Below are 60,948 nucleotides of genomic sequence, written 5' to 3' on the forward strand. Positions count from 1 at the left end.
TCTAGGTCTAGCGCTCCCCAGTATTGGCATTGGTTCCATTGCGAAACTCTGGCTGCACTTTTGGCTGAAAAAAGCTTGTGATATGTAAAGAAATGGCTTCTGCCATAAGAGAGTAATAGTTCAGCGATAATGGAAAGGTAGTCATTAAGCTCGCGCTGTCTATGAGGAAACATGGAGCAAATGACATCAGTAAAATGCCCGAAGGCAATGCAAAACTCTGCGAAAGTGAGTGTAACAAGATCTCTAAGTTCTGGGCAAAGGAGGAGTCAGGAGACAGCAAACAGTCAAGCTGAGTGTTTTATTACTCTTTCTCAGTCTTTAATAAAACTCAAACAAAAAGGGCTCTTGATGGCCAAACACACACACAGCTTCAGGTGGTGGCTCGGGTCTCTCTCCCCACTCTGACGCCTTGGCGTGCCTTTTCAGGTCTCCCTCCGTCATCACTATAATGAGAGACAGGTGTTAGAGTTAATTACGGCCCAGGTAACGAGCCTTACTGCTCTCCCGCAGACCGACACATGACTACGCCCCCCATGCCACAGTGAGCGTGTGAGAACAGCTAGGAGAGGGATTTTTTAGATTGACTGAGAATTTGTGGCAGTCTATGGTTCTAACAGTGGTGCTGTTTGGGATTGCTGTCAGTAAAGAGGAGAGATCTATGTCTGCACCTGCAAGGATGTGAGAGCAGAGGTGATTGGAGACTGCCGGGGGTTCTGAGGCTGCAGCGTTTGAGGGAATAGAGAGAGGTATGGCAGTCTGGAGGTTGAATGAGGGAGGGAGAGCTGGAAAATCTGGGCTGGCTGAGAAAGGATTCTGGAACATTTCGCTTGCTGAGGCAGCCTCACGTGGGAATCCGCTCCAATGGCCCATGGATAGGAAGAAGTTGGGGAGAGGATGTTAGCATGAGGAATGAAGTGTGTTGGAAAAATTGAGGCATTTGGAATGGTTGTCATTGGAGAACGAGGGAAACAGTCTGTGTGAATGGTAGAAATTTCAGAGGATGGATGGTGGGCTTGCTGCATGTAGGGAGATGAGGTTGTTGAGAAATCTGTTATTGAGTGGAGATTTGTTGTGATAGCTTGGAGAGGAAGAAGGAGGTGGATGGAGTTCAGCGGGGGAGGGGATGGTGATGCGTGCTCAGCGACTGGAAGTTCTGCGCAAGCGCCAAACTTCTGTGTTTACCTCGGGGTTAATGTGACCACTGGAGCTGGATGGCTATGACAGAATTCTGTGGATTTCTGTCGATTTGTGGTTGAGGACTGCCGATTTAGAGTGTTTAGCAGGTGGAAGAGAAGGCGGAGGGGTGGGTGAGTTGCCGCGTTTATAAGGCGGCGAGCAAATCATGGAGCTAAGCTTTGTTTGCAAGCTGAGGGTACATGATGTCTGCGACTGCGAGAGCGTGTCCTAATCTGTTGACGGTCCATTTGGCTACACTGGGGATGAAATGGCAATCGGGAGGTATGTGAAGCTCTTGAGGGAGGGGGGAAGAAATAATCTGGCAGTAGCGCCTAGGAGAAGAGGTACCTGAGACTGAAGCTTGGCGGCCTTTCATTGCTGCTGGAAGTTAAGAAACGGCATTGGGAGAGACAGAGATTATCCTGGGTTCAATGGACTGTTGTGGGGAGTCCGGAGTGATTGAAAATTTGTCTTGGAAGGAAAAAGTTTGAGTTCCTGAGACATCTTCGAGTATGGGTGGGGCGTAATGCCGGAAGACTCGACGCCATGTAGAGGTAAGCGGTTGTTTATATATGCTTACTCTGGCAGTCTGATTGGTCGGATTAAATGATCTTGCTCCTCCCGAACCTAGTTTATAAAACTCCATTATGGTGACTGTATAAATACCTCTTGTTCGTATGGCATTAAACGAATACAAAAAAACTACAACAACAATAAACGTGATGTGATGTTTCGCTTTCTTCTAAAATGTTTAATATTTTATCTCTAATATCAAGTTTTATGTGTATAAATGATATGTGAATATTCCCAACACTCTGACAGTGCAATTTCTGTATGGGATATGTGATTTTTATCATATTTTTTAATATCTAAGACACGTGTTTCTATATTAAACTATGAATGTGTCTTGCCCAAGGACACTTCGGCATGTGGGCCAGGAATCAAACCACCAACCCTGCAATTAGTGGCTAACCTGCTCTACCACCTGAGCCACAGCTGCCCGGTAATAAATATTGATATCAAACGATATGAAAAAGAATAGTCATAGATTCTTTATCATAGATGCTATTTACATTAAGTGCAAATAGTGACAGATGCTATTTTCACTAAGTGTAAAAAGCAACAAAAAGCATCTTCTTTGCACTAAGTGCAAATAGCGTTATAGACTATTTGCACTCTAGTGCAAATAGTGGCAGATACTCTTACACCCCTGTTTAAATACTAACATACAGTATAGTGTCATCACTGCAGCATTTTTATTGTGTTGATTTGGAGTCCCACAGACACCCTACACCAACCCCTACCCCTAAGCTTATCTTACAAAAATTTACCATGGTTTTACTTCAATAACCATAGTTTCAGCATGGTATTTTTCTAGAAAATCATAGTAAACACAAAATTAAACATGGTTACTATTAACTACTATTAACAACATGTTACTGTAGTAACACCATGGTTAGTACATCAGAACTATATAGTTTCCACCAAAACACATGGTTTCTATAATATTACTACAGCAAAACCATGGTTAATTTTATCTGGATCAAATCCTTCTCTCAACTCCCCGACCTTCACTGTGACCAAATCACTGCGAGGAATCTCTTTATTTATTACTATAAGTAGTCTTATAGGAAATATTAAGAGTAGAAACATGGGAAAAATATGTCAAGAGGTGAGATTCGAACCCAGATCTCCAACGTGACAACACATACACAAACCGTCATTACACCCAGAACTACTACAGCTGCACATGGGGTTGCAGTTTGTCATAAAATCCTGTGTTTCAACCAGACTATTGGAGCGCAAATAGTCACTTAGTTATCCAATCTTTTAATCCACTACACGTCTAACCCGTTAACCAGTTTAATGTCTCTGCCTCATCGCAAAAAAATCAAATATGCCCACCTTCATTTGATCAGCAGTTGACCCCAAATAAATCTGTTGTGGCTGTCTTAAGTTTGGTCTGAGCAGTGGTGGGTGGAATTAGTGTAAAAAGCCTCTGCCAAAAAGATGGGCTATTTGCACTTGTAAATAGACACTCCGAAAAGGATATCATGATAATATTTTTGGCCATATCGCCCATCCCTATTTGAAGTACCAGACAGGACAAAATGAGTTAGGAGCCTCACATAGCAGGACATGTTATGTTCAAAGAGAGTTGGACGGAGCACAACTCCGAATGCAGGGGTCTCGAGACTCTTTTTTTTTAAGTGCATGCAACTTTACACAGCGTCCTAAAAGTGCAGTGTTTATGCGCGAGGCACTTCAACGACATCAGTGAAACGTACTGCTACCACTGTTATTATATTTATATTATTATTATCATGTATTTATAATTATTTGTTATTGTTATATATTAGATTGTCTTTATTTTGGGGCCTTTCCAAGCAATAAAAATAATATCAATAATAAACTTATATAGTGGCCTTAATGGTAGCTTTCTCAAAGCGCGTTACAAAGGGGGAAGAAAAAAATAAAAATGATAAAAAATAAAATTTACACAATATAAACATTCATATCAAATGATTATTAATAAAACAGGATACAAAATAAAGCAAATATTGATGATTTAATTAATTGCAGTTAATTAATCGGTATCTCATGTTGATAACCCTAAAAATTACGTTTTCAGGATAGCAATTTGAGTAAAAGGAAATTTACATGAATTCCGTGGACTCCAATAAATTGTTTAAAGTTATTAAGAACTTTATGATCATATTATCCATTGTGATTTCAGAATATTTCAAAGAGATGATGATGGAGTGAAGAACCAAAGTGCAATTTTATTAACAAACATGAAATCCAAAAAACCCTAACTATAAACGTGAAACATAAACATGAACTAGACTATAGACTTGACTTAACATAAACTTGACTTGACATAAACTTGACTAGACATAAACTTGACTTGACTTGACTTGAATATAAACAATGATTTGACCTAACATGACAACATTACCAAACACACCAAGAACTCTAAACAAGATAATAAGACAATCAACCAATGAAAACAAGACACATGAACATGGAGGGAAACATGAAATCACATGACAAGGGAACCACATGACATGACACAGGAACTAAAAATTTCAAAATAAAAGACATGAAAAACATGAACCAACAAAATACACATGACATATCCCACCCACTAAGGGGTGGCTCCCGACACCCCAACACATGAAAAAAACACATTAAACATGGCATAAACCCAAAGTTCTGTAGGGAGCTGGGTGGGGGGGTTTTGAAGCGTGGCTAGGCAAGACATGGCATGGGGCGTGGCCTGGCAGAGTCAATGGAAAGTGGGGCCCTGAGAGGCTCGAAGGGCAGAGCCATGGAAGGCGAGGCTGTGAGAGACTTGAGGGGCAACACCAGGGAACTTGGTGCCCGGAGAGTAGCCGAAGGCTCGAAGGACCATGGTGGAGCCGGAGGTTCGGAGAACCAAGGTAGCTCTCAAATCCCACAGCTACAGTTCTTCAATCCAAGCCTGCGGCTCCACCGAGGACCTCCTTCCCTACGGCTCTGCCTTGGTCCTCAGTCCCACCGGCTCCGCCTCTGTCCTCCAATCCCCCAGCTCCACCTCGGTCCTCCGAGCCTTGGACGGAGGACCGAGGTGGAGCTGGGGGATTGGAGGACAGAGGCGGAGCCGGTGGGACTGAGGACCAAGGCAGAGCCGTAGGGAAGGAGGTCCTCGGTGGAGCCGCAGGCTTGGATTGAAGAACTGTAGCTGTGGGATTTGAGAGCTCAGGCAGAGCCAGGTGACCGATTGACCAAGGTGGAGCTGGAGGGACAAGGGACCCCGGAGAAGCCAATTGGCTGAAGGACCATGGTGGAGCCGAAGGGACATAGAGCCAAGGTGAAACTGAGGGCTCGGAGAACCAAGGTGGAGTCCAGGGCTCGGAGGGTCTAGGCGAATTCGGAGGATTGGGTGTTCCCCTTGTCTGATCCTGAGGAAACATCCATAGGGTGGGTACAAGGGCGGGAACCATCTCCAGGTCCAATTGCTCAGATGTGGCTATGACATGGCGTGGAACAGACTCAGGCGTGGCTGTGACGTGGCATGGAGCAGGCTCAGGCATGGCTGTGACATGGCATGGAGCAGGCTGAGGCGCTGCTGTGACATGGCATGGAACAGGCTGAGGCGTTGCTGAGACATGGCATGGAGCAGGCTGAGTTGTTGCTGTGACATGGCATGGAGCAGGCTGAGGCGTTGCTGTGGCATGGCATGTAGCAGGCTGAGGCATTGCTGTGACATGGCATGAAGCAGGCTGAGGATCCGGGGCAAAAGATGGCGCTAGCTCAGCGACCATGACGTGGAACTCTGGCTTGGTGGCCATGTCGTGGAACTCTGGCTCGGCATCCGCCTCCCCCACAGTGAACGTGGAGCCAATAATCTGCAGGGCGAGGTCGATATATTGAGCCAGGCTGTGGGTACTCTGACCGCCTGGCATCAGCAAAGAGATAGACTTAATCAGTCCAAAACTAAAAATGTCTTTGAGGGCAACCTCATTAAAGTCCACCTGACATGCCAGAGCGCAAAAGTCCTCCACGTAATCCTCCAGGGGACGATTCCCCTGATGTAGGCATAGGAGTTGGATTGTTGGCTTCTTCTTGTGTCGGTCAGGTATTCTATAATATATGCTGCTCCTGGCGCTGGCAATGACGATGACGATGATGATGGAGTGAAGAACACAAGTGCAATTTTATTAACAAACGTGAAATCCAAAAAACCCCAACTATAAATGTGAAAAATAAACATAAACATGAACTAGACTATAGACATGACTTAACATAAACTTCACTTTACATAAACTTGACTAGACATAAACTTGATTTGACTTGACTTGAATATAAACAATTATTTGACCTAACATGACAACGTTACCAAACACACAAAGAACTCTAAACAAGATAACAAGACAATCAACTAATGAAAACAAGACACATGAACATGGAGGGAAACATGAAATCACATGACAAGGGAACCACATTACATGACACAGGAACTAGAAATTTCAAAATAAAAGACATGAAAAACATGAACCAACAAAATAAACATGACAGAAAGTTTGACGATGACATTAACCCTTGTGCGGTGTTCTTTGTGAGTCATACTGGTGGTGTTTACGGGTCAATATTGACCCGAATATACATGTAATATTTTACTTATTTTTTTTTATTTTTTATTTTTTTAAGATATGTAGAAACAATAATTTTACTAAAGTAAAATTTGCATTTTTGGGGGGGATTTTATTAGGGCTGCCCCCGACCAGAGATTTTCCTAGTAGTTTAAGCCATTAGTCGACTAATTGTTGCACATTTATGATATTAATTTGATTACTTCAATTAAATATATATTTTTTGGGGGGGCATCAGAAGATGGTTTGAGTTCCAGGGCTGAGAAAGAATCTTATAAGTAACATTGCTAACACCGTTCTACATTACAGAGAAATACTAAACCATAATAATGAGACTTTAAAATATTAATTTTACAAGCGCATGCACGAAGCGAGCCACAGCAACACCGGCAAAAGCGGTAATGATCCTGAATGTGTCGGAAAAACCAGCAAGGATACTGTCTGAACATTTTGTTAATTTATAGTGAGAAATGCACATTAGGGTTGTGCCGACAGACGATGATCTTGGGGATCGACGATGGTCAGAGTGATCGCCAATAGCTGATGCCTTTGACGATGTCAAGACGATATTTGACTCGTTTCCCCATTAATGTATTTATTATTAGGCTATTATTATTATCAGATTAATATTACAAATAATTTACCAGTAGACACATAAACACGCGCTTGAAGAAACACTTTATTATATTATTCAGAACAGATGACAGAAAAGCCGTCTGTGCACATGTATGAAACACTGTTTGTATGGAGGCGTGCATTCTCGTGGAACACGTGCATGTAAAAGGTTCTCACTCTTTCTTCTGAATTGTTTTTTGCAAGAACAGTATCGTCTATGTGTGCTGCAAATACCTCAGACATCTCAGCTCAGGAGGTGCTTTGAGTTCAGTTTGCTTTATTTCCACAGAGCAGTTCATTGTGACCACAATTCTGCAGCCTATACATCTGTGATTAAAACATAAAATAATACAAATATACATTCACCTCGAACCATGATTTATATTTCAGTGATTATTATCATCATAATTATTATTTTTACATTTATAATTGTTTTTATGTCTTCATTTGTGTAAGTAATTTTCCGCCTGCATGTTTAGACAGATACTTGCCTAACGGTAAATGTAAAGGTGTATATATATTATTTTTTTGATCACTTAATTATTTTAATTGCTTTTTGTTTCGATTGGAGTGCAATTTGAATTTAGAAATGTATTTGATTTAAGTTTTTAGTTTTTTAAATAAATTCAGTTAATTTTCAATGCAAAATCACTAAAAAAAGAATATTCACCGATCCCTCAGCCTGGGGGTTGCCGATGTAATTGGATATTGCAATATATTATATATATATATATATATATATATATATATATATATATATATATATATATATATATATATATATATAATATTTTAAGGAGGGAACAAAGAGAATGTATTCACACACATGATGAATTTTCCCGGACAACAAAATACCCGACCGTTAGAGAATGCACAGATGAAGTAGGTTCTTTGCCAGAGAAATGTTGCCCTTCACAACTGTTGTAAAGCCATCTTTCAAAAAGTTGAACAACATACATTTTAATTGCACTTAATTTTTTTCCAGTTTCATTTGAATTTTTAGTTAAAATAAATAAAAAATAAAGTTCAAAGTTTGAAATCAAGGTGTCTTGCTTTATTGTGTAGGCTTAACCCTAACCCTGCTTAATGGAAATTACCCCATAATAACACCTAGCATCCATCCAGCGGTTATACCGGTGTTCGTGGGTTTGAACGTGAATAATGAATTATGGCATGGACCAGCTGTGTAAATGATTATGTCTGTTCCTGACTTCGCCACTTCCTGTGGAGTTTTTTTTTCCTGTGACCAACCGACCAATCAAAACTTGGTCGAGCAAGACTCTTCTCATCGACTAACGTTCGGTCAACTATTAAGGGGCAGCCCTAGATTTTTATGTATTTAGACCATATTTAGCTCTAAATTACTAAATTACACCTTCCATTTTCATATAAAATAAGCACATTTTATGTTATCTTCACTTCAATAAAAACCTTCATTTCAGTAAATCGAAAGTGTCAAAACATCACAATTTGTCATGCAGTGGGGGTCTCTGGTGACCTCTGCTGGATAAAAAAAAAAAAAAAAAAAAACAATTACAAGAAATAACAACTATGTCCAGTAGATGGCTTCAGTGCTCCATGATTTGGCTGATCTTCATAAGCTCATGTTCTAACAAACTTAATTTCTTATTTTATTATTTGTATCTGATCCCACTAGATCTGTGCCTTGCCTCAACAGAATTATTAATTCCTTTTCTAAGTTCTTGGGATACAGAGCCATTTGGTCTAAATCCAAAGCTTTGGCTCTGACAGCATACTGCCCAGTAACGGCTTTTCAGTCGGGCACCTTCCAGTGGCCTAATCAGGGCATTAAGTATTTGGGTATTTTATTCCCAGCAAATTTGTGTCTTCTCTCAAGAGTTAATTTTGACCCCTTAAAATTAAGGGACTTTGTCCCGGACTCAAGACGGCACTGAGTATGGCTGCTGCGTTGCGAGCTCCGACACAACATTGCAGTTTTTTTGTTTGTTTTGTTTACAATTCTTATGTTTTTTGTCTTGGATGTTGTCTGCCTTATTGTTTACGACAGACAAACACTTTTGGACATTGGTTTTGCAATTGCACAACGTAAACCGGACTTCAAATTCCTCAATGCTGACCCGCTGTTTACAAACACGGCAGCGGAGCCCTTTGTCTGGGCAGCCCGGAGAGGAGAGCTGGCGTTCTCATCAGAGTAAGACGTCGTGCAAATCGACCCCCACTACCCAGTATTCTACTGGCAAATGTCTCTGGACAACAAGCTCTGTGAGCTGAGAGTGCGGATCTCTTTCCAATGAGAGACAAGGGACTGCTGCATTATCTGCCTTACGGAAACTTGGATGTCTGCTGAGATTCCAGATTCAGCCATCGAACCCGCGGGGTTCTCCGTGCACCAAGCGGACAGAGCAAAAGACCTCTCAGGTAAAAGCAGAGGTGGTGGTGTATGTTTTATAATCAACAAATCCTGGTGTGATCAGAGGAACGTACATTCTATCAAGTCTTTCTGCTCTCCTGATCTGGAATTTCTCATGCTTCTGTGTCAACCATTCTGGCTACCGAGGGAATTCACAGCGGTCATTATCACTGCTGTGTAAATCCCGCCATAAGTCAACACAGACCAGGCACTCAAGGAACTGTTTGGGGGTATAAGTGAGCAGGAAACCATGCACCCTGAGAACACGTTCATTGTGACTTTAACAAAGCCAATTTCAAATCAATCACACCAAAATATACCATCAACACATCAGTTTCAACACACGAGGGGACCAGGTTTTGGACCATTGCTACTCTCCCTTCCGGGATGGCTACAAATCCCTCCCCCGCCCACTGTTTGGCAAATCGGCCCACACTTCCATTCTGCTTCTGCCCGTTTACAGGCAGAAACTGAAACAGGAAGCACCCACCCTCAAAACGATCCAGTGCTGGTCGGACCAATCAGATTCTACGCTACAAGACTGTTTTGATCACGCGGACTGGGAGATGTTCCGGTCTGCCTCTGATGACGACATCGAGGTTTACGCTGATAGCGTAACGTGTTTCATCAGAAAGTGTGTAGAGGATGTTGTTCTGACCAAAACAATACGGATCTACCCCAACCAGAAGCCATGGATAAATAGCGATGTTTGCGCGGCACTTGATGCGCAGACCTCCGCTTTTAATTCCGGGTACGCAGAGGAGCATAAACAAGCCAGTTATGCACTCCGCAAAACTATCAGAGCAGCCAAATGCCAGTACAGGGACAAGATTGAAGGACAGTTCAACACCACCGACTCTAGAAGCATGTGGTAGGGAATTAATATCATCACGGTCTTCAAAGGAAATAAACTGCTGCCTCTCTCCCAGATGAGCTAAATAATTTTTATGCTCGTTTCGAGGGAAATAACACCGCTCTCGCGGAGAGAGCTTTCGCGGCCGAAGTTACAGAGGTTAGTTCACTCTCCGTCTCTGTAGCAGATGTAACCCAATCCTTCCGAAGCGTGAATATCTGTAAAGCCACAGGTCCAGACAGCATTCCGGGCCGTGTCATCAGAGCGTGCACGAACCAACTGGCTGGTGTTTTTATGAACATTTTCAAACTTTCCCTCTCCTTGTCTGTGGTCCCCATATTTAAAATGTCCACTATTGTGCCTGTTCCATAGCAATCCATAATCACTTGCTTAAATGACTGGCGTCCTGTTGCTCTGAACCTCATCATCAGCAAATGCTTTGAGAGACTAATCAGAGATTACATCTGCTCTGTGCTGCCTCCCTCACTGGACCCATTGCAGTTTGCTTACCGCAACAACCACTCCACTGATGATGCCATTGCATCTACACTACACACTGCTCTCTCCCACCTGGAAAAAAAGAACACTACAGCTCAGCATTCAATGCCAGAGTGCCCTCCAAGCTTGATGTGAAACTCCAGGCTCTGGGCTTAAACAGCTCGCTGTGCAGCTGGATCCTGGACTTCCTGTCAAGGTGGTTAGAATGGGCAGCAACATCTCCTCATCACTGACCCACAACACTGGAGCCCCACAGCGCTGTGTTCTCAGCCCACTCCTGTATTCCCTGTACACACATGACTGTGTGGCAACACATAGCTCCAATGCCATCATTAAGTTTGCTGATGATACGACGGTGGTAGGTCTGATCGATGACAATGATGAAACAGCCTACAGCGAGGAGGTGTACACTCTGACACGCTGGTGTCAGGAGCACAATCTCTCCCTCAACATCAGCTAGACAAAGAGCTTGTGGTGGACTTCAAGAGAAAAGACAGAGAACACAGTCCCATCACCATCAATGGAGCACTGGTGGAGAGAGTAAGCAGCTTCAAGTTCATGGGTGTCCACATCACTGAGAAACTCACATGGTCCGTCCACACTGAGGCCGTTGTGAAGAAGGCTCATCAGCGCCTCTTCTTCCTGAGACGGCTGAGGAAGTTTGGAATGAACTGCCACATCCTCACACGGTTCTACAGCGCTGTAGAGAGCATCCTGACTGACTGCATTACTGCCTGGTACGGCAGTAGCACTGCCCACAAACGCAAAGCCCTGCAAAGTGTGGTGCGAACTGCTAGACACATCATCGGAGGTGAGCTTCCCTCCCTCCAGGACAAAAATACCAGGCGGTGTGTGTGAAAAAAGCTTGGAGGATCATCAGAGAGTCCAGCCACCTGACCTATGGGATGCTCTCACTGCTACCATAAGGCAGGCGGTATCGCAGCATCAGGACCCACACCAGCCAACTTCATGACAGCTTCTTCCCCCAAGCAATCAGACTTCTGAACTCTTGATCTCTCATGATCAATATACATCAGCACTGCACTTTATTAATCTTATTATCTCACACTGGACTGTCATAAATTATATTCTTTCTTAACAACACACTGGCAACTGACTATCAACCGACAGCCTGAATCTCAATACAGTACAATACAATCTACTGTATATTTTATATATACTATATATTCTATTTTTATTGTATAATGTGTACTCTATATTGTGTGTGTTGTATACTGTACATTGTATATTATTATTTGTATATTGTGTTGTGTGTAATTATGTGTATATTAGATATGTAAATTGTGTTGTGTAAATCTGATGTTTATTGTAAATTGGTATATGTCTCATCACTGTCATGACTGCTATGTTGCTCTGAACTGCACCCTGAGCAGACTTTCACCCACTATTGCACTTGTGTATATGGTTGTGTGACAATAAAAGTGATTTGATTTTATAAACCAGTTTTCAAGTGATGTGGGCAGGTGGGCTTCATTACATTTATCTATGATTGGTAAAGTTAATGTTATTAAAATGAATTTTATTCCAAAATTTAACTACCTGCTACAGTCTCTCCCTGTAGATGTCCCTCTCTCTTATTTCAAGCAATTTGATAGCATAGCGAAGTCTTTTATTTAGAATGGTAAATGTCCCAGATTACATTTCACAAATTACATAGGCCGATTGACAAAGGTGGGCTAGACCTACCCAAGATTTGTTTAATTATTATGCATTCGGTCTCAGACATTTGGCTCATTGGTCACTTCCACCTGAGAGAGCCCCTGCCTGGTTTTGTATTGAACAGGAAGTTCTTGCCCCTATTTTGCCATTGCAAAGCTTTTCTATTAAACTAACCGGAGAAGTTAAATCACATCCCGTTATTTCACATTTGCACTTGGTATGGACAAAAGTGTCCAGAGTGTTTAATTCGGACATTTATTTAAATGTTGCCTCAAGCATATGGATGAACCCAAAATTATGTATTAATAAGTCACCTTTCTGCTGGTCAGAGTGGATCGTGAGGGGGGTTACTACACTCGGTGACCTATATGAGAGTGGAGTGTTGAGATCTTTTGAAAATTTGGTTCAACATTTTAGGATTCCCAGATCTCGGTTCTTTAGGTAATTACAGCTGCACCACCTGCTCTGTACTATTTTTGGGAGTAGCATACACCCGCCCTAAAGTGGCAGATACTCTGGAAGAGGTGATTACTGCTTTTGGAAAAGGTCATGAGGCATCATTGTATTATTCCCTGTTAATTCAGAGTCTGGGGGACAGAGCTTCAACTTCTCTCAAGAGATTATGGGAGAAAGATTTAAACTTTGTATTGGAGGAGGGAGTGTGGAATAGGATTAAAAAAAATGTCAAGTCTACATCTAGAGATGCAAGGGTGCTTCTGATGCAATTTAAGATTTTACGTCGATTAAATTGATCGAAGACACCCACCTTCTGGCAATGTCAATCAGAAGACGGGGACACAACCCATGTTTTTTGTGGTGTGTTAAGATTCAAGAACTTTGGTTGAGGGTTAAGAATTTTATTTGTGATGTGTTGAGTGCTTGGGTTTTGTTTTGCCCCAGGCTCTGTGTTCTAGGTGATGGGATGGTTATTGATGCAGGGGATGGGTTCATGAAGAGTTGGGTCCTGGCTAGTGTCATGATCGGAAGGCAGGTCATCCTTAGGGGATGGAAGTCAGCTGGAGCTCCCTCATTTCTGGAGTGGTGCACAGAGCCCAAGCAGGGTGGCTGCTTTTGAGGGGATGGTATGTAGAAGGCAGGGCAACGTGGGCTTATTTAATAAATAATGGGGTAGATATTTGGATATTTTGGAGGGTCCTCGGGGGGAGATGGTGGAGAGAGATAGGCAATGTTGAATGTGTGTGTGTATTCTTATTGGGGTTTTTTTCTGAATATTTTCTGTTGATTTATTGTTTATTTGTGTGTCATTGTTGGTTTGCTGTCGGGCCACTGGGGTGTGTGTTTGTGTCGGATAGGGGGTGTTTGGGGGATGGGGATGTTCGGAGGGAAGGGTTTAGTCTCATATAGTTTGATTCCGTGTTTCCTGTTACAGTTGTGCTCAAAAGTTTGCATACCCTGGCAGAAATTGTGAAATTTTGGCATTGATTTTGAAAATATGACTGATCATGCAAAAAGTATTTTATTTAAGGATAGTTATCATATGAAGCCATTTATTATCACAAAGTTGTTTGGCTCCTTTTTAAATCATAATGATAACAGAAATCACCCAAATGGCCCTGATCAAAAGTTTACATACCCTTGAATGTTTGGCCTTGTTACAGACACACAAGGTGACACACACAGGTTTAAATGGCAATTAAAGGTTAATTTCCTACACCTGTGGATTTTTAAATTGCAATTAGTGTCTGTGTATAAATAGTCAATGAGTTTGTTAGCTCTCATGTGGATGCACTGAGCAGGCTAGATACTGAGCCATGGGGAGCAGAAAAGAACTGTTAAAAGACTAGTGTAACAAGGTAATTGAACTTTATAAAGATGGAAAAGGACATCAAAAGATATCCAAAGCCTTGAAAATGCCAGTCAGTACTGTTCAATCACTTATTAAGAAGTGGAAAATTCTGGGATCTCTTGATACCAAGCCAAGGTCAGGTAGACCAAGAAAGATTTCAGCCACAACTGCCAGAAGAATTGTTCGGGATACAAAGAAAAACCCACAGGTAACCTCAGGAGAAATACAGGCTGCTCTGGAAAAAGATGGTGTGGCTGTTTCAAGGAGGACAATACTTGAACAAAAATGAGCTGCATGGTCGAGTTTCCATAAAGAAGCCTTTACTGCGCCAATGCCACAAAAAAGCCCCCTTACAATATGCCCGACAACACCTTGACACACCTCACAGCTTCTGGCACACTGTAATTTGGAGTGACAAGACCAAAATAGAGCTTTATGGTCACAACCATAAGCGCTATGTTTGGAGAGGGGTCAACAAGGCCTATAGTGAAAAGAATACCATCCCCACTGTGAAGCATGGTGGTGGCTCACTGATGTTTTGGGGGTGTGTGAGCTCTAAAGGGACGGGGAATCTTGTGAAAATTGATGACAATATGAATGCAGCATGTTATCAGAAAATACTGGCAGACAATTTGCATTCTTCTGCACGAAAGCTGCGCATGGGACGCTCTTGGACTTTCCAGCACTACAATGATCCTAAGCACAAGGCCAAGTTGACCCTCCAGTGGTTACAGCAGAAAAAGGGAAGGTTCTGGAGTGGCCATCACAGTCTCCTGACCTTAATATAATCGAGCCACTCTGGGGAGATCTCAAATGTGCGGTTCATGCAAGATGACCAAAGACTTTGCATGACCTGGAGGCATTTTGCCAAGACGAATGGGCAGCTATACCACCTGCAAGAATTTGGGGCCTCATAGACAACTATTACAAAAGACTGCATGCTGTCATTGATGCTAAAGGGGCAATACACAGTATTAAGAAATAAGGGTATGGAGACTTTTGAACAGGGTTCATTTCATTTTTTTCATTGTTGCCATGTTTTGTTTTATGATTGTGCCATTCTGTTATATCCTAAAGTTGAATATGAATCCCATAAGAAATAAAAGAAATGTGTTTTGCCTGCTCACTCATGTTTTCTTTAAAAATGGTACATATATTACCAATTCTCGAAGGGTATGCAAACTTTTGAGAACAACTGTATGAACTCACTTCAGTATCCTGTGATGTTCAATATAAAGCATGTAAATATGCTTGGGGTTGATCTTCAGTTCACTAATGCACAATCACATGTGCACATACACATACAGTACTGTGGCAGTATGATTTTTAACTCTAGACACCTTATAAGTGAGTTAAAATCAATACTATAGACACAAGAAAACAAATACGAGTATGGTATTCTGGTTTAGGCTCAGGTCTGGAACCTGAAGGTTGCTGGTTCAATCCCTGTGAGGAGTTATCTATGATTCCTCACTATTGTGCCAGTGAGCATGACACTTATTGTAACGCCAGGCTCTTCTGGGAAAGTTGTCCCTGTAATATGTGTGGAGTCGCTTTGGATGAAAGCGTCTGCTAAATTACTGCTTGCAAAGAGTATGGACAAATGGATACTGGACATTGATATTTCAAAAGCATGCATCTCTGGACGGACACTGTTATACTAAAGAGTGTCATAGAGAATCCGAAGACTTCTGCAAACAGGTGACAGGCATGAAAGAACGTGTATTATCTGCTACTTCTAAAATTGTACTGACAGAAAATTACAAGGTGAATCTCGTAAAACTGGTCAAGAACATGCTTGGGCCATATTTCACCCCAAAGTCAAAAGAAAGAAATGTAAAACAATTTTGCATTAAAAAAAATGAAGCCTACTTTAGACCTGTTAGGATTAATGCCAATAGCTGGGTTTCCATCCAGATATTTTTATGCAAATTTTGGGATACTGCATAAAAACTCTGGATGGAAACAAAAAGATGCAAATAAAATCTCCAAAATGCACATAATAAAAGTTATATGTTCGCTTGAGGTGCATACATTTCTTTTTTGACATGCGCATAAACTATGACGGAAATATTTCAAGAAAACTTTTCCTATAGAATTTATATTATGAAAGGGATAATGCATTGTTAGTCGGTTGTTATCACAAAATAAACCCCAACAGGGTGATCAGGACCCCGACGGAAAGTGGATTATTACATGGCAACCTAGCAAATAAATAATTAAATAAATTGACATGAAATATTGATTTGCGTTGAAACTATGTTATTATGTGAGAAGAAATCATGGAGTCTCCAGAAACAGCTAAATTCCACCTCTGGTTTGCGTAACTTGGTGTTTCTTTTGTGAAAACAATCGTCTGACTGCTCATTATCCAGCTTATAAGACTACTTGCCAAATAAATATATATGAAACATCGATTTGAGTTGAAATTATTTTATTAGCTTACTTGGTGATCGCACAGTGATATGGGAAGTAAGGAAAGTTCACAATCCCCAGATGTTCAGACTAATATAACTTTATCTGCAGATGTCCAGTTGTTATTCTGAAATCTCAACAAGCCAAGTGAACATAATTAGCTCAGAGAATCGCACAGCATCTCATGTTGCTCTGGTTGTTCTGGATAGTCTGTCATCAAAATTATTGTCTAACTATTATCTCGCAGAATTGTGACACGCTCTAACTCCCAGATACAAGACAACTGCCACTGAACATTAGCAAACAGGAAATCCATCAGAGCATTTTGTCTGCACACTCTAAACAGCTAGTCATTTATTGCATTGAACAAAAGTGCTGCGTCAGTTTCTGTGCCTTTTGATTTTGGTGTGAAATATGATCCAGTCAATTTGCATACACTTTTTTGAGATTGATCCAAAAGGGAATAAAAACAGAATCACTTGCTCAACCAATCAAAATGGTGTCTTTTCTAGAAGTCTCTGTGAGTGGTGGTGGCATAGTAGACTAAAGCACTGAACTGGTAAGCAAAAGGTTGTTGGTTCAATCCCCACAGCCACCACCATTGTGTCCTTGAGCAAGGCACTTAACTCCAGGTTGCTCCAGGGGGATTGACAACTGGGGATTCTTGATGCTGTAATGAGGACTGTGATATGGACAACTACAGCTGTACTTGCTTGTTTTGATTACACCCCTATGTATTTATGAGCAGTATCTTTGAAAGATGTTTACAGATCCATGAAGTGTCATCCTACTTGAAAATATAAGGTCTGTTCCAAAACCAAATGAGCTGCCTCTGGAGACTGCAGTTGGGGACATCATAGGTGCTCCTGACACAAAGCCTGTTCCAAAAGGTATCTTAATTATGCTGCCTAATATCTCATTCCAAATGGTAACTGGTTAGAATAAAGTAAAAGAACAGAAAATAACGTTCTTTTTAAAATGACAGTACTCTGCGCTAAGGGGTGGATGAAATACCAGTTTCAGTCTTGCTAGATCTCGCAAGAGAAACAAGCAACCTGGTCTGGAAAAATAAGCCACTTGCCTCACAAAATCAGCAATTAAATTTGTTCCTGTGTGGTGGATTTATCAGCACAGAAATCATAATAAGCATACAGTTAATTAACAGTTAAAGGGTTAGTTCACCTAAAAATGAAGTCTCTCATTTACTCACCCTCATGTCATCCCAGATGTATATTACTTTTTTCATCAGCAGAATACAAAGATTTTTAGAAGAATATCTCAGCTCTGTAGGTCCATACAATGCAAGTGAATGGTGACCAGAACTCAGAATGTCCAAAAGGCAGTATAAAAGTAATCCATAAAACCCCAATGGTTACATCCATGTCTTCAGAAGTGATATGATAGGTGTTGGTGAGAAACAGATCAATATTTATGTCCTTTTTTACTCTAAATCTCCACTTTAACTTTCACATGTGAAAGTGAAACTAAACAGGCACCGCATGTGACTTTCAGATGTGAAAGTGGAGATTTAGAGTAAAAAAAAAGGTCTTAAAGGAATAGATCACCCAAAAATGAAATTCTCTCATCATTTACTCACCCTCCTGGCATCCCAGATGTGTATGACTTTCTTCTGCAGAACAGAAATGAAGATTTTTTACAAAAATATTTCAGCTCTGTAGTTCAACACAATGCAAGTGAGTGGGTGCCAAAATGTTGAAGGCAGCATAAATGTAATCCATATGACTCCAGTGATTAAATCAAAGTCTTCAGAAATGACATGATAGGTGTGGGTGAGAAACAGATACATTTTTAAGTAATTTCTTATAATAAATTCTCCTGCCTGCCCGGTAGGTGGCGGTATGCACGAAGAATGTAAATCACCAAAAACACAAGAATGTGAAAGTGAAAATGGAGAATGAGTGAGCAGGGAAGAGAATTTAAAGTTAAATATTGATCTGTTTCTCACCCACATCTATCATATCACTTCTGAATATATGGATTAAAACACTGGAGTCATCTGGAGTACTTTTATGTTGCTCTTATGTGGATTTTTGAGCTTCAAAATTTTGGCACCCATTCACTTAAACTGTATGGCCCAACAGAACTGAAATATTCTTCTAAAAACCTTCATTTGTGTTCCACAGAAAAAGGAAAGTCATACACATCTGGGATGGCATGAGGATGAGTAAATTATGAGAGAATTTTCATTTTTGGGTGAACTATCTCTAAGTATAATTTGAATTACAGATCTGCTTCTCAGTCAAAACCAGCAGCATCAAATCTGTATTAATGCATCATATCTGACAATAATTCAGTGAAGTACTTTTTACCTCTAATAATGTATCTGTATTAGTCGTGTATATGTAGTAATTATACACAGTTGTTAGAAAAGTCTTCATTTAAAGAATTCAACATCCACAATGGGCAATTATGCAAAGAAATGTGTGATGCAGCAGTTTCTTCAGGATCAAAGCACGTTTCATTTTTTCAGGCAACATGAAGTGGTGTAGTTCCAAAAATATACTGTGATAAACCCTTTGGCCTTTAGTTTCATAAAAAAAAATTATAACCAGTTATAGCCAGTTACCAGCATTTAAAAATAACGTTTTAATTCTGGAACAATTGAAAATCACTGTTCCCGTTTTCGGTTATGTTCTGTAAAAAATTACATTCATTCATTCGTTCATTTTTTTCTGTTTATGACAGGACAAGTTAATGTTCTGCCAGTAGACCTTTAGACTAATATAATCTCTCTCCCCATCCCCTTTTAAAGTTAGCTTTATTAAGCAGCATATTACCAGCATTTCCTATTAAACAAACAGAAAAAGCACACACATTTTGTGAAATCATAGATGGGATCCTCCCTGGAATGGATAGAACGGAAGGACAACAAACACTATAAAATTACTAGTATAGATTTAATACAGAATTGTCAGCTGTTTGTAAAGAAAACTAATCTTCGCATTGTTTGACAGTCAGCCCAGATATGACCAACAACAACAAAGAATAAGTCATGATGAAACAAGAAGCAGCCAAAATGTTTATTTGGATTGTAAAGATTTCACAGGTAATCACACTTGTTTAGAGTTCATGAAGTGTGTTGTGTGTAGAGTGTGTTTGTGGAGTGATCTGCAGTTGTGCTGGTGATGGGCAGCAGCTGTGAGGATCCTCCTGAAACACCAGCACTGCTGAAGTAGAACGGCACATGAGTGATGCGGCCGTCAGACCAGCACTGCCATCAGAGAAAGAGAAAGAGTAGACAGCAGGAACAGGGGTTAACAACTGGTGATATCTTTTATTTTTTTCTTTCATCGTCCATAATAATAAACCATCAACACTTTACATCAGTCATTTCAGGTTTCCAGATGATTTTGTCAGTAATAGTGTTTCTGTTGTGTGGACTGAGTGCATATACTGTATACACATGGGTGTTTCTTCAACTCCGGGAAATGTCATGTCCCAAGTGTTGTTTTTATCAAAACAGACTCTGGAACTTCTTACCAGGCTTTCATGAATTATTTTGGTACTTTACAAATGCCTTTTATGTTTAGATTTGCCCATTTTAGGCTTGTCCCAGATCCAGACTTTCAATATTAAACTATGAAAATCCATTATAAAAATACAAATCATTACTTGTTAATAACTACAATTATCTAAACTAAGAGTTAAAATAAACATAAACCACTACAATATTTATTGTGTGAAAATTATGTTTTCCCCCAAAAGTTAGTGTACAAAGGTGTGATTGAAGAGCATGCTTGAGATGAAATGAGACAAGTGATGTTTGAAGAAAACGAAGAAAAATCAAGGCAAATATCATTTATATTTCTTATTTAAGTTAAAAATGTTTTAATTATCGATTTGTTTCTTACACCAACCTATCGATTTGCTTCAGGAGACATTAACTGATCGACTGGAGTCGTGTGGATTACTTTTATGCTGCCTAAATATGCCTTTTGGACCATCAAGCAGCCAGCAGCCTGATGGCACCTGTTTACTTGCATTGTATGTACAAACTGAGCTGAAATCTTCACTTCGGTTCTGCTGAAGGAGGAAAGACATACACATCTGGGATGGCTTAAAAGTAAGTAAATCATGAGAGGATTTTCATTTTTGGGTGAACTAACCTTTCAGGGTGTGGTGAATATGGTATAAGAAGAATAATTTATTCTGCTGCGCGTCGTGGCCGCATTACCTCCCCGGAGTATGCATTATTTTGCAATCATTCAACGGTACATCGTCAATTATTCCTTGCATAATTAGGTATTTCAATCTATTAAAATTTAGAATCAAATTAATTACATGATGCAGATTAATTATTTGCATATATAAATATTTGCTGAGAAAGGCCCTGAAATAGCAATAATTCAAAATATAATTATTAAAAGTTATGTTTAAATAATTATAAATAAAATATATATTATAGATATAACAATTCAGATAATTAAAATGCATTACATTATTGTAGCAAACGAGTAAAGCATTTACAAGACAATACAAAAAGTGTCTTTATAGGTCAATATATTATTTATTTCCATATTATTGAACATAAGCCTATCATTGGCCTACAGTCAACAGTAATCCATTTGCATTTGAATTAGTGAACCTGTCCGAAACAGATTTATAATAAAGGGATTTTTTTTTTTTTTTTAGGACTGGTCAGTGTACATTGTACAGTGTACATTAACCCTAATGCAGCAGACGGACACTTCTGGAGCGTCTCACTTTGGTTGTGGCGCATCATAAACACAGCATTTTTAGGTCATTGTGTGAAGTTAAACACAGTTTGAAACTTAGTAAAACACATCTCGAGATACCTGCATTCATAATTACGCTCCGCCCAGCTGTTTGAACCGGTATTTCAGAGCTCCATGGTTTGAACATTAGTACACATCTGGTGCTGTTGCTAGTGTCATGCAAGACTAGTGTGGTTTGTTGTTAGTTCATTCAGAGCCCTCCTATCAAGGGGAGCCAACAAGCTTAGCATAAAATAGCATAACGCTGCAGTCTCATAGACATTCTATGGCGGTACACTGGTGAGGAGACAAGAGGCCATTCTTTTTGAGTGGATGTCTATGGAGGAGATGCTTCAGTACACTGAATAAATAGCTTTTGTGAGGAAACAGCATATCACTTAAAGGAATAGTTCACCCAAAAATAAAAATTCTCTCATTATTTACTCACCCTCATGATACCCCAGGTGTATATGACTTTTGTTCTTCAGCAGAACACATTTGAAGAAAAATAGAAAAAGCTTCGCCAGCTTGCTAGTTCGAATCCCAGGGTGTGCTGAGTGACTCCAGCCAGGTCGCCTAAGCAACCAAATTGGACCGGTTGCTAGGGAGGGTAGAGTCACATGGGGTAACCTCCTCGTGGTCGCTATAATGTGGTTCTTTCTTGGTGGGGTGCATGGTGAGTTGAGCGTGGATGCCGCGGTAGATGGCGTGAAGCCTCCACACACGCTATGTCTCCGTGGCAACGCGCTCAACAGGTCACGTGATAAGATGCGTGGGTTGGCGGTCTCAGACGCGGAGGCAGCTGGGATTCGTCCTCCGCCACCCGGATTGAGACAAATCACTACGTGACCACGAGGACTTAAAAAAGCGCATAGGGAACTGGGCATTCCAAATTGGGTGAAAAAAAAAAAAAAAAGTGAGGAGGAAGAACACTGTACAGTAGTTTGGTTGATTTTGGTTTAGGTCTGTATTTATCTGTTTCTTTACTCACAATGGGGCATTTGTGTGCTTATCCTGGATGTCTCGGCCAAGTGGAGAATGCGAGATTACATCTGTATCCATGCCAACGCGAATACATCACACGAGAGACCGCTTGGACTCCACCCTCTCGTGAAATGTTGGATTATAGTTCAAAAGTACTTAAATATTGATCTTTTTCGCACCACAAGTGATCGTGTCACTTCAAAAAACATGAATTTAACAGCTGGTGTCATATGGATGACATTTATGCTGACTGTGATTTTTGGACCTTCAAATGAGAAATCTCCATTCACTTGCATTTTAAGGACCTACTGAGCTAAGAAATGTTTCTACTTTTCTTCAAATGTGTTCTGGTGAAGAAAGAAAGTCATATACACCTGAGATATCATAAAATGCTCTTGTGAGAGGAACTACTTTCTTCTGCCATGGATTCAGTGTCTTGCTTTGAGCCAGTCCAAGCCATCGTTGCTAGTTCAAAAATGTCACTTGTGTGTCCATGTGTGAGAGCGAAAGAGAGGGAGAGGGGGAACCTAAGGGTGCTTTCCACAGATATTAAAAGTTATTTTGGTTAATATAGAAACTGTTGTATTGATCAAGTTGCGGGGGTGCATTTACATCAAGGCTCTATTGGTCTCGACTCTGTGTGTGTGCGCGAATGTGTCAGTGTGGGTGAAAGCGCAAGGGTGGATTTTAACAGAAACTGAAATAAATTTAGGATATTATAGACATATGTTTTAATTGGTTATTTTGTTGTGGTAGCCTGTAGGGATCTTTGAAATAACTGAAACAATTAAATGGAACCGTTGTGTGGCCAAGACCTGGAACTACTTCATAGCCGTGTGTTTACTGGAAAATAATTGTACAACTTAGAATGCCTGTCAACCAATCAGAATCAAGCATTCAACAGACCCGTGGTATAAAATGTAATATAAGACTGCTCAGTGTGCCATACACACCTGCTAGAGAGCACGGCATAAAAGTGCAGCTCTTATCAACTTGAATAGGTAAGACTGAAATCTCCAAAACAGTTGGTCAAGATTACGATCAAAGAACATATTTCAAATCAGCAGTAAAATCTGACACAACGGGATCATAAATTGTGCTTCTTTAGAACACTGTCTAAATGCTGATTGGCTCTTGTACCCGTAAGGCAGGACTTCCTTTTCTCCACCCGCCATATTGGGCGTTCCAATTTCCCCCATTCATTTTAATACAAGTGGTCCATCTTGGGCTTAACAGTCTTTGACCATACTGAGTGTTTTGGATGGTTTTCCCTGATCATGCAAGTGCTGCATTTTCAACTGTTATGTCTGTAACACAGTTTTTCCCCATTTATGTGAAAACGACAATGAATAAATATAAACGTTACTTGTTCTTAGGAGTGCCAACCCGTCTACATTCTGTGGCTATCATTGTTTCTGGATTGTGCTTTTCAATTCAAAGAATTTTTACAAAGTGTGCGGTCTCCCAAAAACCAGTGTCCATTTTTGTCATATCCATAAAGCATAGGGGTGCAAGGATCACTGTGATAACCGTCCCCTCCGCGTTAGTGCAGTGCCACTGCCGGTGATGCAAACGTATATGGATCAGCTTATGTTAGACCTTGCGAAAACCTGAAATGAAGTCCTGAAATATTAGCATATAATGAGTATAGAGAAGCATTAGATCCTTTGTTACTGTGTTGTGGATTCTTAATGCTAAAGAGATTCAATTTTCCATCTTTTAGGCACTTTAGGATTTTGCGCTATACATTGCGCTTTGTTAAGCCAACGGCCTGTTCACAACGCAAATTACGTATTTTGCATGCAATTTATCAAGTTGAGCTATGCATTTGCTTTATTGTCTGTGCAAAATCAGATGTACTGTAAGTTGTAATATTCTATTTATGTTGTTGATATAGCTGATTAATCTCATATATAGGATGAGTTTGAGTAAGGTGATTAAATCGCCAGTAAAGCGCTTCAGTTTACTGGTCAACTCTTTTACATCACACAGCTTAAACTGGCAATACCCAAAATAAAATTACTGGTAAAATGGTCAAGGTTTTATTCAGCAAGGATTTTCTTTTTCTAAAACATTGTTAGTGCCATGGTAATATCTTACCGTGTTACTTATTTCTTATCATATTGTTGCCAATAGTAAAATTGTTACATAGAATGATGCACATTTTTTCATCTCGTCTTCCTTAATGAAATAAAAGAAAACATCTTGTAAATTTTTGTCAGTACTGTCATTGACTAGATGAACATTGCATTCTGAACATGTAACCAGTGTGGCTGGGAACATTATAACACCAGCGAGGTTCTTTTTAAAACCGAAGAATTGAGCTTCAAATGCTTTTTTTCCTGTCTAAAAAATAAAAACATCTGGCAATTGAAATGAAATAAAACATGTAACAGTAGAAAGCATGAACCATTAGGTAAGTTTCCTTACTGAATACATTGATATGTAAATTGTCTGCCATTGTAGATTCTGTGTAAACTGCTTTAACTGGAAAATGCACATAATGTGCAAATGGGTTTTATCATGCTGAGCTGGAATAAAAACAATGTGCTTGAAAATGAAAAGCCACAAAACAGCACATTTTGGTTATACGAGCTATGTGATGAAAACTCTATAAAAGGCATTTTCTTCTTTATTTAGCATTTTCTTCACTCTTCATTCTTTTCACTTAAAAGCACATACTATATGACCAGTATTTTTATTTTGTCAACGATAATGAAGACGAGACGAAAAGACACGTGACGATAAACATATTTTTTTGTTTTAATTAAAACATACCGTTAATATAATTATGACAGTTTTGAAATGTTGTTTAAATCCTAAAAAGTGTTTGAAAAATGTTTAAATAATTGTAAGTAGTTCATACATTTTTCGAAATATTTGAATATTCGGTGATAAGAATATTCAGTGAAAGTTTGGTCTATTACAGTTACATAAATATTTTTGTCATTTTGCACATTATTGTCAAATAAAATGTAATTTTAAAAAAATTATTATTTTAGTCAGAATAAAATTGACTCAATTTAATGAATATGCACTCACCATTTAATAAATAAAAAAAATAAAAAATAATAAAAAAAAAAACTTTCCTTGTCTGTCTCTTCTGTTCTAGCTTCTGTAGTACTCCAGCTACTCTTGGAGCTTGGCACTGTGAAACTGCAGATACTGATGACTACTGTATGACAAATCGCTTGCTATGCTCCTCATTTGTAAGTCGCTTTGTATAAGAGCATGCTCTGCTAAATGACTAAATGTAAATGTAAATATATGTATGTATATTTGTTTACATGTATATGTAAATAAGTAATATATGATGAAAAAATTACTAAATTTAAAGGACTTTTTTTTTTTTTTTTTTAAGACAAACATTTTAACTAAAACAAAATTTTATTTGCATCGGACACATAAAGGCACAACCTACCCCTCCAGGTAGGTAGGAACATTTTGGAAAAGGTTCATAAATTGGCCAAATCAAGTTTTGCTTTAAATCTGTTGCCATTAACAGGTTTCTGTCTCTGTCTGTCTGTGTGTGTGTGTGCGTGCGTGCGTGACTGACCACAGTGAGCAGAGCTCCGTGTTGGAAGTGTGAGTGGAACTGCATGAATCGAGGTTCTGCTCCAGCCTCTCCCATCACAAAACCACTGAAAGAGAGTGACAAATGAAGACAGTGTGAAACAGGGCTGGGTAACGCCAACTACATACAAATACAATACGCATTACAACACATGGGACCAGCTTACACCTGCTAATCCGTCTCAGGTGATACAATCGCAAGTATGATTTTAAGAGGAGTGTCTCTATCATGACTACATATACCACTCGCTACATCTGTGACACTGCATGTTGATAAAGCACAATAAAGAAAAAAAGCACATGAAAAAAGTATCCTTATTAACTGAACTGATCTATCGCAAGCCCTTTTGACATTTAATCATGCTTAATTATTTAATTATATGAATTATAGACACCTGTCATTAGATTTTCATTAGTAAAAATGCTAATTCTTGATATCAGTAAAATGGAATCACTTACTACTCGTGAAAATACTCCTTTCTGATGTCAGTTTTTACTTTTGCACTAGTAAAAACGTAAAAAAAATTTTTTTAAATGACGTCATTACTCGTAGTATATATCCTTGATGTCAAAGATGAAATTTCAACTTGTAAAAAAATAATTCTTGATATCTGTAATTGCATTTTCACTAGTAGAATTTCACAATGATCTGTCAGTCACTCCTGATTGGAGTATATCTGTAAACACAATTACAGATATCTATCATTTATCATTTGAAATCCTTTTCATGAAAAGTCAAGAGATGACCCTGTTACTAGTGAAAATGTCCATTCCTGATGTCAACAACTCAATTACAACAAATAGTAATTGTGGTTTCACTAGTGGCAATGTTAATTTCAGATATCTATCATGTGATTCTAACTGGTAAGAAGGAATTTTAAGATACTGTATCTTTAATTACTCTTCAAATTTACTGTTATCTGAAATCCATTTTCAGATATTTGGCATCTGAAATACCAAATCTAACATGTTAAAATAGATGCTGGTTACCACCCCTAGAGATCGCTAGTTCACTAGTTCGAATCCCAGGGCGTGCTGAGTAACTCCAGCCAGGTCTCCTAAGCAACCAAGTTGGCCCGGTTGCTAGGGAGGGTAGAATAACATGGGGTAACCTCCTCGTGGTCGCTATAATGTGGTTCATTCTCGGTGGGGCGCGTGGTGAGTTGAGCGCGGATGCCACGATGGTGTCTCCGTGGCAACGCGCTCATCAAGCCACGTGATAAGATGCACGGGTTGACGGTCTCAGACACGGAGGCAACTGAGATTCATCCTCCGCCACCTGGATTGAGGCGAATCACTACGTGACCACGAGGACTTAAAAGCGCACTGGGAATTGGGCATTCCAAATTGGGTGAAAAAAAAATAAAAAAAAATACATTTACAAATATCGAAAATTACAACTGTAACTGAACAGGAGTGACTGTCAGATCATTGTGAAATTCTACTACTGAAAATGCAGTTACAGATATCAAGAATTATGTTTTTACTAGTTCAACTTTTGAAAATCAAGAGTAGTTATTTCTGCAAGAAAAGTCATTTTTGATATCATCATAATTCATTGCTGATATCAAGAATTAGTAATTTAGGAAATATTGAATTGTAGATATCTATAATTCATTTCCTCGTCATGAGTAAAAACATTTTTTTTTAAACTTACATTATCAGTGGCAATGCACACAGTATGGCATACCAAAGATTTTCTCTGATATCTGTATATTTTGATTGGATGATTCATTTCTTTTAAAGCCATATGTAATCAGTAAAATTTAAACCAGTGGTTCTCAATTCTAATCATGGAAACCAACAGACTGTACATCTGGGATATTTCCAGTATTTATATTATATACAATATATATATATATACATACACACACACAAACACACACACACACAAGATAATATTAATATTTTCAATATTTATTATAATATTTAACACACCTGATTCAACTCATTTGCTCATTTTTCTCTTCACGACCAATGAATTTCCATGAATTTTACGGTCATTTGTGATTTATAGAAATCAATATTTAATTATTATTTTGATTTAGACTAACTCACTAATGAATCTTTCAACCAAATAACTGCAAAAAACTGACTCAAATGAAGGATTTGCTCACAAATTGCTTTCTTCAATGCTAATAACTTACAAGCAAGTTCTACTCTACATGCTCTTACGAAGAGCAATAATTAGGGCATGAAATATTTAAGATCACAGGCTAACTAAAAAAGTTTATATTCACTATATTTCCAAGATTTTTCCATTATATTAACATTCTGTTAGTTACCATGACTTTTCCAGGCCTGCAAAACACAATTTCAAAATTCCCTGATATTTCCAGGTTGTCCATGACCGTGGGAACCCTGTAGTAGAGGCTCCGTGACCTGAACTGGTTGTAAGGAGACATCCAAAATGTGCAGTGCTGTCGGTCCCCATGACTGGAATTTAGAAAGACTGCTTTAAACCCTTGATCTTATTGCAGTCGCTGACTGACAGTGGGAGTAGGCAAACTATGCTGTTATTTGGGACACATGGAGATAGTTACACTATTGCAAAAAGGTCACATGCGTTTCTGACAGAGCTCCTTGTTTCGAACCACCTCAGAATGTATGATGACCACTTGTGATGGGATCACCCAAGACAAATGTTCATACCAGGTGTAAACAGGGTCACTGCATCACGCATAATATCATAACTGATAACAGCCGTTATTCATCAGGTGTGTAGACGCACACCTCTCACCGCACTGTGAAATGCAAATCATGTTGACTAGAATAAACTGCAATGAGCCCAATCCCTGAAAGTGTCACACCGGCTGTTTTAAGAGCATTTATTTGAGAGCAACAAATTTTTATTTCATACGCACCATGGCAGCAGCTCAAAGACTTGACTTGAGCGAGTTTTAAACACGGCAATAACAGATGGATGATTGACAGCCTGTGAATCACCTGAACAGAAGAAATGAAGAGCAGAAGATGAGAGAAACACAAAGAGACATTTAGAAGTATTCACAAATATACCTCCAGCTAAAAAAGGATGAACGAACAGGTGTGACATTTCGTAAAAAATCTGGCCAAAAAAAAAAAAAAAAAAAAAAGAGGAGTTTGAGTTCATTGCAGTGGTTCGAAACAGTTTGCCAGCATGAACTTTCAGGAACACTTTGTACTGAATGTTACACCTTCTTACATTAGTCCATTAGTCCAAAACTTTGATGTGATTGGTGGGTGTGACCCACTGCTTCATGCACCTTACTTTGAAGCCAACAACCTATTCCAGTTTATTTCTTCACTCGGTCAAGATCAGTCAACATAAACACACTGGAGTGCAGACTTGCTAAGCTGGTGCAAACTTACATACATCTGTACGATTGTTCGCATAATGACATTATCCAATTTGTCATGTAATTTTGTTTTAGATGCGTTTCCATGCACACCAATACACTGATAATGATAAAAAAATCAGCTTATTAAAAAGTTTAGACAATGCAAGAAAAGCATGTTTACATGAGATTTGAAATCATCGATTATTCTCTGCTTTTTTATGTCAAAACGTAAACGGAAATGCACACAACATACATTGGATGAGCCGGAAGGAATGCCAGTAAAGGTCTTTATATCCAACGCAAAATCTGAGTAATGGGCAAAATCTGTGTGCTGATGCAGTATGAGCTTACCCCGATAAATGACGTTTAAGGCATGTCTACACACATGGTGTAAGAACGTGCATGTAAAAGCGCTTAATGTCTTTCTTTATAAAAGAAGTTCTTTCGTGCATTCTTTTCACAAAAACCATCAATAACAAATACAATAACAGAGGGTAACAGGTGCATATTATGGTCGCTTATAGCATATTAGCATTAGCACCATGAATGCAGAATATAAACATGACAAATTACACATTATCTACTGCATATATATTACTTTAAATCAACAATGAGTGGTTCGTTTACTGATCTCGTGGATTTTACTCCGTAGAATGAGGAATGTAGTCATTGATAACACATCTGAATGTGATATTAGTTAATGTTTAACATGTAGTCTGCTGACAGGACAGTGTGTGTCTCGTATTTAAATATTCCTCTAAACGCCAGCCCCAGTGGCACGGGTGGTGTCCGAACAATCGCAAAGAGTATACTGTTGCTCAACTGTTTTCACCTTCTTTTTAGCTCTGCACGAAAACAAAAAACGACTTCACCACAAGTGTATTGGAGACTTAAGTGTACTTCCTGTGATAATGCCACCTTCAACAGATTTCTACTGTGAAAAGGTGTTACATCAGGCAGAACACAAAACCTACTACATTACAAACCGGCAACTGGATCAGAGGTTGCATTAACCAAAACTTTTTTGTCATTTACCAAATTTTTTATAACCAAAATTAATTTATCTGGTCTATTGCATTTCTGTACTTCAGGAACATTCCCACAGTAAAGCGCCGTCCCCATGTCTCGCATCAAGTTGTCAACACTCCTGCTTAATATCACCGACGAACGCTGCTTTGCCCTCCACATGAGAAGTGTTGCAGAAGCATAATGGAAAAAAAACAAAATCCTGGCAATAGCTTCGATACATTATTTGCAGAATGTACAAATAGGACTCATTTACGTTAAGGTCTCAGGATGTTCTTGGTGAGTTTTAATTAGTTCAGTACCTGTAGTCTCTGAATGCCCCATAACAATAATATAAATATTAATTAAAAAAAAGATATGAACATAGCTTCATAAATTTTAAACAGTTTTTAAATATTTCTTGTTGCTTCATATTCTTAAAAAACATAATTATTTACAGTAGGTAAAAACGTGTGGAAAAACACAAACAAAAACTGTAAAATTGGACCTGTCATGGCAAAGACAAACTTTGGTTATATTCAAACTTCCCAGTCATCATTAGCTGACACTCAAAAGGTCAGTGGCAACAATAAGGAACTATGCTTCTGATCACAGGTAAAGAGCTAAAGTTCCAACCACACAACTTTGCGATGCTGTTTGAGAATGTTCGCTGGAACTACGGTTTCGAGAAACACCAAATCGTTGAACTATGTTTGTAACTGTGGAACTTACGCCCATAGTTGGCTAACGATGCTTTTGGGAAAGAGCATGTGAAACACTTCTCAAAACGCTTCAAGCACCATCAGCAGACTCATGACAAACTCCCGCGAAAATATAAATGAACAAATATAAACTTTGATAGTGAACACAAAGCGCTCCAGTTTCACTTTAATTTAACAACTGTGCAATGGCAAATGTTACCGGTCATAACGGGTTCATATGTGCAGTGTTAATGACACGCAGTGACACAGAGACGACGACTAGGGCTTCACGATATGGAGGAAAAATGCAATATGCGATAAGTTGTTGGATAATGCGATATTCGATATGGGATATGATATTCCTATGATGACGTCATCGGAGTGCACAGAGCATTATAACCCCCACCGCCCAAATAAAAAAAATGACCATCTATCACAGTGATCACAAAAACACTCGTCTTTTGTTCCAAACTGTATTTAGACCATGTGTAATAGACACAAATTTACCATTAGCTATGTAGCAGACATTAAAATTAATATTTAAATATTTGTATTTTATTTTTAAAAAGCATATGAATATAAAGTTAATTTCACCATATTATGAAATATCCTAAAATAGTCTGTGTTATGAAATATTAAATATTTACACTGTAATTCATGTTCATATTTATTTCATAATTAGGTGATACAATGTGGAACTTTTAGTCTCATTATCTGCACAAATGTTGTTTAGATGCTTTTTAATGCTGTGTGTGACAGATTGAGATTCAAATGGAGCGGGGCACAGTGCTCGCTCGCTCTCTCTCTTATGGCACAAAAAAGGAACATGAATGAACATCAGATGGTATATTAAAAGATACGATACAACTTACTGAAATCAAATGTGTCTTCTCTCTGCTCATATGCACACTGCACGCACACACCAACTGACAATCGCACGCCTGGACTGTTGTCGCCATAAACATTACTTTTGAACGTAAGAAAAATCATGTCATCACAAGCCCTGTATCTTGATATGCACATTTGCGATATTTCGATAAATTCGATATATATCGTGCAGCCCTAGAGACGCACCCTTACTCTATTTCTGTGGAGTGATAAAATGATGAAACGAAATCAAATATTTTTCTTCATGAGAAATAAGGGCTCGTATCAAAGAGCATTAAAATGTAAAAGTGAAGAAATTAGAACAGAAATATTTTACTATTGCATAATATATATTAAAAATGTATATTGATTGAAATATTTTAAGTTAAATATGTAAAAAGCACACATGCACCTTAAGAAATATGGCAATTTATATGACAATGAATCGTCATAGCCCTAAAACAAATTTCATATTCGTGACAGCCGAGGACATTGCATATATTCAGCAATGCTGATGCAAGTCATGTGAAAGCCACTTAATAGGGAACAGAATTGAAGAAAAGGGGAGAAAATAATGATTTAAAGCAACACCCAAAAATAGACCAGGAGAGAAACATGAGCAAGGATTTGGGTACAGAAATAAGAGAATCCAAATGTAGTCCAGTGGAATAACACTTGGGATATTGCACGTTCAGTCGTGTGACCAGATCACCAACAGCCAAGACTGAAAGAGCTCTTACCACAGAATGTCTTCTGATATCAATGGCATTTTAAAATGACCAAGCCTAATAATATTTTACTGATTGGAAGAACTATATGGTACATTTTCATAAAGACAAAGTAGAATCAAACATGGAACATGGAAAATCAAACGTGATTTATGGACCTATCAATTTTCCAGTAAAATCTCCATATAACTCGATACAATTTACAACCCAGTCTATCAATGTGGTGATTATTTGTAATGGTTAGTGTCTGTGCAGATACAGTGAAGTCAGAAATGTTTTGTTTTGACCTTTCAGCAGCACGGCCAGTCTTTCTCCTCTTGGATCCCATGACAGCGAGCGCACCTCTCCACCAACACTGACAAACAGAAGAGCACCATCAACATACAGGCTTGAAACACTACAAATCCTCATTTATTCATAACCAGCGGCTTAGACTCACCAACTCTACAGAGTAAAATTGTAAATTAAACACTGCTCTGAGACAATGAACACACAGTACACATAACATAATTGTTCTGTCCTGATTTCCACATTGTTTATGACTAAGAAAAAGCCTGTATGAATGCATTTAACCTTGACAGAGCAAACATGTAAAATCATGGAATGAACATGCTGTAAACACATAAGCAAGAGTCATCTGCAAACAAATACAGCCAGAGCTTTTCTCAGAAATAACTTCACTTTTCTGAGCCATTTTTGCAATGACTTTTAAGCAACTGGTGTCAAGGTGATTTTTACACAGGTGTCCTAGTAGGGTCATTCCGTGAACCAGAGATCCCTGGCCCAGTTTTTTTTTACTGGTGAAAGGCAAACATTGATGATGATGAATGCCAAAATATGATTTGAGAAATTTTTTATATCTTCACATAAAACATACAGTTGAAGTCAGATGTTTACATACATTTAAGTTGAAGTCATTAAAACTAATTTTTTAACCACTCCACAGATTTAGTATTAGCAAACTATAGTTTTGGCAAGTAATTTAGGACATCTATTTTGTGAATGAGTAATTTTTTCCAACAATTATTTACAGACAGACTGTTTCACATTTAATTGACTATTTCACAATTCCAGTGGGTCAGAAGTTCACATTAAGTTAACTGTGCCTTTAAGCAGCTTGGAAAATTCCAGAAAATGATGTCAAGCCTTTAGGCAATTAGCCAATTAGCTTCTGATAGGAGGTGTACAGAATTGGAAGTGTACTTGTGGATGTATTTTAAGGCCTACCTTCAAACTCAGTGCCTCTTTGCTTAACATCATGGAAAAATCAAAAGAAATCAGCTAAGACCTCAGAAAAAAAACTGTGGACTTCCACAAGTCTGGTTCATTCTTGGGAGCAATTTCCAAACACCTGAAGGTACCACGTTTATCTGTACAAACAATAGTACACAAGTATAAACACCATGGGACCACACATCCATCATACCGCTCAGGAATGAGACGCATTCTGTCTCCTATGAACGTAGTTTGGTGCGAAAAGTGCAAATCAATCCCAGAACAACAGCAAAGAACCTTGTGAAGATGCTGGAGGAAACAGGTAGACAAGTATCTATATCCACAGTAAAACAAGTCCTATATCGACATAAACTGAAAGGCTGCTCAGCAAGGAAGTCCCTGCTTCAAAACCACCACAAAAAAAGCCAGACTACAGTTTGCAAGTGCACATGGGGACAAAGATCTTACTTTCTGGAGAAATGTCCTCTGGTCTGATGAAACTAAAATTGAACTATTTGGCCATAATGACCATTGTTATGTTTGGAGGAAAAAGGGTGAGGCTTGCAAGCCAAAGAACACCATCACAACCGTGAAGTATGGGGGTAGCAGCATCATGTTGTGGGGGTGCTTTGCTGCAGGAGGGACTGGTGCACTTCACAAAATAGATGGCATCATGAGGAAGGAAAATTATGTGGATATACTGAAGCAACATCTCAAGACATCAGCCAGAAAGTTAAAGCTCACTCGCAAATTGGTCTTCCAAATGGACAATGACCCCAACCATACCTCCAAAATTGTGGCAAAATGGCTTAAGGACAACAAATTCAAGGTATTGGAGTGGCCATCACAAAGCTCTCACCTCAACCTGATAGAAACTTTATGGGCAGAACTGAAAAAGTGTGCGCGAGCATGGAGGCAGTTACACTCATTTACTCCAGTTCTGTCTGGAGAAATGGGCCAAAATTCTAGCAACTCATTGTGAGAAGCTTGTGGAAGGCTACCCAAAACGTTTGACCCAAGTTAAATAATTTAAAGACAATGCTACCAAATACTAACAAAGTGTATGTAAACTTCTTAGCCACTGGGAATGTGATGAAAGAAATAAAAGCTGAAATAAATCATTCTCTCTATTATTATTCTGACATTTCACATTCTTAAAATAGTGATCCTAACTGTCCTAAGACAGAGAATGTCTACAATTAAATGTCAGGAATTGTGAAAAACTGAGTTTAAATGTATTTGGAGAAGGTGTATGTAAACTTCTGACTTCAACTGTATATATACCAGCCTGCATGTGCAATGTATGTCAACAAAGAATACATTTCTAACCGTGGTTGAGACAATCTCGAGTATTGGGCATTCAGCTAATACTGTACTACCATTTCTACTTTATGAGTGTTTAATGTGGAGTGTTCACTGCTGTACAAGAGTTATGAAAAGGAAACACAGCTTACATGATGTCTCCATCAGGTCCAGCGAAGGTGGTCTCAGAGAGATCGGCCACCACTGTTGCAGTTTTAGGGCCTCCTGAAGCACAACAAGAGTAAACTGTGATAATATGAAGTACAGTTATTTAAGCTTAAAGAGTCGCTGATGTTCTAACAGGCAATAACGTCAAATGTTTTTTTCCAGTATTTATCAAAAGACAATATTGAAATGTTTTGCAGCATTTCATTAAATACATGTTCATAGAAATTTAGAGGATGTTTTGTGTTAGTGTAAATTTTGACACTAAAATTTGCATTTTTACTGCAAATGTATTTCGGCCCCAAATATTGGTTATTGGTCACTTTGATTACTAATAATCGTTATCGGCCCTGAAAAAACCATATCGGTCGACCCCTAGCGTGTAGCACAGTTTTGTAATGTTTTCGGAGCATTGGCTGTTTGATATTTCTCATAACTTAGGTCCTAGTGGTAAACAACAGCGCATCAAAGAGAGTCAGCTAAAGTTGTAGTCACTTTTGGGACCGCTTCCAAAATTAGCCACAAAAATTATCAATAAAATGTCTGGAGCCCTGTTAGTCCTACAGTTGTGTCCCAAATGGCACACTATACACTATGCACTTATAGGGCTGGGTATTGATTCACATTTCCCGGATCGATTTTGATTCACAAGCTCTCGATTAGATACCGATATCAATTCATTTTGGGTTTATTTCAGTTATAATGTCCCTTTTGCTTACATTTAAAAATATATTTTCTCCCAGCTAATGCTGTTAATTATACAGGGGACCTTCTAACAAGGTGAAAAAAAAAAAATGTTATCCCCTTTTCTTCCAATTTGGAATGCCCAATTCCCACTACTTAGCAGGTCCTCGTGGTGGCTTAGTTACTCACCTCAATCCAGGTGGCTTCTGAGACAGTCAATTCGTGCATCTTATCACGTGGCTTGCTGTGCATGACTCATGTGGAGGCTCATGCTATTCTCCGCGAACCACGCATAACTTGCCACACACCCCACTGAGAGCGAGAACCACTAATCGTGACCATGAGGAGGTTACCCCATGTGACTCTACCCTCCCTAGCAACTGGGCCAATTTGGTTGCTTAGGAGTTACTCAGCACAGCCTGGGTTCGAACTTGCGACTCCAGGGGTGGTAGTCAGTGTCAATACTCATCTAACAAGGTACATTAAGAAAATATACATTTAATAATTATATTTTTTGTAAAAAGAAAAAATATTTTAAATACAAATCCATGTATTTAATCAATCAACATATTTCTTATATTATTTTTTGTTACATGTTATTTGTTTAATTGCATAAATTGTACTATTTTTAATTTGTACTAAATATTTAAATTGATTTGTTGAACACATGCTAAAATTGCACTGTCTCTAACAAAACCAGCATTCCTGTAAAGTCGCATAGCGTGAAATTTGGAAATTTCCTCTTATTGTAGTGGAGGGTTGTGCATAGAGTAAAAGATAGATCTTGGGATGCAAGAACCGATATCGTTCAAATGAAGATCGCGATGGATTGGAAAATCAATATTCTTACCCTCCCTATGCCCTTAACAATGTGCACTATGCTTTTCTTCTGAAGTCCACCACAAGTTCCTTTGTCTTGCTGACGTTGAGGGAGAGGTTGTGCTCCTGACACCAGCATGTCAGAGTGTGCACCTCCTCTCTGTAGGCTGTTTCATCATTGTCAGTGATCAGACCTACCACCATCGTATCATCAGCAAACTTGGAGCTGTGTGTTGCCACACAGTCATGTGTGTACAGGGAATACAGGAGTGGGCTGAGAACACAGCCCTGCGGGGCTCCAGTGTTGAGGGTCAGTGATGAGGAGATGTTGCTGCCCATTCTAACCACCTGGCGTCTGCTTGACAGGAAGTCCAGGATCCAGCTGCACAGCGAGCTGTTTAAGCCCAGAGCCCGGAGTTTCTCATCTAGCTTGGAGGGCACTATGGTGTTAAATGCTGAGCTGTAGTCTACAAACAGCATTCTCACATAAGTGTTCTTTTTTTCCAGGTGGGAGAGAGCAGTGTGTAGTGTAGATGCAATGGCATCATCAGTGGAGCGGTTGTTGCGGTAAGCAAACTGCAATTGGTTTAGTGAGGGAGGCAGCACAGAGCAGATGTAATCAGATGTGAGCGCATGAACTCTCCATCATTACACACTACGTTTAAACGGTTGAAGAAGAAGAGCATCATCCGGCTACTCATAGTACACTTCTTTTTGTTGCATTTTCAGTGTTAACATACTACTCGCACTACTTTAGTTACAAAATGACTTACAGAATTGTGCAGAAGTGTGCAGTTTGGGACGCACCATACAAGTTTCACCCCCACCCCCCCCATTTTCAGAAATTAATTTTAGGCCCTCTCTGTTAAAACTCAAGCATTGTTCGAGCTTTAAATTTGTTTAAATTGTCATTTTTGCAGCAGACTACTTACTGAATTACCTGGAATACACGGTTTACATCTTTAAGTTGTCATGGCAACAAAAATGTAAAATTGGATATACCTTTACACAGATGCAGTTAGTAAGTGATTTCATCACACTAAAATCATGTTATCACACATATTATGTCTTGTGTCTATACTTTTGAAACAGTGAGTATTTTAATGTTTACAGATTGGCTTCATTGAAAGTGCCTCACTGTAACATCGATTTTTGCTTTTTTTTTTTTTTTTTTTTTAGGAGGGACCAGTCTAAATTTATTTTTGTTGCAATCAACATTAGCCACAAATGCTGTCAATTAAGCAGAACCTGTATTGATTACAGAATAAAAAATAAAAAAACACAAAAGAAATTATGAATTTAGTAACATTTCAGTGTATTTGTTATTGTTTGTTAATACCTGTGAGGTCAGAGAATGTGAGGGCATAGATGAGTCTCTCTCCCTGAATACTGAACAATAGACAGCTTCCGTCGGGACTCCAGCAGCCCGACTAAGAGAGAGACTTAATTAGAATCATACATCTCAAATCAAGTTGTTCTAATACACTGCAATTAGAGGTTGTGCTAGAAAAAAAAAATCATTATCCGTCACTCTGACAGTCAGAGTTGTAAAATTTCCACCATTGTCTATTTTAATCTGTTATATTTGTTTTCATTTCCCCTTTAAAGAGATAGTTCACCCAAAAATGAAAATTCTGTCATCATTTACTCACCCTCATGCCATCCCAGATGTGTATGACTTTCTTTCTTCTGCAGAACACAAATTTTGATTTTTAGAAGAATATTTCAGCTCTGTAGGTCCATACAATGCCAGTGAATGGTGACCACAACCTTTGTAGCTCCAAAAAGCACATAAATTAAACAGAAATTTAATCTATAAGACTCCAGTGGTTAATCCATATCTTCAGAAGTGATATGATAGGTGTGGGTGAGAAACAGATCAATATTTAAGTCCTTTTTTTACTCTAAATCTCCACTTTCACATCTGAAAGTCACACGTGGTGCCGCTTTAGTTTCACTTTTACATCTGAAAGTGAAAGTGGAGATTTATAGTAAAAAAGAACTTAAATTGTTTCTCACCCACACATATACATCATCGATACATCATATCGCTTCTGAAGACATTGATTAAACCACTGGAGTCATATGGACTACTTTTATGCTGTCTTATGTGATTTTTGTAGCTACAAAAGTTCTGATCAACATTCACTTGCATTGTAGGACCAACAGAGCTGAAATATTATTCTAAAAATCTTCATTTGTGTTCAGTAGAAGAAAGTCATACACATCTGGGATGGCATGAGGGTGAGTAAATGATGAGAGAATTTTCATTTTGGGGACATTCCAACAGGGGACATTCAGGGACAGATTTTCACCAAATACAGGTTAGGTGATCATAATCTAGCCATAGAAAAAGGCAGGCACAGACAATCATGGCTTCTTTTTTTCTTTTTCTTGGCACTGCTCTTGTTGTGTGTATTGATGCTTTGGCATTACTATATGGAAAACAAATAACTGGGGGAGATATGCAAGTTTCTATACTGCAGTGATCCAGAGTCACTTATACAATGTGTGGAGAAGCATTTGCAACCTTTATGAATGGCTCAGACATTTCTTTGGGTAAATGCAGTATCGTTTCAAACAGATGTAAGAATATTCATTTCACTCCTGGTCTGATCGTTGCAGATGTCAAAATCCTCCATACAGGCGGCTGAGTTTATTCTGAATGCCTGTAAACATTATACAATATATTTCATTCTTGCATTCAGATTATTTTCTCACCTGACATCTGCCTGTCAGACACGGCCATCTCTCACAAGTCCACATCCGCGTCTCCCAAACCCTAACACACAAACACACACACACACATCTGATTAGACATCTGTGAGGAATTGTATTCGTATTAAAGCTTTCAACTGTAGGCAGAGTAGATGTGCACAATATAATGATGGCCATTTTTAGAAGAACCCCCCCCAGCTGTTTTTGTACACAAGAATGCGTGTGAACGCCCCCTTCAATGTGTGCCTGACGGTCAACATACAAATACTCACCATAGTTTTGAGTGAAACAAACGTTTGCTGTATTTTACTAGTTGAGACCTTTCCAATGATAAAAAACATGACAAACCGATCTGTTTGATGTTTTTACTGATTACTATCGTAATTATTTCAGAATAGTAATATAAAATACAGCTGCAAGGGGCAATGATTGGGGCCTAAGCAGTCTAAGTGTAGAGAACATGAATAAAACAGACGAAACTGACAGAATAGATCCTGGCATGTGATAAATACATTTGGCATGTGACCTCAGAATGTTCTATTGTCCATGTCTACAAATTTTTGTTGAGTTTGAATATTGTGCTCACAAGATACAGGACAACAGTCATTATGGGCCATATTTGTTTATTTGTCAGATTAATATTTTAGGGATATTTAAGCACTTAAACCAAAGAAGATGCATGTCAAATTCCTACATCCTTTATGGAAGGGTTGCATAGTTATGACAGTTTTTTTGTTTTGTTATAATGCCCTCTATGGGAAGAATTGACCCTTCACTAAGCTCCGCCCCCCTCGATTACGGTTGCTTGCTCTGACAAGCTCTGCAGAACTCCCCTTTGGAATGAATGAGAAAATGCCGTGAAAGACGCGATTGTGGATATTCTCATAAACGGAATGGATAATATTTTACGTGGGCTGGTATGAGTGACGTAATGCACACTTATCTGAAAAAATTTGTAAAAGAAATTGTTAAATTACACAGTATTTTGATTGAATAATAGTGCAGACTGTGAATCAGAATCAAGGCAAACAATTATTACAGTCACTTGAAAAGAGAAAAGTTTTAATTTAATAGTGATTACACATCTAATAACATTAGCGTAAGTGAACAGAGCTGTTTATAACGTCTCATAACACACTCATTTTGATCCTGTGAACTGTTTGTTTACTATCGCTTTTACTATGATTTAAATCAATACATAAATGAATTAGCGTTCAGTTATTCGCTTTAAATTTATCTTGGAGAAAATGTACAGTTGTGCTCAAAAGTTTACATACCCTTGGAGAATTGGTAATATACAGGTGCATCTCAATAAATTAGAATGTCATGGAAAAGTTCATTTATTTCAGTAATTAAACTCAAATTGTGAACTCGTGTATTAAATAAATTCAGTGCACACAGACTGAAGTAGTTTAAGTCTTTGGTTCTTTTAATTGTGATGATTTTGGCTCACATTTAACAAAAACCCACCAATTCACTATCTCAAAAAATTAGAATACATCATAAGACCAATAAAAAAAACATTTTTAGTGAATTGTTGGCCTTCTGGAAAGTATGTTCATTTACTGTATATGTACTCAATACTTGGTAGGGGCTCCTTTTGCTTTAATTACTGCCTCAATTCGGCGTGGCATGGAGGTGATCAGTTTGTGGCACTGCTGAGGTGGTATGGAAGCCCAGGTTTCTTTGACAGTGGCCTTCAGCTCATCTGCATTTTTTGGTCTCTTGTTTCTCATTTTCCTCTTGACAATTGTTCAGGTCTGGTGAGTTTGCTGGCCAGTCAAGCACACCAACACCATGGTCATTTAACCAACTTTTGGTGCTTTTGGCAGTGTGGGCAAGTGCCAAATCCTGCTGGAAAATGAAATCAGCATCTTTAAAAAGCTGGTCAGCAGAAGGAAGCATGAAGTGCTCCAAACTTTCTTGGTAAACGGGTGCAGTGACTTTGGTTTTCAAAAAACACAATGGACCAACACCAGCAGATGACATTGCACCCCAAATCATCACAGACTGTGGAAACTTAACACTGGACTTCGAGCAACTTGGGCTATGAGCTTCTCCACCCTTCCTCCAGACTCTAGGACCTTGGTTTCCAAATGAAATACGAAACTTGCTCTCATCTGAAAAGGGCAACAGTCCAGTTCTTCTTCTCCTTAGCCCAGGTAAGACGCCTCTGACGTTGTCTGTGGTTCAGGAGTGGCTTAACAAGAGGAATACGACAACTGTAGCCAAATTCCTTGACACGTCTGTGTGTGGTGGCTCTTGATGCCTTGACCCCAGCCTCAGTCCGTTCCTTGTGAAGTTCACCCAAATTCTTGAATCGATTTTGCTTGACAATAATAAGGCTGCGGTTCTCTTGGTTGGTTGCACATCTTTTTCTTCCACACTTTTTCCTTCCACTCAACTTTGTTAACATGCTTGGATACAGCACTCTGTGAACAGCCAGCTTCTTTGGCAATGAATGTTTGTGGCTTACCCTCCTTGTGAAGGGTGTCAATGATTGTCTTCTGGACAACTGTCAGATCAGCAGTCTTCCCCATGATTGTGTAGCCTAGTGAACCAAACTGAGAGACCATTTTGAAGGCTCAGGAAACCTTTGCAGGTGTTTTGAGTTGATTAGCTGATTGGCATGTCACCATATTCTAATTTTTTGAGATAGTGAATTGGTGGGTTTTTGTTAAATGTGAGCCAAAATCATCACAATTAAAAGAACCAAAGACTTAAACTACTTCAGTCTGTGTGCACTGAATTTATTTAATACACGAGTTTCACAATTTGAGTGGAATTACAGAAATAAATGAACTTTTCCACGACATTCTAATTTATTGAGATGCACCTGTATGTACCATTTTTAAAGAAAACAAGAGTGAGCAGGCAAAACACATTTCTTTTATTTCTTACACATATTCAACTGTAGGTTATAACAGAATGGTACACTCATAAAACAAAACATGGCAACAATGAAAAAAATGAAATGACCCCTGTTCAAAAGTCTGCATACCCTTAGTTCTTAATACTGTGTATTGCCCCCTTTAGCATCAATGACAGTGTGCAGTCTTTTGTAATAGTTGTCTATGAGGGCCCAAATTCTTGCAGGTGGTATAGCTGCCCATTCGTCTTGGCAAAATGCCTCCAGGTCATGCAAAGTCTTTGGTCGTCTTGCATGAACTGCACATTTGAGATCTCCCCAGAGTGGCTCAATGATATTAAGGTAAGGAGACTGTGATGGCCACTCCAGAACCTTCACCTTTTTCTGCTGTAACTACTGGAGGGTCAACTTGGCCTTGTGCTTAGGGTCATTGTCGTGCTGGAAAGTCCAAGAGCATCCCATGCGCAGCTTTCGTGCAGAAGAATGCAAATTGTCTGCCAGTATTTTCTGATAACATGCTGCATTCATCTTGCCATCAATTTTCACAAGATTCCCCATGCTTTTAGAGCTCACACACCCCCAAAACATCAGTGAGCCAGCACGATGCTTCACAGTGGGGATGGTATTCTTTTCACTATAGGCCTTGTTGACCCCTCTCCAAACATAGCGCTTATGGTTGTGACCATAAAGCTCTATTTTGGTCTCGTCACTCCAAATTACAGTGTGCCAGAAGCTGTGAGGCGTGTCAAGGTGTTGACGGGCATATTGTAACCGGGCTTTTTTGTGGCATTGGCGCAGTAAAGGCTTCTCTCTGGAAACTTGACCATGCAGCTCATTTTTGTTCAAGTATTGTCCTCCTTGAAACAACCACACCTTTTTTTTCTAGAGCAGCCTGTATTTCTCCTGAGGTTAACTGTGGGTTTTTCTTTGTATCCCGAACAATTCTTCTGGCAGTTGTGGCTGAAATCTTTCTTGGACTACCTGACCTTGGCTTGGTATCAAGAGATCCCTGAATGTTCCACTTCTTAATAAGTGATTGAACAGTACTGACTGGCATTTTCAAGGCTTTGGATATCTTTTTATATCCTTTTCCATCTTTATAAAGTTCCATTACCTTGTTACGCAGGTCTTTTAACAGTTCTTTTCTGCTCCCCATGGCTCAGAATCTAGCCTGCTCAGTGCATCCACGTGAGAGCTAACAATCTCGTTGACTAATTATATACAGACACTAATTGCAATTTAAAAAGCCAAAGGTGTGGGAAATTAACCTTTAATTGCCATTTAAACCTGTGTGTGTCACCTCGTGTGTCTGTAACAAGGCAAAACATTCAAGGGTATGTAAACTTTTGATCAGGGCCATTTGGGTTATTTCTGTTATCATTATGATTTAAAAAGGAGCCAAACAATTATGTGATAATAAATGGCTTCATATGATCACTATCCTTAAATAAAAGACAGTTTTTTTTTGCATGATCAGTCATGTACAATCAATGCCAAAATTTCACAATTTCTGCCAGGGTATGCAAACTTTTGAGCACAACTGTATGTGTCGTTGCAGATGTTATATGTACATTTGGGAATGAGAGCTGACACAGTTTAATCCATAACGTGCTGCCCTCCAGATGTTTTTAAAGATTATTAAAAAAAAGAAAGAAAAACATGTCGTGTATCCTCTCTGGGTAGCTCGTGTCACTATTACAAATGCTATTACGTTTTACATTTTTTAAATTATTTTGATAAAATCCCATTTCAAACCACTCAAACACACATTACTTCCACAGGCTCTCATTGGAAAATAGCAAATGCGTGTCAGAGTAATGGTGGCACGGCAACAGTTGCCAAGACAGGATTCAACAGAAGCACTTTTAAGGCGTGGCTTAGCAAAGGATCAATTGGAGGAAATTTGCTGTGCATCCTCAAAATGTGTTGAAATATACCAAGTTTCATTAGGTTTGGACTTTGCATTTAGACTATAGGTCAATAAGTGAAAATGGGCCACGGCTAAACGTTTTATTGGCTTGTAACTCCGAAGCTCTTTGATGAATCAAAATTCTTTTGATAACATTTTGTCGGGAGGACCTATAGATGATGTACACCAAACTTTGTGCGAATCAGACAAACATCCTAGGAGTTAAAAAAAGTATTTTCTTCAGAAAATTCAGAATGCTGAAAAATTTTTAGGGAAGGAAATGAAACTGAAAGGCAATGATGTACATTGTTTGGCTTGACTCAAGGAATCAGTGGAAAAATCAATTAGATTCTAGCCCATATGATTGCGAAGATTACCAAGACATTTGCAAAAACGTAAAAATGCTTATTATAGCACCACCTAGGGTTGGATAGGGGTGTATCTTTGCACCGGAGTAGTGAGGAGGGGAGATTTGAGACTATCCCGCCAAATTTCTTGTCTCTAGGACTACGGTTTTGGTGCTTGGACCCCTAATTATAAAACACAACACCTAAGTCAAGAGTTGGTCAGATCTAGGGCAGCACAATTCATCGAAATTAAATCAAAATCTCAATTCGACCTTCTGCGATTATTAAACCACAAAAGACTGGAATTCAATTAAATAAATAAATAGTCTGCTTGCTTCAAAGTTGATCCATACCGCTCTATCCTGTCTATATTAGGTTAGTGAATTATTACAGTGTTTTCAGAGCGGTTCTGTGCTCCGCAACTCCATCTCATGTTCAGAGTAACAGATGTGCTCAGAGTTCGGTTAGCTTACGTGCGCTCAGCAAAGTGAATCTTATTCAAAGTGCTCAACTACTGTACATACAATCTCTTCATGCAGATGTCGCCAAAAAGCTCAACAGTTTAGAACTCTTTGGTTGAACTGGACTGCATAGGGCAGTATTCCAATTAAATGTATTTAAAATACGTATTTAATTAATTTTGAGTATTGTGTTATTTGTATTATGCTGGACGGAAAATAATCAGATGTAATTTGTAACAAAATGCTTTGAGAGATTGTATTTTGTGTATTTAAAATACTTAAAGGTGCACTCAGCGATTCCTGAGAAACACTGTTGATATTCGAACTCAACTGCCAAAACAAACACACCCCTCCCTTCAGTGCTCCTTTGGAAGCTCTGCCCCCCAAATTCATGCACACGAGACGGTTTTACACACACCAGCTCTAGACACACACATCTCTCCTGCTACTAAATCTGACATCACACAACAGCATATATAGGTTCTGTGAAACATAGCAAAATTTATGTTACCCACCTATCGAGAAGAAAAAGAGCAACTTCTGCATCCGTCTTCAAGCCTTTTACCTCTTGGAGGTCTCTCCATCGCTGAAAAGCCTCGCCAATGTTGACGCGGCTCCTAGCCTTCGACTTATCATAATCCTTCTTTTTTAATTTATATTCGTCTGACCTTTTTCTCTAGATCCGTTTCTCAGCCATTTGTTCTCCTTGGAGTTTAGAAAGTTCACATCAGCCAGATTTGCCTTCACTCTTCTAATTAAATTCCCTCTCGCTCTGCCCCCACCCCCCATCCTGTGCACGCACAAGAACCACCCCATGTTGTTGATTGGCTGGAGTAGTGTTGTGTGAATTGGTCTGATCCACTTTATTTTTGTCCCATTTACAGAGCTAGGGCTGTGTACAAATACTAGATTTTTTTTTTAGCCCACCCACAGAACAGTTAGCTAGCAGACTGTGAGGAGATATCTGCAGAATTTGACAAAAAGTGTATTGGATTAGAATTACTGAGTGCACCAAATATGTCATTTTATTCTCAAATAAGACAAGAACTTTCATCACCAGGCTTAACAGGACTACTAAATATAGCCTATCGCAATTTTTGGCTAGATGCAAGTAAATCACGTGACATCCTGTTAGGTCCAGCGTGCTCGCTGTGAACTGTTTGTTTTCCTCATGACCAGTGACCCAAGGAAAGAATCTGCTTTGGTGCTCGGTGCAAATTGCCTTAAGGTAAAGTATGTAGTAAAATATACTAGCAGATATTGCTCACTGAATGTCATCATAGGACAGAAGAATAGAGCAATTAGCCAATAGCTGTGCTGCTATAGAACTTGTGAATTTAGTTGCTAGCTTGTTTGTTCCTATGGACAAAATACATTTTTAACAGCTAAATTTTGGCTTTTTATAGCAGCTAATCTTCTTGAGGATAAGGATAACGTTTTTATTACTGAGTTTTCTATGTCTGTGGGAGGTCAGTATTGTGTGTCTTTTCAAATTAAAAGTTTTACAATATGACTTATGAAGAATAATTAATAAATTATCCATCCTGGCTAATGCTTAGATATCAATAATTCTTTAGTGTCTACTTATGTGAATTGTTAGTGCTTTTTGAATGCTGTGGGTATTACATTGTAACTGATAATCTAATTAATCATTAGGGGGATGAGTGAGGATGAAGCATCAGAGCCTTGCCAGGCTGCCACATCTACAGTGGAAGCTACACTGGTACTCAAGTGTGCGATGTTGGATGGCAAATAATTTTAAATAGTAACTCATATTCCAAATGGAAAGATAGAGGTTGAGTGTCAGCTGTGCACAAACAAAAAGGTCATTATATGTGGCTCTCCTGCAGCGACATCAAATTTGAAAACCCACTTGAAACGACAGCACCCTGAAAAACTAAAGGAATTTGAGGAACACAAAAAGGAGTTTGCCAGTGGAGAACGTAAGAAACCCAGGACCTCATAGAGACACCTTTTTGAGCATGTACCAGTGGCAGTGACACAAAATAAAGTTGACTCTCTTGTTACATCCTTTGTTACTAAAGGCATGTACCCATTGGCCACTGTTAAACAAAAATAATTCATAGAATCAGTAAAGGGCCTTTGCCAGGGTGCTAATGTAATGTCAAGGAGAACACACAGAAGAAGAATTGATGAGGATTTTAGTACTAAAACAACAAACTTAAAGGAGAGACTTAAGAACATACAATATGTATGCACCACTGCTGATATCTGGTCAACAAAAATAGTAGTAACACGGGAGTTACTGGGTATTGGATAAAAACAGACACATTAGAACGTGAATCAGCTGCTCTTGCTCACAGGCCTTTCCCCAGTCCACATACCAATAACTGCATTGCAGAACTTCTAAAGGAAATCCATAGAGAATATGGACTAACAACTGACACTTCTGTGGCTACTTTAACTGACAATGCATCCAACTTCGCAAAGGCATTTGAAGAGTTCAATATCGCAGTTGTTTCAGAGGAATAAGATGAGACAGAAGTGCAAGAACAGGATCTTTCATACATTACAATAGATCCAGAGGGAAAAAAGTATCAGAGTGTGCCATCATTCTACCACCCTACATCAGGTGTGCCACACACACACGGAGTTTGGTTTCAACCACTGATGCCAAGAAAGAAATTAAAGACAATCCAACTCTCTCTAGGCTAAATCATTCATCAATGGCAAAGTGCTCAGCCCTATGGAATGCTTCTGGCAGACTAAAATCTTCTGAAATACTCAATGAATTGACCGACCAGCAACTCAAGACACCCTGCATTTGTAGGTGGAATTCTCTTTATGACCGTTTGAGTCAGCTGACATCTCTTCGGGAGAAGCTTCCCGAGACCATGCCTGCCTTGCAACTCCCACCATTCAAAGAAGTAGATCTTGATTTCATGGAGGAATATTGCAGAGTCCTCAAGCCCATTGCTATTGATCGCCTTCAAGGTCAGACCTCATGCTACTATGGTGACCTCCTACCTACCCTCTTTGCTGTTCAGGCTAAACTACATGACCTGCAAGCCTCAAACCTACATACTGTATTTTGCAAGCCACCATGGATGGCTTTGAGAAAAGTTTCAAAAGCTTCTTACAGCTTAAGACTGATGTCAATGAAGCCATCCTTGCTACAGCAACCCACCCATTTTTCAAGATGAGGTGGTTGCCTCCCAAACTAACTGCAGAGAAGAGGAGGATACATCAACTCATTCTGTACTGAGCTGAAGAGCTTGGTCTTCTGTCAGAAAGTGACACCGCTTCAATAAACACCACTGAAGAGAATGAGGATGGCTTCATCTTCTCTGACCAGGGTAAGGCTAAATTACTTCCACTTCAGAAGGTCTGTAGCGTAAACTGCAATTTCAGGAGTTAATCATCATAAATGAAAATTCATCGTTGTGTCATGTGTTTTTACATTTTGTGTTGTGTAAATAAATAAAACAACCTTGTTTCACTGTCTGTGTCTACTGTCTCCATCCCAACAACAGGAAATGACAGCCAGGTGGGTAGAGAGATGTTATCAAGCCACAGCAAAGCAGAGTTGGAGACCCTTCACTTCCTGGAGGACCCCAGGAAGGACCTGTCTTCACTGGATTCATATCCACTGATCAGGCTACTCTTTGTTAGATTCAACACCACTTTGCCACCATCAGCACCAGTTGAGTGTCTCTTTTCCTTTGCAGGCATGGTTTACCACCCTCAAAGAAGGCGACTAACTGCTGAACTTCTGGAGAAGTTAGTTGTGCTAAAATACAACTAAACTGTAATGGAAGGACTTTAGTGTAAGGGGGTACATGAAGGAGGTTGTTTTATAAGTTGCTTAAGGAGGGGAAAGCACTTCTCTTTCTTTTATACTAAATGTGTTGTATCTTACTCTACTGTAATGGCACTGTTCATTGTCTCTCGCACTTCTTCAAATGATTGCTTGTAAAGTTAGAGATCTAGGAAATTAGCTTACTCTACTGTTGCACTTAGTGTAAATCGCTCCTGAAAAAGGCATCTGCTAAATGCCTAAAATAGTGTTACAGATAATTTTGTATGTGTTTTCAAATGACAAATTTCTTTTTCTCACACCAGTATTTTGTGTTTTATTTTGATACATTTGATGAGCAAGTAACTTGTAACAAGATACTTTTTGATGTATGTGTGCCCATCTCTGCGCATAGCAATACCCAGTGCAAGTCAAGATTTTATCACAGAAATAGATTACTATTGTAAAATAATCAAAAAAATATAGTTAATATATTACAATAATATAATATCCAAGTCACTGGGTTCCAAAATAAATGAGGATGAATAGTGGGCTGAGACCCTATCACAAAGTGGACATCAGACAGGTACAATGTGAAAACGATTTCTCTCTTTGTTTCACTCTTTTATTTATTTATTTGTTTGTGGCTGAAGTGAAAATAGTTCCAAGTTTAGTTCTTTTAATGAGGACTCAAGTGTGAACCCTTAAAGAGTAGCCCAAGTCTTTTTATTGGCAGTAAAACATGGGCAAAACATTACCAAATTTTGGTCAAAAGTAATCACTTGCTAGTTTTTTTTTATTTATTTATTTTTTTTTTTTTTTATCATATTGCATTTCAAATTGCAATCACAATATTGTTTAAAATAATCACAATATGACTTTTTGTCCAAATTGTGCAGCCCTAGTCAGACTGTCTCTATGCTTTAAGACAGATTCTAAGCTTTTAAACAACTTTTAAAATTGTATTACTTTTAAAATGAATTCATCAGTTAGCTAATAGCTTTAGTTAAAAGGGCACAAGTACAAAAAGTAAAATTATTGGTACTGGCAAAAAAACCCTCTTGATTACTGGTTATCAGCCCTACAGTATATTGGGTTCTTTTTCGGTTCTTTGGCAGCCTCTCTTTCATGTGTGAAAGAGGTCAATGTTATGTGTTTACCAAACTCCCAAAGCTTCTCAATGACATTTTTGAACATAAGAAATATGTTGCTGTATTTTTTGCATGCACAAATGAAATCAAAAGAGGAAGTGGTAGTGTCCCAACAGAATTGCTGTATGTCAACATAAATCATCTTTTTAAAAGGCAGCAGGTCATGTGACTGTACCTGAATAGAGCAGATGGTGTGGCTGCCAGCAGTCGACTGCCGTCTGGAGACCAGGACAGATATGTGATGCCCCCTCCACCCACCCGCTGCAATGGTACACAGTTCTCTGCTGCCACATCCCACACCTCACACACAAACAACACACCATTACTGGAGAGAACATGCCAAAATATTTCACATCTGATCAAAATCTTTTGCTTTTACCATAAATTAGGGATGTGATGATATTTAACAGTAGTTAGCTTTATACAATCAATTTTGACTAACAAAAAATTTGAACAACAGAGTGCATATGTAGGCCTAATAACATAATATGTTACAGACGTAACATACTAAATATCAACGAGAGAAGCACAATTCCTAGATTCGATTCTGATTCATTCGGGTATATCTGACCCTGTGTTCCTAACAGCATAAATTATGCCTTCATAGGGCACTTCAGAGGGAGAACAATCATCATATACATGCAGTAAGGTTGCTTCAATGGTAATTTTCAATAGAAATGACTTTTAAAAGTGAGTTCCGAATGACTGAGAGAATAGGGCACAGGGATGATCACTTATGAATGGAACGCACCCATACTGTCCATTTTGCTTGCATATGAACAAAATTCTCTGTCAGCTAATGCTGTTAATTATACAGGGGACCTTCTAACTAGCTACTTTATGAAAATATTAATTTAAACATTATTTTTTCATTAGTTTCTCACCATTTTTTGTCATATTTTAGGTTTTTAAAAATGTACAAATTCTTACGTTGGTGCATGTTTATTGTTTACTTGTTTAATTGGTACAATTTACAAATATTTACATTTTTATAACACGCTAAAACAGTTGAGGAATCGACTCTTTTGGAGTCAACTCCTCATCACTACAGAGTACCACTGAACTGGTCATGTGATCCAAACATGAGGGGAACCTTTCCACGTAGAATAAAAGTCCTCATCTCATTTCAGTGCTCATGATTTCATAAATGTGCTTTAAAATTACAATTCATTTCTTTAAAGTACAACTTTTTAAAGAGGAAAAAATTACAGAGTGCACCTTTAAGCATTATAATCATTTCCCCCCACAAATGACTACAAAGCATATCATTTTTCCTTCTTTTGCAAACAAAAAAAGCTACACACCACTCCTGTTAGACACAAGAGTCTGCATTTAAACAAGCATGTGTATATAAACTACATCATTTTTCTGGATATGCATGCACTGCCATTTAAAACATTCTAGATGTATTCAGTGACCATTTTTAAACTTATAATATCAATTTAAAATATTTATAAATGTAATTATTGACAGTGTGCAAGCATATGTGTGATAAAAAAAAAATAATAATAATAAAATAATTTAAAACAAGGAAACATCATCTTATTATACCACTTTCAGACTATCAATATGACTGATCCTCCGGAAAATATGGTAATAAGAAATTCTGACAAATACATTTTTCTATTTAATTTTTTAAACAAATTGTTATGCTTATAATTTGCAAAGAAAAATGCTAAATGTTCATATTTTTACTAGTGTCTCAGATTTTTGGACCCCACTGTATCAATGTACTTCAAAGATACTGTTACATCTTTGGTTCAAATTAAGCAGGAAGACATTTACCATCATAGCTGTATCAACAGGGGAAGCCGACACAAGCAGGGTGCCAGTGGGGGACCAGGCGATGGATGTGATGGGGGCGTGACCCGGATGAGACAACACCTGTGCACAGCCTGACGATGGCCTGAGAGAGACACGCAGACAGATGAAATCTTTGTTTTTAACATACTGTATGTGTCCGATTTCATGTGAGAGATCTGCAGTACCTGGTGGAGAGGGAGGTGGGGTCCACATGCCAGATGAGCAGACATGTCTGACAGGCTACAGCGAGAGCAGATCCGCATAGAGGCTTCCACTGCAGCGCACACACTGACCTTTGACACCGGTGCTTCAATGTTGGTGCCGTGGAACTGAGACACACAGAAAGCAGCAACAATACTTACAAAGTTGAGCCTTTACTAATGCAGCTCAGCCTGATCGCAATTATTTGATCTAACAGTGATTATTTGAGACAACCGTGATTTTTGTGCACTTAATATTCCTTGATTTGGAGAGTAAAATGTGAATACGAAGCAAATATATAAATGCCTTAAAAGTTGCATTGTTGTGTCTTATTTGCCGCTATTACATTACGTAAGCACTCCAATGTTCTTTGGTCATTAAGGGTTCATACACGCAGTGTCGATGACAAAGTGTGTGAAATAACATAAACATAACATAATATTCAAGTTGGCTGTGTTCCAAAAACAAAAGAAACCAAAAGAGAGATACATTAAGCATTTGGAAATATTTCAATGTTTAAAATATTATTTTTTATTACCTCATTCTCCCCTGTGCAACAAGTATAAAGCCTACAGTATATACTCATTTTATTATATATGACTCCAAGTTAAATGTGAATAAATGACTTCTTAAGGTGTATGTGTATTAAGCACACCAATGTTAATCTCGTAAAGGAAATCCTTCGAAAATATTCATTGTCAAAGGGTTTTTTGTTGTCAACGATAATGAAGATGAGACAAAAAAAGATGCATCATGACGATAATTAATAACTTTTCTTTTTCTCCCCTTTTCTCCCTAATTTGGAATGCCCAATTCCCACTACTTAGTAGGTCCTCGTGGTGGCGCGGTTACTCACCTCAATCCGGGTGTTAGAGGACAAGTCTCAGTTGCCTCCGCTCCTGAGACAGTCTACCCGAGCATCTTATCACGTGACTTGATGTGCATGACACCGTGGAGACTCACAGCATGTGGAGGCTCATGCTACTCTCCGCGATCCACACACAACTTACCACACACCCCATTGAGAGCGAGAACCACTAATCGTGACCACGAGGAGGTTATCCCATGTGACTCTACACTCCCTAGCAACTGGGCCAACTTGGTTGCTTAGGAGACCTGGCTGGAGTCACTCAGCACGCCCTGGATTCGAACTTGCGACTCCAGGGGTGGTAGTCAGCGTCAAAACTCGCTGAGATACCCAGGCCCCCCTTTTATTAAAGACTTACATTAAAACGTACTGTTGTTGAAAATATGAGAAAATAATACTGCAAGATATTAACAGTGCACAAACATAAGGAGAAACATCAAGAGAAACATCTGCTTTTAGAAGAAAAATATCCAGAAAAACAGTATTCTTTTAATCCAGTAATCAATTATGTTGTGTATTTCCACGCTTGAGCTGCATGAACAAAGTTACCTCACTTAAACACATCCTATTTATGTATGAGATTAATCACTGTATTCACAACATTTAATTTATGTAATATTTTTCCAAATATTTGAATGTTTGATTAAACTTAGGTCTGTTTTTGTCAATTTGCACATTATCATCAACTAAAATATGTTATTTAATAAAACTGACTTAATGTATATGACATGACGAAATATTGACTACATTTAAAGGACATTTTCATCAAAAGAATAAATCTATGACTGAAACAAAAAATGTACAGTATAAAAATGAACACTGAAGCACAAAATGCACCTTAAGAAGTTTTGCAATTAAATCTTTAATCGCAATTATTTGTATTACAATTAATGGACAGCCAAATTTCAAAATCGTGACAACCCTAACGTGTAGCACTGAAAACATTTTTATTTCCCTTAAAGTACTAATCAAAATGATTTATTTTGGTTAAATCAAAACTTGCCTGTTCTGCAAGCATATTCTTCACGTAAATGTGATTTTTGGGTTTACTGGAATACCTGCGTGATTTGTAGATCTTGATCGAGTCGTCCAGTAAAGCCACGGCAAACTTATCTGTGTGAGGGTGCCACGCGAAGCTTCTTAAAGCACTGTCAGACCTTAAAACAAACACAAAACTGACATGAAGATACGTTTATAAAAGTCCAGATTCAGAACAAGTGTAAACAAAAAGGTAAGCAGCAAGCTTAGACTTCATAAATGAAGAAATCAAGATCCACGAGCTAATAAAATGACGTACCAGTCCAGCATCTGCGAGAACTCTGCCACCATCTCATCACCACTTAACTAACATACAGAGAACAGTGCGTTTATAACTGTACTGTGATGATAACAGGACAGAGGCTCTGTCAGCAGTGATGTTTCATACTCACAGTCAGATGTGGAAAGAGAGAGCCATGAAATGAAGAAACCCAGCGAAGTAGAGCCAGCAGACAGCCCGACCCCACAGCTAACCAACTGGGCACTGAAAGGATATTCACACAGCAGCGTTACGTGCAGTCATTTATCTTCCGGCACACGTCTGTGTGACTGCGTATGATAATCACATACCTTCTTCTGCACTGTCAGTAATTTCATCTAGAAGACCGTAAAGTCCTGAATCATGCCTAAACACCACAAAACAAAACAACTTTACTGTCACTTCAGTTAATGTGTGACAATCATTATAGTAAATTCAAGTAATAGTTCCTCTGGTCTACATACTGTATGAATCAATGGAACAAAAAGCATTGGGTTAAAGGAATATTCCAGGTTCAATACAAGTTAAGCTCAATCGACAGCATTTGTGACAATGTTGAGTGCCACAAACATTTATTTCAACTTGTCCCTCCTTTTCTTTAAAAAAAAAAAAAGCAAAAATCTAGGTTACAGTGAGGCACTTACAAAGGAAGTGAATCTGGCCAATCCTTAAAACGTTAAAATATTCACGTTTCAAAAGTATAGCCACAAGACAAACAATATATGTGTTAACATGATTTTAGTGTGATAAAAATCACTTACTAACCATAGCTGTGTAAAGTTACAGCCAATTTTAAAACTTCATTGCCCACTGACTTCCATTGTAAGTGCCTCACCGGAACCTCGATTTTTGCTTTTTTTTAAAGGAGGGACAAGTTTAAATTATTTTATGTGGTTGTCAACATTATGCCAGAAATGCTGTCGACTGAGCTTAACTTGTACTGAACCCGGAACATTCCTTTAAGAACCAGGATGTTCAAGGTAATTTATGTAGATAATTCTGATTGCTCAGGTATTAGTGTTGATACAGATTTAAAATGGTCTATCCAAGAAAAATTATATATAAATGTTGGAATAAGCAAGAACTGGGACACACTAGAAGGGTGTCAGAACAGAAGCAAAGGTTTCAGTACCAGTAGGATACAGTGCTTTGAAAAAGTATTCTATTTTTGTGTATTTTTCATACAAAATTGTTTTAGATCTTCAAACGAGATATAACATAAAACAAAGGCAACCTGAGTAAACACAATACAGTATTCAAAATAGATTTTTTTTTTTATTGAAGCAAATGTTTTCCAACACCTATATCATCCACATGAAAAACTAACTGCCCCCTTAAACTTAATAGCTGGTTGTGCCACCTTTAGCAGCAACAACTGCAACCAAACGCTTACGATAACTGGAGATCATTCTTTCACAATGCTGTACGGGAATTTTGGCCCACTCTTCTTTGCAGAACTGCTTTAGTTCAGCCACATTGGAGAGTTTTTGAGCATGAACTGCCTGTTTAATTTCCCGCCACAGCATCTCAATCAGGTTCAAGTCAGGACTTTGACTAGGCCACTCCAAATCTTTAATTTAGCTTCTTTTGAGCCATTCAGAGGTGGACTTACTACTATGCTTTGGATCATTGTCTTGCTGCATAATCCAGTTGCGCTTGAGCTTCAACTCATGGATTGATGACCGGAGGTTCTCCTTTAGGATTTTCTGGTAGAGAGCAGAATTCATGATTCCCTCAATTATTGCAAGTCGCCCTGGCCCTGAAGCAGCAAAGCACCCCCAAACCGTCACACTTGCACCACCACGCTTGACCGTAGGTATGATGTTCTTTTGTGGAATTCTGTGTTTGATTTACACCCGATGTAACGGGACACCAGTCTTCCAAACAGTTCCACTTTTGACTCATCAGTCCACAGAACATTCTCCCAAAAGGTTTGAGGATCATCAAGGTGTGTTTGGCAAAATTCAGACGAGCCTTAAATGTTCTTCTGGGTTAGCAGTGGTTTTCGACTTACCACTCTTCCATGGATGCCATTTTTGGCCAGTGACTTTCTGATAGTGGAGTCATGAACAGTGACCTTTACTGATGCGAGAGAGGCCTGCAGTTCCTTGGATTTTGTCCTTGGTTTTTTTTTGTGACTTCCTGGATGAGTCGTCGCTGTGCTCTTGGAGGAATTTTGGAAGGTTGGTCACTTCTGGGAAGGTTCATTACTGTGCTAAGTGTTCTCCGGAGATAATGGCTCTCACTGTGGTTTTTTGGAGTCCCAGAGACTTTGAAATAGCTTTGTAACCCTTCCCAGACTGATGTATTTCAATCACTCACCTTTTTCATCATCATCATCATCATCATCATCATCATCATCATCATCATTTCTGGAATTTCTTTTGACCTTGGCATAGTGTGCTACTGGACGAGACCTTTTGGTCAACTTCATGCTGCTGACAAAGTTCTATTTAGGTGTTGATTTGATTGAACAGGGCTGACAGTAATCAAGCCTGGGTGTGTCTAGTCCAGCTGAACCCCATTATGAATGCAGTTTCATAGATTTGGGAATTTAGTAACAAAGGGGTTAAATACTTATTCATACAGGCCCAGTTGGTATTGGAAAACTTTTTTTGCTTCAATAAATAACATTATCATTTAAAAACTGTATTTTGTGTTTTCTCAGATTGCCTTTGTTTTACGTTAGATTTTGTTTGAATTTTTGAAACAATTTAGTGTGAGATATACACAAAAACAGAAGAAATCAGGATGGGGGCAAATACTTTTTCACATCACTATGTTCAGTGAATGTTAGAAAGGTTTATGTTTTATATGTGTTTGAGTTCCAGTGGTGGAGAGGAAGCACAGATATTGAGATCTATATTATTATTGTTCATCATTTTTACTATATGGGTGTCTACAATGTTGCTCCCAAATGCTGTTTCTCAAATTATTACTCAAACAGTAAAAACACCTAAGAAAACTAACTGACCAACTTCAGAACTGTTTTTTATAACTGGGCACTCTGCATTCATCTGAGCTTTTACCTTTCAAACACGGTCAATGACATAAATCAATGTTTTAATTATTGGCCATTTGCTGTGAAACAGTCCATTTGCAGACAAAAATACACTGATTGAAAACCTAATGTCCACTAAAACATCAGATAATTTTTCCAATGCAAATAGAGTGCAACAGTGCCAGAAGTACTTTTCCCAGTTCATTTTTATCTATAGGTAATTCATAAAATTTGTATAAAATAGTTGTAAGCCATGAACCAAACCAACCAGCCCCGAGGTGAATCACAACATTACAAACTTTGATTCAAAGTTAGAAAGTCTTCAAAAATCAGACAAAAAGATAAAGGTTCAAAACTGTGTACTTATCATCTGTCATGAGGGAATGAACTACAATCCCATGAAGCATTGTGAATGATGAAAATTTTGTTAAAATTATATAAAAATATAAAATTATTGATTTAAAGTTTATTATAATTATAGAATCAATATATTTTTAAGTTTATTGCAGAATATTCCGATTTTTACAAATATATAACTAATTTGAGAGTGTAGGGAGAGCGACTCGATTGTGTCATTCATAGAGCATCATGGGAGTGGTCTCTTTTGCCAGGGCTCTCTGATTAGTGGATTTTACCCCTCAGGATCACGGATAGTGTAGTTCTTCACCAGGAATTCTACTCTTAAAGGGATAGTTCACCCAAAAACTAAAATTCTCTCATCATTTTCTCACCCTCATGTCATCCCAGATGTGTATGACTTTCTTTCTTCTGCAGAACACAAATTAAGATTTTTAGAAGAATATCTCAGCTCTGTAGTTCCTCACAATGCAAGTGAATGGTCACCAGACCGTTGCAGCTCCAAAAAGCACATATAGGCAGCACAAAAATAATCCATATGACTCCAGTGTTTAAGTCAATGTCTTCTGAAGTGGCACGATAGGTGTGGGTGAGAAACAGATCAATATTTAAGTCCTTTTTTACTATAAATCACCACTTTCACTTTCAGATGTGAAAGTGAAACTAAACAGGCACCACATGTGACTTTCAGATGTAAAAGTGAAAGTGGAGATTTATAGTAAAAAAGGACTTAAATATTGATCTGTTTCTCACCCACACTTATCATATCACTTCTGAAACACTAGAGTTGTATGGATTACTTTTATGTTTAAATTTTTTTATTTCTGGAGCTACAAAGGTCTGATCACCATGTATTGTATAGCCCTACAGAGCTGAGAATTCTTCAAAAAAGCTTAATTTGTGTTCGTATGATGAGAGACATACACATCTGGGATGGCATGAGGGTGAGTAAATGATGAGAGAAATGTTCATTTTTGGGTGAACTATTCTTTAAACATGTTGAATTAATCCATACTGATGATTTCATCAGAAGCATACTGTATATCATAGATGAGCAACCTTGGAGTACAAAACATGTCTGTATTTAAAAGTTTATAAGTTATTGTTAAAAATCAATTCATCTATGTAGAGAACGAATGGGATTTTTACTTCTGAAACCAGACTGTTGCACTACATAGCACTCATGAAGCCCTCAAAGACACCAAGAGAAGCAGGGCATTCGGGACCCAAAATGACGTGTTTGGACCCTCTTGTCCAACTGACATAGCTTTTTTGTGCCTTGATTTAAATGGATCAAGTCTCTGCCATAGACAACCACTGAAGCACAGCTTCAGTAGCGCTCTACAGGCCGTGCATCCACTGACTTCTATGGACAAATTCATGTAGAAAAAAACGCGGATTACTTGAACGAACAGCGCGATTGTGATGTGTGATATTTACACTTTTGATTGCTAAAATATTGAATTTAGACAATCTTTTATATTAAACATGTCATTGCCGCATCTCAGATGAAATTGAAGGTTAAGTCACACTTATGTTGTCTAACAGGAATTTTCCAGGTTCAGTGCAAGTTAAGCACAATCAACAGCATTTGTAGCATGTTAATTCAAATAAATTAAAAATTCAGCTGGTTCAACAGTGAGGCACTTAGAATGGAAATGAATGAGGCCAGTCGATAAACATTAAAATACAGGGTTTTTTTTAAAGTATAGCCACAAAACATAAACAATATACGTGTTAACATGATTTTAGTGTGATGAAATCACTTATTAACCTTATTAATGTAAAGTTATATCCAACATTACAACTTTGCGATAAAAACACTCTATACGCATTTTTGATGCAATAAAATCATGTAGAATAGAGATTTCATCACACTATAGTCATATTAACACATATTGTTTATGTCTTGTGTCTATACTTTTGAAACAGTGAGTATTTTAATGTTTACAGATTGGCCCCATTATCTTCCATTGTAAGTGCCTCACTGTAACCTTGATTTTTAGTCGATTCGAGTCGAAAACATTTTTTCTTTTGTGATAATCAACATTCTGCTACAACTGCTGTCGATTGAGGTTAACTGGTATTGAACACAAAGTACTCCATCAAAGCAATAGCCACTGTTGAGTTCACACCAAGCTCCAGCGCTCCTCATCCACAGTGTGTCTCTCTGATCCAGAAATGCTGATTTACTGCTGCTGTCTGGACGACTGTGACCCTTCAGACTGTCTCTGATGAACTGAGGACTGGGCAGATCATATTCCTTAAGACAAACAGAGAGACAGAGAAAGATTATTATTATTATTACAGCTCTCGTGAATATGAACCTGTTTGTTGGGGTGTCCCAGCACCAGCTCATTATTATTACAGCTCTCATGAATATGAACCTGTTTGTTGGGGTGTCCCAGCACCAGCTCATTATTATTATTATTATAGCACTCATGAATATGAACCTGTTTGTTGGGGTGTCCCAGCACCAGCTCATTATTATTATAGCTCTCATGAATATTAACCTGTTTGTTGGGGTGTCCCAGCACCAGCTCATTATTATTATTATTATAGCACTCATGAATATGAACCTGTTTGTTGGGGTGTCCCAGCACCAGCTCATTATTATTACAGCTCTCATGAATATTAACCTGTTTGTTGGGGTGTCCCAGCACCAGCTCATTATTATTATTATAGCTCTCATGAATATTAACCTGTTTGTTGGGGTGTCCCAGCACCAGCTCATTGTTGTGCTCGTACAGTGTGTGTCCGGCTGCCGTGGGTGATGGGAAAAGACTGAGAGAACACATCCGCCTACACATCATACAGAATATAAATAAATACTTACAATCTGTGTGTGATTACATTTATTTCTCTCTGAATGCAACCTTAATGAATCTATAACTTTATATAAATGTGCGTCTATAAAAAGTAATAAAGTACTATTGACTATAGGCTTCTAATGTTTTGATCGTTGTTTCTAAAAAAAAAAAAACTTGATTATAATGTTGTGTCGCACTCACCCTCTGATGAGATAAACACACAGAATGAAGACTCGTGATGGAAATTCGCTGCAGCTGAACTCGCGCCTTGAATTTCGACGGAAATCTTGAGATAATACTTTAGGAAACATCAAACCGACCAAAGTATTTTCATAATAAAAGCCCCGAAACTGCGTTACCTAATTTACAAAGAACACATGAATAGTTTAATATCGCATACTTTTTGTAGTATTCAGTAATATATATATATATATATATATATATATATATATATATATATATATATATATATATATACACTATTATATTTTCTTTTTAAAATAATAATTATTATTCAACTTTGTCAATTAATTGAGCATAGGCAAAATGTTAAAGCTAAGATGAGAATGGAATACTAGCTAGCATCCTACTTACTGAATACTTAGCAGTATACACTGTATACTACTTACCATTAAAAAAAATGGGAAGTGAAACAGTTTGCATTATTTTGTGATAAACCTTTCAGACAGTAGCGCCATCTTTGATTTTTGACGGGAATGAAAACGAGGC

At 38.5% G+C, this 60,948-nt stretch overlaps 1 protein-coding gene across 1 annotated transcript; it reads right to left on the minus strand.

Annotated features, from left to right (window-relative positions):
• Positions 1–19,588: 19,588 nt before the first annotated feature.
• aaas (achalasia, adrenocortical insufficiency, alacrimia) lies at positions 19,589–60,529 on the minus strand. Its single transcript, XM_051710492.1, has 17 exons — positions 60,421–60,529; positions 60,112–60,211; positions 59,545–59,672; positions 54,363–54,418; positions 54,185–54,276; positions 54,052–54,098; positions 53,813–53,911; positions 51,871–52,014; positions 51,668–51,788; positions 50,058–50,182; positions 39,392–39,452; positions 38,010–38,100; positions 35,155–35,227; positions 32,773–32,840; positions 28,729–28,810; positions 25,848–25,932; positions 19,589–19,803 (listed from the first exon to the last, which is right to left on the minus strand). Exons 2-17 carry the CDS (start codon positions 60,205–60,207, stop codon positions 19,660–19,662), a joined length of 1,512 nt encoding a protein of 503 aa, XP_051566452.1. The 5' UTR covers positions 60,208–60,211; positions 60,421–60,529; the 3' UTR covers positions 19,589–19,659.
• Positions 60,530–60,948: the final 419 nt, after the last annotated feature.

The sequence above is a fragment of the Myxocyprinus asiaticus genome, chromosome 11 (genome assembly GCF_019703515.2).
Source record: "Myxocyprinus asiaticus isolate MX2 ecotype Aquarium Trade chromosome 11, UBuf_Myxa_2, whole genome shotgun sequence".
NCBI lineage: Eukaryota > Metazoa > Chordata > Actinopteri > Cypriniformes > Catostomidae > Myxocyprinus > Myxocyprinus asiaticus.

What these genes read in the sequence shown, in the direction of transcription:
- aaas (XM_051710492.1), bottom strand. Translation starts at nt 60,207, where the DNA reads ATGTGTTCTCTCAGTCTTTTCCCATCACCCACGGCAGCCGGACACACA. An exon ending in TACTGACAGTGCAGAAGAAG is followed by an intron (nt 54,277 to 54,362) that starts GTATGTGATTAT and finishes ATATCCTTTCAG; the next exon opens with TGCCCAGTTGGTTAGCTGTG. An exon ending in AAGATCTACAAATCACGCAG is followed by an intron (nt 52,015 to 53,812) that starts GTATTCCAGTAA and finishes TGTGTGTCTCAG; the next exon opens with TTCCACGGCACCAACATTGA.